Source organism: Apium graveolens, chromosome 8 (genome assembly GCF_009905375.1).
Source record: "Apium graveolens cultivar Ventura chromosome 8, ASM990537v1, whole genome shotgun sequence".
In the NCBI taxonomy this organism is placed as follows: Eukaryota; Viridiplantae; Streptophyta; class Magnoliopsida; order Apiales; family Apiaceae; genus Apium; species Apium graveolens.
In genome coordinates, this window is record NC_133654.1 from 89,042,494 (window position 1) to 89,114,582 (window position 72,089).

The 72,089-nt window shown below is 36.6% G+C and overlaps 2 protein-coding genes across 3 annotated transcripts; one reads left to right on the top strand and one right to left on the bottom strand.

Annotated features, from left to right (window-relative positions):
• Positions 1 to 28,797: 28,797 nt before the first annotated feature.
• LOC141677253 (uncharacterized) lies at positions 28,798 to 37,145 on the top strand. Of its 2 annotated transcripts, none has more exons than XM_074483097.1 (6): positions 28,798 to 28,964; positions 29,930 to 30,610; positions 32,980 to 33,774; positions 34,863 to 34,970; positions 36,610 to 36,719; positions 36,824 to 37,145. In XM_074483097.1, exons 1-6 carry the CDS (start codon positions 28,865 to 28,867, stop codon positions 36,893 to 36,895), a joined length of 1,866 nt encoding a protein of 621 aa, XP_074339198.1. In that variant the 5' UTR covers positions 28,798 to 28,864; the 3' UTR covers positions 36,896 to 37,145. The 2 variants fall into 2 exon arrangements, with proteins under 2 accessions (XP_074339198.1, XP_074339196.1); XM_074483095.1 differs by having other exon boundaries at positions 28,799 to 28,964; positions 32,953 to 33,774.
• Positions 37,146 to 37,417: 272 nt separating this feature from the next.
• LOC141677994 (uncharacterized) lies at positions 37,418 to 40,631 on the bottom strand. Its single transcript, XM_074484166.1, has 8 exons — positions 40,383 to 40,631; positions 40,193 to 40,282; positions 38,914 to 38,973; positions 38,782 to 38,821; positions 38,613 to 38,706; positions 38,002 to 38,061; positions 37,837 to 37,928; positions 37,418 to 37,752 (listed from the first exon to the last, which is right to left on the bottom strand). The coding sequence occupies exons 1-8, from the start codon at positions 40,502 to 40,504 to the stop codon at positions 37,666 to 37,668; spliced, it is 645 nt and encodes a 214-aa protein (XP_074340267.1). The 5' UTR covers positions 40,505 to 40,631; the 3' UTR covers positions 37,418 to 37,665.
• Between the last annotated feature and the right edge of the window lie 31,458 nt (positions 40,632 to 72,089).

Sequence of the window (72,089 nt, forward strand, 5' to 3'; positions counted from 1 at the left end):
ATAGAATAGCTAAATAAAAAAATCAATTACTAATCTGGATTATTTTATACCCGACGGATAATTGTTTTATTCTCATCCGTCGAATTACTTTCATCATGGTTGTTGGAACTCTGAACATTATCCATCGGATATACTTATAGTCTGTAAGTATATCATGACGGATAATTGAAAGAATTTTGACAGTTTATTTATTTTAAACGGCTATTTTGGGCTATTTTGATTGGTTACTTTATTTCACTTTATTACTTTTGACAATTTATTTCTGAGATAGTATAAAAGCAAAATTCATTTTCATTACTTTCTTTTATCATTCTCAAATCAATTGCTCTAACTCTCTTCTTCTCCAAAGCAAATACTCTCTTTCTCTCTGCAAATTCCCTTACTTTAACAATGGCACCAGTAGTCAAAATCATGTCTCAGTCTGGATTCATCTATAAAAAGAACAATTTTGTAGCTCTTGTGAACAACGAAATTCCGGCGTCTGAAGATTTTCATAAAATGATGGATTTTGTGAAAGGTTGCAAACTCAGTTATGCTATGCTGGAATCACACACAATCTACTGTGAAGTTGTGGAGGAGATATGGACAACTGCTGAGTACCAGTCTACAGACAAAACCATAACTTTCACACTCAAAGGTAAGCAATGCTGCATTAACAGTGACATAATTCAAGCATGCTTTAGGATTCCTGAAAACACCACTACTGTTCCACACACAGATGCTAATTTAGTTAACATGCTTAATTCTATTGGTTATGCACTTCCTAACTCTAAGTTAAGTGAGATTAGAAGGCTAGGTCTTAGAAAGGAATGGAGTTATTTGTGTGTTGTAGTTACCAAGATGTTTTCTGGAAAAATAAGTAATTTTGATTCTGTCAATACTGCCATGCTTAACATGCTTTATATGCTAGTTAATAATAATTATCATAAAACTTCAGTGACATGGTTATATTTGAATTAGGCTATAAGTTAGGGGAAGTTAATAAGAGAGGTAAAAGTGTCTATTATGCTAGATTCTTTATGATTCTTGCTAACCATCTTATTGAGAATATTGTTATTGAGAACCCAACCAATAAACTGGATTGTTGGGTTCAAGAAAGGAGAATAATTGAATATCTGAACAGAGCAAGTCACCACAAAGAGGTGCCCCTCTTCCACTTTCCAATCATGGAGGGCCCTCAGGTAAGTAAGGTAAGCACCACTGTCACTACTCTTCCAACCTCACAAATTTCTTTGCCTTTAAGTGTAGCTATGGCACCTGTGTCAATAACCCAACAAATGCCTACCCAAGCTACCTAAATAAAAACTTCAAAATCCAAAATAAAGAAAGTCCCCTCTGGTTTCTCTCAAAAGAAACCAGTTGCAAAATCTACCAAACCTAAAGAGGGGAGTGTGAATGGTGGTGAGATAGATGAGGGACAGGGTGAAAATCAAAGAAACCCTAAGGATAAGGTTGGTGAGGTAAGTGTACCCAAGCCTAGCCACACCATAGTTTTCCAACAAACTATGGTAGTTAATAAGGAAATTAGCATAACTCTAGTTTCATCCTCTCAAAAGGATGTTACTATTGAAACAAGCTCCCAACCAGGAGCACAGGCCAAAAGGGTAAGGGACATTAGTTCACCTCAAATCTATGCCAAGAAGAAGAGATCTAAAACCCTTGGGATGCACAGGGAACACCCAAAGTGCAAACTGAAGCTAAAGACTCGGTCACTGCACCATCTCAAAGTCAGTTTGATGTGGCTCCAATAAATGTAGAGTCACTGCCAAAATCTTTAGTAATAGAAGCACCTCAAACACCAAACTCTCCCACAAATTCTCTGGATATGGATATGATCAACACATCAATTCCTGATTCCCCTTCTTTAACTCTGTTGGGGAAGCCAAAATATAGTGCATGTGAGCATTATCTTTTGGATGATTTGTTGGCTCATTTGCCAATTCTTTCGGGAACTGTTGAAACATCTGTGCCTAAATTTTCATCAATCTGCACAGAGTCCACAATAGTTTTCACTCCAAACTCATTCATTTCTTTTATTCCGATGGATATTGTTCATCCGTCGGTTCGTGATTGTATCCCGGCGGATGTGCCTAACAGCAGTCATCCGTCGGCTATCCTAACTACTATCCCGATGGATGTTTCTCATCCGTCGGTACTCTCTACACACACTGAAAGTTCAACAATTGTTATAAGTGTAGATGAGTTAGTAGTTGTACAATCACTCTTAGGACTGAGGGAAGCGAGTGAAATGAGTGAAAGGATGGGTTGCTCCCAGGCAAAAGGAGAGGAAAAGAGTGAACTCATGCAGGCTATTTCTTCCAGCCTGGAAAAAGAGAGTGAGAGGAGTCCCACCTTGGAAGGTGAAGGTGAGGGTGTGAGGGTGGTGAGCCAAGGGGAGCCTTTGATGCAACAAAAGATAGAAAATGAGAGAAATGTAGGTACATGAGTTATAAGGATGGAAACCATTGCTAGTGAGTCAATGAATGTCAGTGATGCGGAAAGGGAGATACTATTTCAGTAAGAATATCAAGATGTCATAGATTCTATCTCCCTGGATGCTGAGACATTTACTCATCCTATTCCAGCTTATCAAACTCTAGCTGGACAGGGTAATGAGGATGCTGAGAGGACGCTGAACCTAGTGCATACAACTGCTTCATTAAAAAGGGCAAAGGATGCAATCAGTGATATACCATCTACAACTGGTAGTGATCCTGAATTGGCTGAAGACTCTTTTGGGGATGATGGTGAAGATGTGGAGGATGACAGCATGAGCATAGGGGGAGATGCAGATATTCCTTCCTGGATGATGACTAAAGAGTGTTCATATTCACATCTCCAATCCACCTTATTTAAGCTAATTCATGACACCCAAACAACAATTCAGGGATCCACAAGTGCTAGCACTAAAAGATTACTCACAACACATCTTGAAGCTCTACAACTGCACAAGATTCAAGCATTCCAACACAGTCAAAGTGTGGATGAAATGAAGCAAGAAATTTCTGAAGTTAAACAAGATTTGGTGGCAAGGTTGGATGCCAGACTTCCAGGAACCACCATGACTGAGATAGCTCAAAAGCTAAGGAAAGAAGTTGATCTAAACAGAAAGGTTGAGGCCATGGACTCTAGGTTGTCTAATATGGAGAAGTCAGTGGCTAACATACATGCAAATCAGGAAGCTCAGATAGCTCTGCTCCAACAGTTGATGGATGCACAACTCCCTTCTTCTCAACAACTTGATGCTAACAAAAAGGGGGAGAAAGGCTCATCAAGTGAGGGGGGAAACTGCTCAAAATTCAAGTCAGCAAAGTAATTGTGCCAGCAATTGCTTTCACTAAGCCACCAGCTATGGACACCATTAATCTTATCAATCTAGCAGCAGCAAAACTAGAATCAAATGACAAACTGACAAAGATTGATGTAACAGCAGTTGAGAAGGAGCTAGATGATAAATGGAAGAAGATTGATGCAGATATTCAAAAGAAATTTGGCCAGATACAGAAACCAGACAAGATTTTTCATCACCACTCACAAGTCACACAAATCCCAGTGAATGAAATGAGTCTTGGTAGCTTGGAAAAAGGCCAAACTTCATGCATCAGATCTCCAAAAGCTAATCTAATTCTAAAGCCTAAAAGGAACTATTCAAAGTTCTCAGACAAAAACCCTGTGGATCCTATGTTTGAGACACCTAGGCCAGATGAAAAAAAGCTGTTGGCGAGGTTAGTTGCATTTTACAAAGATCCATCTGATTCAGTTCGAAAGAAGAGAATTGCCAAAATTTACAGGAATGGAAAATAGATCTGTGTGGTGGTTGGACACCCTCTGTTTGTAGAAGCTAAGAAGGAAGAAAAAGAAAGGATCAAGCAAGAACAGAAGCAGGCTGCTTTAGATGCTAAAAAGCTCAAATAAAAGAAGGAGCAAGCTGCTATCTTGGCCAAACTTCAAGCTGCCAAGTCTACAACTGAGATTTCTGAAAAACCACCTGTGACTACTAAAGCTCAAGATCAACATATGCAAAATGAACCTCCACAGAAAAGAAAACTTAGATACAAGCTTCACTCAAAAAGAAAATTGGACTGTATGAGGAAATAGAGGACTACATTCCCAAACATTCTATAACTTCAACTCAAACATCCCAGCCCTTAGTGGTACATGAGGAATTCAAGGTAGATTCAATAAAGAACTTTCATGGTGAACCTATAATTCCCAAGAATGAGCCAGTAGACTGAGAAAGCTTGCCAATTCTTGAACTCAATTTACCTATCTTCAACAAGCCAAAGTAGACAAAGATTAAAGCAACCAAGAAAGTGAAGCCTATGACTTTCAGGTCCAAGACCCTAACCAAATCTCAACCCATAGTCAACAAGGGAGATATCTTATACATCTGTGACATCAAGGAGTTTTCTGAAATAAACCTCACTTGAATGAATTAGAAGAATTAAGAGGAATTGATGCTCATAGACATCTTCCTGAAAGGCTGGTGTTCAAGTACAAGGGAGGGAAAGAAATCACATGGCCACTTCAAAGGATTCTTCAGGAAAGATGCTCTATACTGATTAAGATCTTCTCATCCTTCAAGAGGAACTTTGGTTTCAATATAATTGCAAAGAAGTTGGTTCTAAAGAAGATAGAAGATCTAAGGAGTGATAAAGCCAAGAATGCACTTCCAAGATCTCTTACAATTCCTTTCACTGGAAAAAGAGTGCGTTTAAGGCCTTATTGGCTGATGGAATTCAGAGATGATAAGGGAGTTAGAAGATTCTTCAGACTGGATGACCAATTGAGTATATCTAGCAATGAGACTCTTTTGGAAATGCAAGAAAAGCTGGATCTATCTGAAGCTGATGAACTTGAATTCCACAGACAACTCCAGAATTAAATAGAAGAAAACAACAGGAAGCTTGGGAAGAAATCCAAACAATCAAGGAAATAGAATCATCTGCTCAGACTAGAGGAGCACCTTGATTATGATTGTGAGAAATCTTTGTACACTTTTCTTTGTTCAATTGTCAATAAATTTGTAGCACTTATCAGTTTTATCTACTACATTTTAATCTGTATTTTTAGGGTGTTTTGTTATCATCAAGTTTCTCTTAATTTATGGCTACAATTCCAGTAGTCACAAATTGGGGGAGATTGTTAGGAATATGTTGTGAACTTCATGATAAGTCAAACAAAACACCTTAGTAGATTTAACTTAGTGAATTTTGTAGCTCTCGACAGATGATCTAATATAGTCCCGACGGATGAACTTTATAGTCCCGACGGATGATAATTTGACATCCATCGAGAGTGTAGCTTATGTAACAAATAAGTATTATAGCACATTTCTTCAAATAACATGTTTTAGTCTGGTAGATTTTGTAGGGTTCTCTGAGTCATATTGTATACTAGATTGATATGCAGAATAGGTTGACCAATTGTAAATATGAGATGTCTTGCAATTCTGTATAAGTGAAATAGAGTCAAGTGGCAGATAGACTCCCGACAGATGATCTACAAAGTTCCCGACAGATGATCAACAAAGTTTCCGACGGATGACCAACATAGTCCCGACGGATGATCAAATTCAAAATAGCTGTTGACAGTGACTACACAGTCACATGCGTTGGGTGTTTGCAAAAGGAATGTGGCAGCCTGTTAAGCAGGATTTTGTGAACAAAGAAGCATTAACATTTCCATGCAAATGTGAAGATATTCAAAGATGCTGGAATAAAGTAGTGAAGCAACATGGAGTTAGGCTAGATATATTTTCTCTTATTATCTTGTCTTACTATCATGTAACTTGGTGGTATATATAAACCAAGAGTAGCAAATAGAACTTTTAACTAAGCAAGTTTATTTTCAGAGAAACATATCAAGCTGTATTCTACAAGAATTTCTTTGTAGTTTGTTTGTTCAATTTGTAAAGCAGCTATGAGCTATTCAAAGCTTCACAGAGTTCTCATTCTGATATATATATATATATATATATATATATCTGGTGGATACATTCAAATACACCATAAAGTTTTAAAGCCTTGTGTTTTATTACTTAGTGTTTTGATTTCAATTATCTTTCTATTCCGCACTTCAGCAAATCAAACACTGTTATATGTATTAAGTTAGAACATTTTTAAAATCAAGAAAAGAAGCCAGAATTACATTCAATCCCCCCCCTTCTGTAATTCTTGTTGTATTGTTAGGGAATAACAAACTGTGCTTGAAGTTTAAAGAGTATACTTTGACCTTATAATCGTTAATATACAAGTATACCATAAAACCTTAAGTTGATATACTTAAAGGTAAATTACAACTCCGAGGTTGTAATTAAAAGTATTCTTCGATCTATAAATACATAATCGAATGAAGAAGAATACTAAAGAAGCCATAAGTGATTTATATAAAAAAAACTTCTCATATTACTCCACCTATCTAATTTATCTATAAAGGAGTAATTATAAATATACTTGACTATCTTGTATTATCCTAAGTCAAGTATAACTAATTAGTTTTAATATTCTTATTTGGATATTATACTACTTGTGGGCAAGTACGTAACTTACTAGTTCAAAACAAATCTTTCTCTACTTGTTTTGTTTCGTGGATTGTCTTATTAGTTTTATAGTGAGGTGAAGTGACGTGAGGTGATTCTCGTTCTAAGACCCAAGTCCTAGACGTACTAACGGGGAGTTAGTAGTCTTCGCACCGTGAGGAAGAGGAAAGACCCAAGACCGGATCACTAAGATCCAAGACCGACAAAAGCTAAGGAAGCCAAGTCCACACAAAGGTTCCACATCAACTTTGAAGAAACAGCGGGGAGTTATTGTCTAAGACAAGTTGTGTAGGCATTACATTTATTTTGAGGTGGTGACCCTTGTATTACACACCAAGACAAATACTTGTAAGGGTGTAAAGGCTTCCCCGCCTACTAAAGTAGTGAGTTTATTTTAAGGGAAAATCCTGAGTCTGGGAGAGGAGCTCGGGGACTAGAGTAGGGGTGAGCGAATCTATTAGAGGTTGCGTCATCGCGAACTAGGATAAAATCGTCGTGTGGTATTTTCTTTCCTTGCACTTTATTTTTCCGCACATATAAACTGCATAACCACTCGGTAAAGTTTTAACTCGAATTTTTGAGACTTTGTAAAAACGTTTAATGAATAGTAACCCTGACAGACAGGGAAAACGTTTTAGCCCACACTATGTTGTGCATGAGAAAATGAGTTTCGAACTTGATATTATGATTATACGTACCAAATGAATGTATGTAAACGCTATTAGTTTTTGAAGAAAACGAACTTTAAAAAATGACCATATTTACGAATCATCGAGGATTACGGGAATCACAATATAATTATGAATTTAAAACCCTACGAATTTACATCCAAGGATGATACTTCAAAACATAAAGAATAAATATGAAAGGATTTATGTCGCGAACCGTTTACGAGAAATTATTACGAAAACGTCTAAGCGACCGAACAAACGCGTAAGCGATTAAATAAATGTATCACACTAACTAAGCATGGTAGAAAATTAACCATGGTTAATTTATCAAATAGTAAGCTAAGGTTATAGAAATGATCATCTAAGGCTAAGAATAGTGAGCTAAAGACTAAAGCCAACTAGGTTAGCTTATAACCTAGGAATGCTAGCAAGATTTGTCCAAGGATTTGCCAACATAAATATATTATAGGTTATATTGTAACGTCTCGGAAATATTATGTAATTATTTTTATCAATAAATAATTATTATGTGGTTATTATGTGAATTTTGGTGAATTATCTGATAATTGATATTAATATTTGGATTTTTAGTTCTGATAAAAATGTAGATATTTTAATTTTTAATTATCCAGAATTAAATATAGATAATTTTGGCATTTTTCTGGTAATTTTTGGATTATCTTATGATTTTATGAGGATTTATAGAATTAATAATGATTATTTTTACATAAATATAAAATTACTTTTTAGAATCAGAAATCGTCTCACTTCAATCGTTTTTGCGTTTTTACAACCCGAAACTCTTCCCAAAACTCCTTCCTAACCTAATCTGATAATTCTGAACACTTTCCGTGTTTTAACTTTTTCGATCCGGGGTACGGTTTGACCTGTACGATACCCGGTGTGAAATTTTCGATACGCAAATCATTTCATATATCGATAAGAATCCATATTCTCAAAAGACGAGACAGTATTATCTTATTTTTGTATAAAGTATTTTATAAGAAGCTCTATTTTGAGAATTATCCAAATTTGGTATTAAAATCATATCGTCTTTTCAGTTACTTAGCGGCTAAGTAACCTCTTTTTGGATTCGATATGTAAATGTAATTATTGAATTATTATATAAATAAAATATGCAATGGTTCTGTTAGCGATATGTTGCTATATTGTTAATTGGGTTTGATTGGTTGAACGCGAAGATTACTTTTATAATTAATTATTGAGCTGTATGCATTTAATTCATTTTAAAGTAATTTTATTGAATATTTATTCTCATAAATGCTAAAATTGTTCTAAAAATTATTTTGTTGTTTTATAATTTTATTTATTATTTTTAAGAGTTTATAAAATTTAGAAATCAATATTTTATTGATTATTTATCTTTAAATAATTTTTTGATTTTATTTAATTGTAAAATCAGTATTTAATTCCAGAATTCTTCAAAAATTATGAAATCCACATTTTAATTAAGGTTGGAATATTTCGAGAATTTTAAAATTATTTTGGAAATTTCAGGATTAATTTTACCCGTACGTTGATTCGCTTTTTCGTTAAAAGCCGATATAAATTGCATTCTAAAAAGGAATTAAAAATATCGAAATTTGTATTTAATAAATTTCAGAACATTAATAAAACTTTAAGGTTATTTTGAAATTATCTCAATTAATTTTAATAGGGGTATGTGTCATTATATTTGCAGCTCGGTGTCCGGATTACGATATTTTCCTCGCAGGATTATACAGCCTAATACTAATAGAATATATATAAAAAAAACGGGGGGGCTGTTTAATCGGGTATAACCCGTGTTCCCTTTCTCCATTTTTGCAGTCTCTCATCTCTCAATCTCAGCTCTCTCTCTCTACTTTTCTGTTGTCTCTAAATTCCTCTTCTTCGATCCCTCCTTATTTCGCCCTTTTCTTCCCCGTTTGTTCATTCGATTCAGGTGAGTGGTATTGCTTCTTGTTTTTCCGGCCACTCTTGCTATTGTTTCGATCTGTTCTCTTGGTCGCGGTGTGTCGTGTTTATACATATGTGTATATGTGCGTGCCCGTGTCCCTCGTTTTGTTTTTGCCCTTGCTCTGTATTCCCCTTGTTCCGTCGCCGCCCCTCGCTGTTTTCCGGCGAGGCGGTGGCGCGTGGTGTAAGGTTCTGTATGTTGGCTTGTTGCGGTTCTGTTGCTCCTGATTTGGCGATGTGATGTTAATTGGTTTATCTGATTTAACTGGATTATTCATGAAATATTCGAATCGAATTGTGTTGATTATTCGACTGATTATTTTGATTATTCGAAGGTTATATCGGTGAAGTTGTGTTGGAAACCCGCCTTTATCGGGTACCCGCGATTTCGCCGCCGTCGACAATGAGCATCGGCGAGCCGACGGTGGACTGTGATGACGCGGTTCTGAATCCTACAAATAAAAACATAAAATAAAATACGAATAAAATTTATAAACTGTGAATTAAAACATAAAATAAAAATATAAGTATTAATTGATAATTGTTTTTAATTGGTGATTGTGAATTTGTGAATTAATATTGTGAACTGAAATCGGTAGTTGGGAATTGAATTGTAGTGGGTTTGAAATTTGGTTGTGATTGATTGACGTCGGGATGTTCGACAAGTAGGACGATAAACAAAGGAAACGCTGCCCGATTTTCGGGAAAACTAATTTCGAAAATACGGGAACGTAACCTGTAATTATCGGAAATGTCGAACAAGGATATAATTAAACTTTATGAAACCTATTTACGTGACGTGATAAGATATTTTGTGAATAATCGATTACCCTATTTTCAAAATGACAAATATACGTATTTTCTGAAATTAAATATTGAATCGAGTTTCGAAGATGTGAACCATAATTGCTATGTGTATTTCGATAATACATATAAATACAAGTTGGGTTATGAAATCGTATGGGTAGAATAGGATTGTGGTGTTATGTTAAGCGGTTATCTGAATTAGGGTATTTCAACCTTGTAGGTTTTAGACGAAAGACCCGAGATTTGACATCGGACTAGAAACGATCTAGTGATTAGACGTCGAGATCAACGAAGTTCCAACTGAAGGGTCTGAATGTTGGGATCGTATCCAGAATAGCATATTAGTTTGACGATAAAGCCGGGCATCCAAGTCGAACCAAAGTCAACTTGTAATAGCAATTAAAGCTTTTGAGGAAAGTATTCTTGATCTTTCTTTTAAATAATGCAAGTATTTCTGATTTTCTGTAAATATTTATTCGTTCCTATTCTAAGTTCTGAATAGTTAAATGTTTTATATTTCGCTGCAATTACTCTGATTATGCATGATTCTTTTATTCTTGTTCTGATAATTCGATTGCTCTCTTGAGCAAATACCCATTCTTTCGGGTTATTTGCGAACCCTGAATTGGGATGTTTTGAATTCAAAATGATTTGACATCAAAACACTCTACGGGCTGGATAGTTGTATTTTGGGGATTGAGTTTTACTTAATCCTGAGGACCAGGATGACTGGTGCCTCGAGATGGGCTGTAGTGCCTGGGGACCCGACTAGATCTATATATTGAGATATAGATCTACATTATATTCTGACTGATCAGCAGAGTATAGATGCTAACTAGTGTCCAGTCTAATTTGTTGTTGATCGCCATTAACGGCATTCTCTCTAGAATGGTTTTATGATTCCAAAACCGGACAAAACCCTGGTTCAGGAGAGGAATCTAGGAATCGCTTGTCGCTTTTAGATTTATAATCGAAGGTTGGTGACAGCCAACGTTTACTCGCTCAAAACACCCAAATAAATAGAATGGTTTAAAATTGTTTTAAGATTTTGTCCGGAAGTTTTCTTTGATATTAATGTTTGAAACTCAAATTATATACTTGCTGGGCATTTTTTGGCTCACTCTTGCTTTGTCAATTCTTATTTCTTCCAGAATCGGATAAGGATAAAAAATGAATAGCTTAGATAGACAGAAGAAGTTCGAGAAATCTCCGCTGCGAGAGGTTAAAGAAGTTAGAAGAATATGATACGAGCATTAGTTCAAAGGTATTTACATTTGTATTTTAGTTGCTGAAAGTTGTAGAAGATTAGATTCTTGTTTCATACCATAACCTGTAAGCGATCCGGATTCAAGGGGTTATTTATTTATTTCTTTATTTTATGTAATGATTGTTGAGTGACACCAAATCTTGACCCCGGATTTGGAATGTTACATATATACTAGAGAATATACAAGCATATCACAAGAATTATTCAAAAAAGTACCCAAGAAGCAACACAAAAAACTCTCTCTCTCTCTCTCTCCCAAAGCTTCTTCTATTCGGCCCTAGCAAGAAACAATGGGAAATCAAATTCAAAACTTCAAGCTCTAGCAATGAAACAATTCCCCCATTAATTCTCAAGATTCATATATTCTAAAATAAGGTAAGATAAATTTTTAGGCTCATTTTATCAAGGTTTGATGGGTGAAATAAATTCAAGAAAGATGATAGTGAATAGTGTGAATAGTAACTCTTCTTTGGTTTCTTGATTTCAATGGTTGTTTTAGGTTCCAAAAATCCTACCAAGCACTCCCAATACTTCACCATAATAAAGAACACATCTAAAGCTCTCAAGAAAGGTATAAATATTTGACCCATCCTTACTTAAGATTTAAGTTCAAGAATCTTTTAGAGCATAGTTGTAAACCTAGTTTTGGTGAATGTATTGTGGTAATCTTGATGTTTAGTTAAGTAGATTTAAGGTTGATGATTGTTGCCTCAAGAACATGATGTTCTTGAGAGGAGTTAGTGGAGTTAGTGTGGTGATGATTATATGATGATTGTTGGTGGTAGTATAAAGATTTAAGGCGTAAACGAAACTCGGAATGTAACTATAATCTCGCTAAAATAAACAAAACGTAACATTAAGTTACTGCAGAAAGTACCGAAGACATAAACTCTAGTTTCTTAAAAAAAAACATACGATTATGATAGATAATGTTATAAGGATCATTTAGGCACTTGAATCGCTTGATTCCGATTTACGGATCAAAAGTTATGGCTGTTTTACTAAAAGTGATTTATGCGACAAAAACTGCTACGAATTACGAACTTTGGAAATAAAAAGAATCGACTTAAAAATGTTCATAAATCATGAAATTTTTACAGAGAGTAGTAAATAGAGTTCATTAATTTCTATAAAAATTTTAAGTAAAAATAATAATTTTCCAATTTTATAAAAAATATCGGAGCCGAGATTGCGCGATTAGAAAACCGTAGAATCCATAAGCGGAGCCGACGATGAAAATGAAAATGGACATAAGGTACTTCGAAAAAGGAAGCGACCGTAATGTGAATAAGTACTTAAATAAATAATAAGGGTAATATAAGTTGAGAGGGTGCATAATAAGTAGCATATGAGTGCGAGTCACCGTAAATTAGAACGAGACCTAACAAAACGATTTGTGTTTATGGTTATAGATTTCTGAGCGGAACCTAGAGCATCCTCCACCTCGAGATACCCAGGCAAGTTTACGAACCCAACTCCATTTACTGTTGTGTTGTGAAAGGGTTGTTTTATTATCATTACATAAATACCATGCTTATCATGATACTTAATAATTGAGTTTTCGCATGATGTAGCAATGTTGTACGATACGTATATGTCGTAAAATGTTTAACTTCGCCACAAGCATGACGTATAATTATAAGACCGAGAGTCGGTCGGGATTTTAAAATAAAAACCCGGGAATCATTCCGGTGATATTTATAGGACGATTAAAGTCCATAGTAGTTACGTTTTAAGGGACTCAACGTCCACTTACGAAATATTAAATACCTCGAACTTTTATTAAAACGGTTTCCAAAGATCGTATTCCCTCAACTATATTTTATTATTTGAATAATAAATATTAATTAACTATTCATTTATTATGGGAGAAGTATTCTCCGAAGATTATTTATTTCAAACCCGATTAAATATTAAGGATTATTAAATTACTTAAACATAAATAAGTTGAGGAATATTATTTCAATATTCTTTTAAAGTATAACTATTCGAGGTTTATGTTGTGAATATGTTGTGCACTTGATGATTACCTAAACAAAACATCTAAGTAGATTTTACTTAGTGAAATAATGTAGCACTCGACGGATAAGAATTATAGTCCCGACGGATAACTCAGTTTGAGTACCGACGGATGAGTAATTTATTATCCATCGAGTGAGTAGCTTATATAATGATAAGTTTGTAGCACAGTGTTGTATGCACCTTTGTATAGAATCTGTAGTAGCATATAAGTCATGTTGACTTTAACTAGATATGCAGAATGGGTTGATTAACTGTACATAAGCAATGTCTTGTAATTCTGTATAAGTGAAATGAAGTCAAGTGCCAAAATAGCTATCAACGGATGCTTAACAAAGCTTCGACGGATGATCAAATGACTTTCAACGGATGTTCAAAATAGCAGTCGACGGATGATCAAGTAAGTCATCGACGGATGATCTGAAAGTCGATGGATGATAATATCAAGATTCAAACATCAGTTGAACAGTGAAAGCTGATACACAGCCGTCGAGATTGAATACAAACACTGTGGAAGCCTATTAACTGGGTCATAGAGGACGAAAAGCAGCAAAGATCAAGACTGTTAGATTTTATATTTATTCAGTTCTTTTGATTTTGTAATCTTGGTAATATATATAAACCAAGAGAGTAGCAAATATAAAATAACTAAGAAAACTAAGTTAGCTTAGAAACAAACAAAGAGAAATCTTTGTAAGCACTATCTTTAGCATTTCCTGTGTTCTTAGTTGTTCTATCTTGTAAAAGCAGCTGTGAGCATTTCTGCACATAGAGTTCTCTCGATATATTAATATATATCTCTGGTGGAATTGTTTAAATCCACCAGAAAGTTTTTAAAGACTCTTGTTTTTAATTACTCTTGTTTTGATTCATTAAAGTTTATATTCCGCATTGTGCTAATCAAAACAGATATATCTATAATCGAGTTGAACATTTTTATTTCAAGAAAAAGATAAAGAATGCCATTCAACCCCCCTTCTGTAATTCTTGCTATATTGATAAGGGATTAACAATTGGTATCAGAGTAAGCTCTTAATCTACAAAGAGTTTAAAGATCAAAACAATTCAGCAAGATGAACAAGAAAGATGTTGGAATCAAGATTCCTTTTCTGGATAAAGATAATTACCATCATTGGAAGGTAAAGATGCATCTTCATATGCTTTCTCAAGATGAGGCCTATGTGGACTGCATAGAAAGAGGCCCTTATGTTCCAATGAGAGCTGCAATAGGAAATGAACCATCAGTTCCAAAGCCAAGGCATGAATGGTCTGATCCTGATCTTGAACAAGTCAGGAAAGATAAAAAGGCCATTAACATTTTGTTCAATGGTGTTGATGCAGATATGTTTGATAAAATCATCAACTGCAAGACTGCCAAGGAAGTTTGGGACACAATACAGATAATATGTGATGGTACTGAGCAAGTAAGAGAAAATAAAATGCAGCTCCTGATTCAGCAATATGAGCATTTTCACAATGAAGAAAGTGAGTCACTCACTGACATTTTTAGTAGATTCCAAAAGCTACTAAATGCTCTTAAATTGCATGGAAGAGTCTATCAGACTAAAGACTCCAATCTGAAATTTCTCAGATCTCTTCCAAAGGAATGGAAACCAATGACAGTCTCATTGAGAAACTCACAAGATTATAAGGAGTTTACTTTGGAGAGACTGTATGGCATTCTGAAGACCTATGAGCTTGAAATAGAGCAGGATGAAAGAATGGAGAGAGGAAAGAAGAAAGGAGGATCCATTGCACTAGTTGCTGAACTGGAAAAGGAGAAGGAAGTGAAGATGGAAGCTGTGGATTCAACTTCAAAGGCCTGTGAAAGCAAGGGTAAAGGGCTAGCTGCAGAAAGTGAAGATTCTTTGAGTCAAGATGACATGGAGGACATTGATGAGCACCTAGCATTCCTTTCAAGAAGATTTGCCAAGCTCAAGTTCAAGAAGAACTTTGGAGCTTCCAAGCCAAATAGAAACATGGTGGATAAGTCAAAATTCAAGTGTTTCAAATATGGCTTGGCAGGGCATTTTGCAAATGAGTGTAGAAAGTCAGATTCTAGTAAGAAGAGATTTGAGTCTGTGGATTATAAGCAAAAATACTTTGATCTACTCAAACAGAAGGAAAAGGCTTTTATTACACAAGAGAATGACTGGACAGCTGATGGTTTGGATGAAGATGAGGAGATCAGCTATGTCAATCTAGCCCTTATGGCCAAGTCTGATGAAACAGAGACAAGTTCCTCAAGCAATCAGGTAATTACTACAAACCTTACACATTTATCTAAAGCTGAGTGTAATGATGCAATAAATGACATGTCTACAGAATTGTATCATTTGCGTGTTACACGTAAGTCCCTCACTAAAGAAAATGCTAAAATCAAAGAAAACAACTTATTTTTGAGTGAGAGGAATAATATGCTTGAGTCTCAGTTTGTTGAGTTTGAGAAACTAAAAATTGAGTGTAGAATTGCTAAGGAGGAATTAACTGAGTCCTTGAAAAAGGAAGAAATTTTAAAGAAGCAGCTCGATCGTGAACAGGAGGTGATTAAAGCATGGAAAACATCCAGAGATGTTCATGCTCAAATCACCAAGGTTCAAGGAATTGAGTCCTTTTGTGATGAAGCCTGGAAAAAGAATAAGGAGAAACTAGAACCTATTTTGGTAGATGGATTGCTGACAGATGTAGACTCGACGGATGATGAGGACTATCCGTCGGATAACAAAATGTGTTATCCGTCGAATGATAAAAATCCTCATTCGTCGGTTGTGAACAAACCCATTAGTAAAGCCAAATTAACCAAGCTAAATGAAAAGTATGGGTCTGTTTCCAAGAACTTTGTTTCAGGGGAGTCAAGTCAAGCCAAGAAAGGGAAGAAGGCTAATGTTGGTCACATGACTGTCAAACAGTTGAGTGACAGACTTGAGAAGATAGAGGTAAAAACAGAAACTAAAAGGAAAAACAATAGGAATGGTAAAGTAGGGATTAACAAACATAACAACTACACACCTGACAAATATGCTCCTAGAAAAATCTGTGTCAAATGTGGTAGTGTAAATCATTTGTCTGTTAATTGCAAATATGCCATGCCTACTCCCATGTCTATTCAGCCTCAACATGAATGCCTTGCCTCCTATGCCTGTTAATACTATGCCTACACAGAACATGAATGCACAGTTTGCTAATATGCCATTTGCACCTAATCCATATTATGCTGCATACAATATGCCTCAAATGCCATTTAGCATGCCTTACTGGAACAACATGTTTGCACCAAGCATGCCATTTCCTGTTAGTCATAACATGCATAATAATTCTGTAGCACCTAGTGGTTTCAAAGGCCCAACCCAAATGACTAAGGAAGAATCTGAAATTCCTAAGTCAAATGAGTTAAAACCTAAGAAACAGAAGAAGAAAGCTAACAAGGCAGGACCCAAGGAAACTTGGGTACCAAAATCAACTTGATTTGATTTTGATGTGTGCAGGGAAACAGAAGGAATCTTTGGTACTTGGATAGTGGTTGTTCAAGACACATGACTGGTGATTCTACCCTGCTCACAGAGTTTGAAGAGAGAGCTGGCCCAAGTATCACTTTTGGAGATGACAGCAAAGGTTATACTGTGGGATATGGCTTGATTTCAAAGGATAATGTCATCATTGAAGAGGTTGCCTTAGTGGATGGTCTCAAACACAATCTGTTGAGTATCAGCCAGCTTTGTGATAAAGGCAACTCAGTAACCTTCAACAAAGGAACCTGTGTTGTGATTAATAATCAAAACAACAAAGTGGTTCTCACTGGTGTGAGAAGAGGAAATGTGTATCTAGCTGACTTCAACTCAAATAAAGAAGAATCTGTAACTTGTCTTCTCAGTAAAACAAGTCAAGATGAAAGTTGGCTATGGCACAAGAAGCTATCCCATTTGAACTTCAAGACCATGAATGAGCTGGTAAAGAAAGAGCTAGTTAGAGGCATTCCTCTGGTGGAGTTTACAAAGGATGGACTGTGTGATGCCTGCCAAAAAGGGAAGCAAATTAAAGCATCATTCAGGAAGAAACTTGATTCAGCAATTGAAGAACCTCTGCAACTGCTTCACATGGATTTGTTTGGACCAGTCAATGTTTTATCAATCTCAAAGAAAAGATTTTGCCTAGTAATTGTAGATGATTTCTCAAAGTTCTCTTGGACCTATTTCCTAAAGTCCAAAGATGAAGCTAGTGAAATCATCATCAATCACATAAGGCAAGTTAACAATCATCCTGATTTCAAAGTTAGAAGAATCAGGAGTGACAATGGAACTGAGTTCAAGAACTATGTCATGAGAGCATTCTGTGAGGAAAATGGGATCCTGCATGAGTTTTCAGCAGCAAGGACTCCACAACAGAATGGAGTAGTGGAAAGAAAAAATAGATCTCTTATTGAAGTTGCAAGGATAATGCTTGAAGAATCAAAATTACCAACATATTTCTGGGCTGAAGTTGTCAACACTGCATGCTACACTCAGAACATCTCTCTGATTAATCAAGCAAAATGCAAGACACATTATCAATTGTTCAAGAACAAGAAGCCAACTCTGAACTTTCTTCATGTCTTTGGCTGTAAATGCTATATTCTGAGAAATCAAACTGATCAAAATGGGAAGTTTGATGCTAAAGCAGATGAAGGAATTTTTGTTGGATATGCTGTTGGTAAAGCATATAGAGTCTACAATCTAAGAACCAACATTGTTGTTGAATCTATACATGTTGTGTTTGATGATAAAAAGATTGAAGGACTAAAAGATGGAGATTACCATGAGAGCCTCAAATTCGACAATGTTGAGATGGTCAGTGAAGAAAGTGATGATGAAAGTGATGATGAAAGTGATCAAGAAATAGTGTCTAAGGATAATGCAGACAAATTTACTACAAATGAAGCACAAAACTCAACATCCATCGAGTTACATAATGCTTCATCCGTCGAAAGGCAATCTGTATTATCCGTCGGAAGACAACCTGCCTCATCCGTCGGTACTCAAAATTCACCATCCGTCGGGTTATCAAAAGGAGGAGGAAGTCAAGGCAGATCACCCATAGAAAGTACCCCAATTTCAAATCAAAGATCCACAAACTCAGGGGGAGTTTCTAGCAATCAAAACTCAATCACACATCAAGACAACATTGAGGTCTCTTCATCTAGGGCTAATCTACCTCGACCAAGGAAATGGACAAAAGATCACCCCTTTGAACTGATTATTGGTGATGTTTCTTCCAGAGTTCAAACCAGGAGAGCAACTCAAGAAGAATGTCTATACAGCAGCTTCATGTCTAAGGAAGAACCAAAGAAGGTAGAAGAAGCCTTATTAGATCCTGATTGGATTTTAGCTATGCAGGAGGAGCTAAACCAATTTGAAAGGAATAAAGTATGGAAGCTGGTACCCAAGCCTAAAGGAAAGAATCCAATAGACACCAAATGGGTATTCAGAAACAAGATGGATGAAAATGGCATAGTAGTAAGGAACAAAGCAAGATTGGTTGCTAAAGGCTATTGTCAACAAGAAGGGATAGATTTTGATGAAACATTTGCTCCTGTTGCAAGACTTGAAGCCATCAGAATCTTCTTAGCCTATGCAGCCCATGCCAATTTTAAGGTCTGTCAAATGGATGTCAAAAGTGCCTTTCTGAATGGAGATTTGGAGGAAGAAGTGTATGTAAGTCAACCTCCTGGCTTTGAAGATCCAAATTTCCCAGAGTATGTCTACTATCTATTGAAAGCACTTTATGGACTGAAGCAAGCACCTAGAGCCTGGTATGACACTTTATCAAAGTTCCTTTTGCAAAATCACTTCACAAGAGGTACTGTAGATAAAACTTTATTTTTCAGAAATGTGAATGGCTCTAGCATACTTGTTCAAATTTATGTAGATGATATTATTTTTGGCTCTACAGATGAAAAACTTTGTAAAAAGTTTGCCAAACTGATGCAAAGCAAGTATGAAATGAGTATGATGGGAGAACTAACTTACTTTCTTGGTATACAAGTTAAGCAAGTTAGTGATGGAATATTCATTAGTCAAACTAAATATATTTTTGATCTTTTAAAGAAGTTTGATCTGATGGATTGCACATCTGCAAAAACTCTCATGGCCACTGCAACTAACTTGAACTAAACACTACTGAAAAGTCTGTGGATATTTCAAGTTATAGAGGCATGGTTGGCTCACTTCTGTACTTAACAGCCAGTAGGCCAGATATAATGTTTGCTACATATTTGTGTGCTAGATTTCAGGCTGATCCTAGAGAGTCTCATTTGATAGCTATTAAAAGAATTTTCAGATATCTCAAAGGAACACCAAACCTTGGCATTTGGTATCCTAGAGATTCTGGTTTTGATCTAACTGGTTATTCAGATGCAGATTATGCAGGTTGCAGAATTGATAGAAAAAGCACAACAGGAACCTGTCAATTTCTAGGAGACAAGCTTGTATCCTGGTTCAGTAAAAAGCAAAATTCAGTTTCTACTTCTACAGCTGAAGCTGAATATATTGCTGCTGGCAGTTGCTGTGCACAGATTTTGTGGATGAAAAATCAATTGCTAGACTATGATTTGCAAGTTGAAAGGATTCTTATTTTCTGTGACAACACAAGTGCAATTGCCATCACTGAAAATCCAGTGCAACATTCAAGGATAAAGCATATAGACATCAAGTACCATTTCATAAGGGAACATGTAATGAATGGTACTGTAGAGTTACATTTTGTTCCAAGTGAGAAGCAACTTGCAGATATTTTTACCAAGCCACTGGATGAATCCACCTTTTCTAGATTGGTAAGTGAGTTAGGTATGCTTAATTACTCTTGAATTTATCTGAATTATTCTTGCAAGTTGAAAAGGAGCCAGAAATTTAGTTGATTTTTAGTCTTGGATGAAATTTTGGCTAAGTCAAAATTTGTCTTTCGACGGATGACCATTATCCATCGGGTTGAGTCATCCGTCGATATACAAATTGTAAATAAAGATCAATTACTTTTCTGGAATATTTTAAAGTTCGACGGATAACATTTTATCCTCATCCGTCGAAGTGTCTAAATCTTAACCGTTAATTCCCTGAACATTATCCATCGAGTATACTTACAGTTTATAAGCATTACACGACGGATAATGGGTGGAATTTTTATAGTTTATTTTAAAACGGTAATTTTAGGCAGTTTCTATTGGGTAATTTATTTCTCTTTATTATTTTTATCCGTTGAGTCTGAGCAAAGTATAAAAGCCTATTTCATTCTAATCATTTTCTTTTATCATTCTCAAATTCAACTGTCTTAATTCATTCTCTCTCAAGCAAAAATCCTCTTTCTCTTCAAGCTTTTCTTCCCTAACAATGGCACCCGTAGTAAAGATCATGTCACAGACCGGGTTCATCTATGAGAAGAACAACTTCACTGCCTTGGTCAATAAGGGGATTCAGCAATCTGAAGACTATCATAAGATGATGGACTTCGTGAAGAACTGCAAGTTAAGTTTTGCTATGCTGGAATCACCCACAATTTATTGTGAAGTTGTTGAGGAGATGTGGACAACAGCAATCTACAACTCTACTGACAAAACCATCACTCTGACCATCAAAGGTAATGTTTTCTGTATCAATAGTGATGTCATAAAAGCATGTTTCAAGATTCCTGATGATAATGTTACTGCACCACACACTGACACTGATATTGTCAATATGCTAAATTCCATTCATTATGCACTTCCTACTGCAAAACTAAGTGAAATTAGAAGACTAGGTCTTAGGAAGGAATGGAGTTACTTGTGTGATGTAGTAACTAAGGTCTTTTCTGGAAAAATCAGTAATTTTGATTCTGTGAACATTTCCATGCTTAACATGCTATACATGCTAGTTACAGACAAATATTACAACTTAAGTGATCTGGTTGTGTATGAGTTAGGTTATAAACTAGGTGACTTAGCCAAAAGAGGAAAGAATATTTACTATGCTAGATTTTTTATGCTTTTGGCTAACCATCTTTGTGAAGAGATTGTACTTGAGAACCCAACCAACAAATTAGCTTGTTGGGTTCAAGAGAGAAGAATCATTGCAGATCTGAACAGAGCCAACCATCACAAGGATGTGCCAATGTTCTATTTTCCTGTAATGCTGGCACCTCAGGTAAGTGAGGTAAGTTCATCTACACTCTCAACTATTCAAATCCCTTCTATTTCTTTGACTTCAGGCATAGCTATGGCAACTGTGACAATGACCAAACAGTTGCCTACCAAAGCTGCCAAAACAACTGCAATTCTTAAATCCAAATCAAAGAAAACCCCCTCTGGTATCTCTCAAAAGGTACCAGTTGAAAATCCTACCAAACACAAAGAGGGGAGTGTGAAGGAGGGTAAGATAGGTGAGGGAAGGGGTGAACATCAAAGAAACCCCAAGGATAAGGTTGAAGAGATAAGTGAATCCCAGCCTAGCCACACTGCAGTTTCCCAACAAACTACAGTGCTTAAAAAGGACAGAAGCTCATTTCTAGCTGTATCCTCCCAAAAGGATGTGGCTATTGAACAAAGCTCTCATCCAAGAGCACATGCCAAGAGGGTTAGGGACACAAGCCTACACCAAACTTACACTAGAAAGAAGAAATCCAAAACAACTGGGGATGCACAGGACACACACTTAGTGCAAACTGGTGCTAAAGACACAGTCCCTGCACCTTCTCAAATTCAGATTGATGTGGCTCCAATAAATGTGGAGTCACAGCCAAAATCTCTCTTGATAGAAGCCACTGAAACACAATACTCACCAACCAACTCACTGGAAGTGGACATGATAAACACTTCAATTCTTGATTCCCCTTCTTTAACTCTGTTGGGGAAGCCAAAATCTAGTGCAAGTGAGCATCATCTTTTAGATGATTTGTTGGCTCACTTTCCAATTCTTTCTGATTCTATTATGACATCTGTGCCTCAAATAACTTCAATTAACACAGAGTCAACAATAGTTTCTCTTCCCACCTCATTCATTTCTACTCTCTCGATGGATATTGCTCATCCGTCGAGTAGTGATTGTATCCCGACAAATAAGCTTAACAGCAGTTATCCGTCGGATAGCTTTACCCCTCACCCGACGGATATCATTTATCCGTCGAGTGTCTCTGCACAACTTCAAACTTCAATAATTTCAAGTGCAGAAGATTTGGTGGTAATACAATCACTCTTAGGACTGAGAGAGGAGAGTGTATTGAGTGAGAGGCTGGGTTGCTCCCAGGCAAAAGGAGAGGAAAATAGTGAATCTCAGCAATCCATTCATTCAGGATTGGCAAAAGTGAGTGAGAGGAGTCCCACCTTAGTAGGTGAAGGTAAGGGTGTGAGGGTGGGGAGCCAGGGTGAGACCCTGATGCAACAAAAGAGAGAACATGAGAGAAAAGCAGGTACTGGAGCAATAAGGATGGAGCCAGACATTGCTAGTGAGTCAATGATTGTGGATGATGCTGAAAAGGAAAGACAATTTCAGCAACATTACAAAGCTGTAATTGATAACATTTCCTTGGATGCTGACACTTTTACTCACCCTGTTTCAGCCTATCAACTGTTGGCTGCTCAGGGCAATGTGGAGGCAGAGCAGACTTTACACTTAGTGCACACCACAGAATCTCTTCAAAGAGATAAAGCTGCTGTCAACAGGATGCCTCCTCAAGCTGGAGAGCCATCTGAAGAATTTGGAGTAAATTCTGATGATGATGACTCTAGTTATTTGAATAGAAGCATGAACTTAGGGGGAGCTGAAGGCCAAAGTTCTGCTTTAAGTTTACCTGAATGGGCATGGGCAAAGGACTTTACACCAGGACAATTTGAGGTGTCTTTGGTAAGACATGTAACAGCTATTCAGCAAGCCCTTCAGGAAGTTTCAGATGCAGGTACCAAGGCTATTCTTAAAGCTCATCTAGACTCCTTGCACTTAATGAAGATCCAACACTCCGGACAAAATATCAGTGTGGATGAATTGAAAAAGGAGATAGTTGACTTAAAAACATACAACTCTGAGAAACTGGATTCACTAATGCCATATGGTATCATGCATGATTGATTACAAAGGTTGAGAAGAGAATCAGATTCTGAAAAGAAGAGAGCCAAGCTGGAGACCAGAGTTCAAATTATTGAGAATTCAGTGGCCCTACTTCTTCAAAATCAACAGACTCAGACAAATCTTCTCATGCAACTGGCTAAAGCACAAGGCCTAACTCCTTCACTTGATGATAACAAAAAGGGGGAGAGAGAATCAAGTAAGGGGGAGAAAGGACCAACTAAGGGGGAGAACATTGTAGTTCAAATCAGCAAAGTAATTGTACCTTCAATTACTATCTCCAAGCCACCAGTTGCAGATGGTATAGATCTTATAAATGCAGCAGCAGCAAGTTTGAAAGATGCTGATAAAGAAGAGTTGACTCTGATCAACTGGAAAAAGATTGATGAGGAAATACAGAGAAAGTTTCAATTAGTCAAGGAACCAGATCAGTCAGCAATCCATCACTCTCTTGTCAAGCCAATCAATGTGAATGAGATGAGCATGAACTATCTGGAGAAAGGACAATCTTCCTGCATCAAGACTACAAAGGTTGAGATGATTCTTAAACCAAGGGCAAACTATCCAAAATCATCTTTGAAGAACCCTATGGATACTGTGTATGAGACACCCAAGCCTGATGAAAAGAAGCTTCTGTCAAGATCTATTATTCTCTACAAAGATCCAGCTGATTCAGCCTCAAGAGAGAGAATTACAAAGATATTCAGAAATGGGAAGGAAATTTGTGTGGTAGCTGGACATCCACAATTTGCTCAAGCAAAGGACGAAGAAAAAGCCAGATTGAAGCAGGAAAAGAGGCAAGCTGCTCTAGATGCAAAGAAGTCTAAATAAAAGAAAGAACAGTTTGCTATCCTGACCAAGCTACAGGCTGTGAACTCTTCTCAACAAATTCCCTCTCAACCAACTCAAGCTACTGGATCAAAGAAGAAGATTGAAGAACAGAAGAAATCTCCAAGAAAGAAAGAATTGGCTAAAAGAACAAAAAGAAAGTTGGATATTGTTAACAAGGAATTGGAAGATCAATTTCCAATGGAATCCACTAAAGCTGAAACTCAAGCATCAAAGCCCTCTGTGGTATTTGAAGACATAAGGGTGGTGGACCCCTACAGGAACATACATGGAGAGCCTATTGTGCCAAAGGATGAGCCAATAGAGTGGGATAAATTACCAATTCCTGACTTCAACTTGCCAATTCTCACCAAGCAAAGAAGGACAAAATCAAGGGCAGTCAAGAAAGTGAAGCTGTCACCTCTCAAATCCAAGGCAGTAGTCAAAGCTCAACCCAAGATCAACAAGGGAGACTACTTGTACTTGTGTGACATCAAGGAATTTTCAGACCTAAACCTTTATCTGGAGGAGCTGGATGAGGTAAGGGCAATTGATACATACAGAAACCTACCTGAAAGGTTGGTATTCAAGTACAAAGGAGGAAGGGAGATTCAGTGGCCTCTTCACAGGATACTTCAAGAAAGCCAAGCTGTGTTGATCAAAGTCTATTCATCCTTCAAGAAAAACTTTGGGTTTAATGTAACTGCAAGAAGATTAGTATTGAAGAAGATTGAAGAGCTAAGGAGTGTTAGAGCCAAAGATGCACTACCCAAAACTCTTATCATCCCATACACAGGGAGAAGAGTGCATCTAAGGCCCTACTGGCTGATGGAATTCATGGATGACAAGGGTGTGAGAAGATTCTTCAGACTAGAAGACCAATTGAGTATCTCTAGCAATGAGACTCTTTTGGAAATGCAAGAAATATTAGATCTCTCAGAATCTGATGAATTAGAATTCCACAGACAGCTCCAGAATCAAATTGAAGAAAACAACAGAAAGCTTGGAAGAAGATCCAGACCTTCAAGAAACTAGAAAAATCTGCTCAGGCTAGAGGAGCATCTTGAATTGACTGTGAGCCAAACCTTGTATACCTTGTTTAAATTGAAGCACTTTCAGTTTTATCTACTTATCTTTAAAGATATATGTTTAGGATGTTTTGTTATCATCAAGTGTCTCTTAATTTATGGCTACAATTCCAGTAGACATAAATTGGGGGAGATTATTGTGAATATGTTGTGCACTTGATGATTACCTAAACAAAACATCTAAGTAGATTTTACTTAGTGAAATAATGTAGCACTCGACGGATAAGAATTATAGTCCCGACGGATAACTCAGTTTGAGTATCGACGGATGAGTAATTTATTATCCATCGAGTGAGTAGCTTATATAATGATAAGTTTGTAGCACAGTGTTGTATGCACCTTTGTATAGAATCTGTAGTAGCATATAAGTCATGTTGACTTTAACTAGATATGCAGAATAGGTTGATTAACTGTACATAAGCAATGTCTTGTAATTCTGTATAAGTGAAATGAAGTCAAGTGCCAAAATAGCTATCAACGGATGCTTAACAAAGCTTCGACGGATGATCAAATGACTTCCAACGGATGTTCAAAATAGCAGTCGACGGATGATCAAGTAAGTCATCGACGGATGATCTGAAAGTCGACGGATGATAATATCAAGATTCAAACATCAGTTGAACTGTGAAAGCTGACACACAGCCGTCGAGATTGGATACAAACACTGTGGAAGCCTATTAACTGGGTCATAGAGGACGAAAAGCAGCAAAGATCAAGACTGTTAGATTTTATATTTATTCAGTTCTTTTGACTTTGTAATCTTGGTAATATATATAAACCAAGAGAGTAGCAAATATAAAATAACTAAGAAAACTAAGTTAGCTTAGAAACAAACACAGAGAAATCTTTGTAAGCACTATCTTTAGCATTTCCTGTGTTCTTAGTTGTTCTATCTTGTAAAAGCAGCTGTGAGCATTTCTGCACACAGAGTTCTCTCGATATATTAATATATATATCTCTGGTGGAATTGTTTAAATCCACCAGAAAGTTTTTAAAGACTCTTGTTTTTGAATTACTCTTGTTTTGATTCATTAAAGTTTATATTCCGCATTGTGCTAATCAAAACAGATATATCTATAATCGAGTTGAACATTTTTATTTCAAGAAAAAGATAAAGAATTCCATTCAACCCCCCTTCTGTAATTCTTCCTATATTGATAAGGGATTAACAGTTTAATTATTTAACGATTAATATTTAATTATTAATTATTTATTAAATGATTTATTTATAATTTAAAAATCATAAAACTTGATTAAAATACTTTCTGATTTTTGGAAAATCATTCAAATAATTTCAGATCGTCGGAGAATATTATCTCGACTTATTTTAAATATTTTGAATATAGTTTAAAAAGAAACTCCCCCTTATTTACTTATCTGTTGACAACGGTCAACTCACATCCTTAGTACTTCCTCCGAAAACTTTCGGAAGTACATATATATATACGAGGTAAAAGCTGTGCCTATCAACAAGCAAAACGCTTGGGGAACTTCGATATAGTTCGATGATTCCAAGTATATGATAGGATTCTTAAAAGGACAAGTAGGGGTAGAGATCCAGTACTTCGTGGACTGGGAAGACTGCCATATTTATTTTCCGTATGAGAAGGTACCACGTGTACTGAAGGACATACGAAGCATATAAAGACCGAATGCGGCTTGGGTGACAACCAGGATGTTAGGAAGTCGTCCCTCTACATGTAGAAAAGGTTACTGTTACCGTTATATGACTGATCATCGTATCTCGGGGGCTCCAGTGAATGTCCTAATTCTTCCAATTGGAATTGTGATGCAATACCGTAACCCAAGCCTAGGTGCTGGGTTTACCATTAAGGTATTCACATGATAATAAATTCATTAAAAAAATTGTTTTCAAAAGAAGGTGTGTATCACCAAGGAAAACTATTTTTGAATAAAATGTAATTATCATATATGATATTTTTACTTGAGTTTATCATACAGTCATTTCATACTATACATTATTATGCTGGGCATTATAGCTCACACTTGTTTTCTTAAATTGACACAAACACAATAGTGAATCAAAATGCTTATCATGAGACTTACAGCCAGGAAACGGGTAGGAAACGGCCAGCTGTTTCGTAGGATGTTTGGTGTTGTACCACAGGTAGACCGAATAAGCTGGATTGGTTTTCAGTTATTTTTTAGTCCGGCTTATTTATAATTATGACTTATGTAAGAAAATGAATAGGAAACAAATATTTGGCCGACGGACTAGCCTTACTTAAAGGTTATTTCTCCGGTAAGACTTAATTACTTTTGGGTTGTAATAATTATCACTTTGTGGATTGATTTACTCTAGTAATGAATGGTTCGTTTCCAAGACAATAACCTATAAGTGTGTGTGTGATAAGTGTGGGGTCGTAAAAGTGTGAGTATTTATATATTGTGATACGAGGTATGTGTTATATAGTATTCAAGATGGCGTGGCCTCCTAGATCTTTGACCCCGGATTTTGGGGTGCCACAGACTTAAGACCGGATGACTAAGATCCAAGACCGACAAAAGCTAAGGAAGCCAAGTCCACAAAAAGGTTTCACGTCAACTTTGAAGAAACAGCGGGGAGTTATTGTCTAAGATAAGTTTTGTAGGTATTACATTTATTTTGAGGTGGTGACCCTTGTTTTACGCACCAAGACAAATACTTGTAAGGGTGTAAAGGCTTCTCCACCTACTAATGTAGCGAGTTTATTTTAAGGAAAAATCCCGGGTCTGGGAGAGGAGCTCGGGGACTGAAGTAGGGGTGAGCGAATTTATTAGAGGTTGCGTCATCGCGAAACGAGGATAAAATCGCCGTGTGGTATTTTCTTTCCTTGCACTTTATTTTTCCGCACATATAAACTGCATAACCACTCGGTAAAGTTTTAAAAAGGGATAAATTATTTTAAAACGCTATAACAATTTTTAAATCGGTAATTAAGCTATTTAACCTCCCTTCTAGCTTAAAATAGTCGTCTTACGGGACCTTACACCCCACAATCCCCATAATTTCTCACAAATTATTATGGACACAAAAGATAAATTATAGCCCTACCGATCGGCATTTACGATCCACTTTTTGACTCATAAAATAGGATTTCGAATACGGAGTGTTAGAATACTAACACATAATCAATGAATACAATATTTACCGATATTTTTACATGAGAACACCAAAATTGTACTGAAAAATTATCGATTCCGAGTACAATTCAATCACCTTTCACCCGTAGATATTAAACCTACACAAATTATAAGGAAAATCAACATACATTTAACTCCGAAATCACATACAACCATAATATTTTCATCACCGAAATTATCAGAACCCGAAGAAAAATGGTAAACATGATAAGATGCCCATTTTAATTAAATTATCTAAGAATATATACTTTATTTTATAACAAAATTCGCACAAATTAAAATAATATATACAATATTTCGAAACTTTTTAAAAAAATGATCGGTAACGAATCAAGTAAATTACATTTATGTATTCCTCTATTTTCCCGATTTTGGATATTAACACGGCGTTCTGCAACAGAAGGTCCTTTAAAATTATAAATATATTTATTGCAGAACTTATAAGTAAATCAAAACTGGTCCTGAGCTTGACAGTAAAAATGGTGGAAGAAGGGAGCCCACCTGATTGGGAAATGGTGGAAGCTGAGCCTCGACCTCCTACTCCTCCTACCCCTACTCTCCCTTTTTCTCCCTCTCAAGGTACCCCCACCTATACATACATACACACACACGTATATCTATATCTACTGCTTTTATTTCTGTTTCTTACAAGTTTTCATCTGGGGTTTTTCTTTTTGTTATTTTCAACAACCCCTTTTGTTTTCTTGTACTAAGAATTACTGTGTGTGTTTCAATTTTTTGATAATGTGATAAAGATTGGAACTTTATTGTGTTTTTATTAATTGTTGCCTCTGCTACTAAAGTAAAAACCATTGTGTGTGTTTTCTAGTTTTTGTATTTGAATAAAAAATTGAAACTTTAGAATGTTGGTTAAGAGTGCTTTTTGATGATATGTGTCTTGCTGCTATTTTTTTTTTTTGTGGTTGTGATTGTTGCCTGTTCCCGTAAAAGTAAAAAACCGATTAATTATTTGATAGTATTTATTGGGTGATTGATATGTTCTAAAGTCTTTGATTGGGGGGGGGGTGTTTTTTCTTTGGATTGGCTATGAAATAATTATTTTTGTATCTTGATCGGACTCTTACTAGAATCTCTGAGTGAAGGTTTCGGATTGTTATTGAGTTATGGTAGAGTAGTGGTAACTACCTTTTACTAATTGATCTTGATCTTGTGAATGAAGCTCGTGATATCCCTCTACATTCACCCATTTTCATACCCTATGCCGTGGATTAATGTCAAGTGTTTAACTTGGTTGTTAAAAGTTAAATGATATAGAGTTAAAAGTTAACTTGGATTAATGCCCATTTTATCTGGTTATTCTTGATGAAAGTGAGTTAAAACTAAATTGGAGTGCCTTCTTAATTGATTATGTGATCAGCTCTAGTAAGTAAAGTAATGATTCTACTTTGAAATAACCATAGCATATATACACTGAACCGGTCAGATTTAATTATGGTACCAGGGATACAAAAGTGGTCTTGTGCTTCTGTTTTTTCTAGTAATTAGGTGCTCACGCTTTGCAATATTTAACTGTTGGCATGCAGATATACATATGGGGATTGAACAACTAGAGGTCCAGGAAGAGGAAGAAGAAGATGGGCCACCACCTGGGTGGAATGTCATTCCTCAACTACAAAGTAACGTGGTGAATGAAAATATGGATGATGTTGATGATGAAGAAGAAGGGCCACCGCCTGGGTGGGACTTCACGCCGAAACGGGAACAACTATCGGGACATGAAAACAAAGGAATTGAGGAAGAAAGACAGCCAACGGATTCGCATTTCGTGTCTGTACCAAAATTAGAAAGAGAGAACGAGCATCAAGACATTGAAGACGATGGACCTCCACCTGGGTGGCCTTCCATACCTCCAACAAAACAAAATTTTAAGATTGAGAAGAAAGAAATCGAAGTAGGGACTGAGCTCGGGTCACAAGGTTTTCTTTCACCGCAAATTAGAATAAGGAGTGAGTTAGAAGCTGTAGAAGCTGAAGAAATTGGGATCCAGCATGAGAAGAGTTCCATTGATCTGCTACAACCTATTGTGGAGTATAAACAAGGTAATGAAGGACCACAACCAGGGATGAATTCTATACTTCTACCACAACCTCAACCTATTGTACAATATAAACAAGATAATGTACCGCAACCAGGGATGAATTTTATATTTCAACCACAACCTCACGTGACCTCTCCAATGGCACCATCCCCATTGCAAATTTCAGGTCTTTTTCATTATCTTTCCTTTTAATGCATGAGATTTCCTTTACTATTGCTTAAACAGTAACATGATTAATGTCAGTTTTTTAGTGTTAACTGAAAAGTATAATGCATAAAAACTTCTGGCTCTCATTGTATTAAATAAATTCTATTATCAAGTCCGGTTCTCTTTCACTCTTACAGTCAAACTGTTTTACTGCTTTTGTCTTTAATTAATATTGTAAAATCGTCTTAATTATTTGTGGTTTTATGTCAAAAAGCATAACAAACTTTATTTGCTTTAAGATGTTTCAAGACAGCCCCAAGTTAAAAACATATGACCGTATATCACGCCATCCTGGATTTCTTTAACATCTTTGCTGTTACCATCTGGGATCTTGCGCATGCTTAGTATCAACTTGCGCAGAAGAATAAAGAATTTTTACTCTATCACAGTCATCACCAGAAGCCCCATATTTCTATATATTTAGTGTACCAAAATCTAAGAGCCAAAACTATAGCAAACTGTTGTAACATTCAAATTTATTTTGATGATAAAAAGAGTTTTCTACTACCCTAAAAAAATCTTTTCAATGTTTTCAGATTACTTCTAGCCTTTTAAGGCTGTTGGTAAGTTGACTAGAAAAACACTGTAGTATGGCGTTTTTGGTTCAATCGTCATTATGAAAGGGTGTGATTCTGTCCCTAAAGTAGGAAGAGTTTAGGATGGAGGGGACGACTGAATTTAATTGTTATTTGTGCATTATTGTGGTATCAGATATTCAAGTGTGTTTTGGTTTAATTTATATAGGTGGTGGTCAATTTAAGGTTCAAACATATGCAATGGTCCATATAGTTCAATATATGTATATGGCCCCCAAGTAAGAAGAGAAGTGAAAAAACTAGATGTAATAAATCTTTATGGTTTATGAGACACCCAACAAGTGTTCAGAGATTTGGCATTAAAATATATACTCCCTCCGTCGCATTTTGTAGAGCCACTTTTTTCTGCACGCAAATCAAGACGAACAGGGGAGGTACTTCTAAATAATATATCTTCGAATTTTTGATTTTGTACAAAAAATTAATGTTTATAGATTTAAATGATAAAAAAATTTATTTACAAATACCTCTTCCAAACGCATTGAAATGCGTGAAAAAGCAAGTGACTTATATATTTAGGACGGAAGGAATATATATATATAGTCTTTCTGCTTCGCACTCATCGTGAACACATTTTCTTTTTCTTTGTACCTAAGTGTTTGTCCACATTCCCAAATTATGGTAAAATAAATTTTCTGATTCCTTTGTTGTCCTTCAACATTTTATTTTATTAATGTTGTAAAACATATTTGAGGTTTTTTAATATCTATATCTGAGTGGGGACAAAGTTGGAAAGTGGTAAGTATCAATCTAGTTAATATGAATGGTAAAAGGAGGATTTTTTTTATTGTGGACAAAATGAGTGGGACGCGCAGGGGAGGGGGCTGGGGGAGTATTATTGATCAGTATTGACTTGATACCAATATGCAGCTACTACTTTTTTCTGAGTCATACTATCTCAATGTTATAGAATCGTTGAAGCAGACCTCAGTTATGTATCGTGAATCTGGTTGTCCACATCCCCATTAAAAGAATTTTGAATACTGATGGAAATGCTAAACCCAAGGGGACTCTTTGATTGAACTTTTGTTCTGTTGCATTGGAGCTTGAAAAAATAAGTCCATCCTTGTTCTGTATGGCGTACCATTCCAAATGTTGAGCCTCTTTATTTGGATAATAATTACAATTTAAATATGTAGAGAGATGATGCACATCCTAATCAAGGACCTGTAAGAAGGAAATCTGTTTGAACATTAAAGCATTGTTTTTTTTTAAATTGCAGTTTCTTTTATCAAACATAGAATAAAAGTAAAACTAAGATTGTCTGGGAAAGTATGAACACTATGGGTAAAATACTGAATTTACTTAATTTTCTCTGATTTACCTGATAAAACTAAAACAAAAACTAAAGGAGTGACTTTAAGCTCATAACTTTGTCTGTGAAAATATCAACTCTAAGTGGCAATTATAACCTTCATAACTAGCATTTCTGAGCATAAAGCCTATTTTCTTGAATAGATTTGATGAGATCATATTGTTCAAGTAAATTACATAAAGTGTTTTTGCTAAATGAATTACATAAAGTTATTGATTAGTACAATCAAAATGTGTGCAATATAAACTTAGCAAAAAAAACGGATTAAAATAATTGGCAAAAAAAATAACAAAACAACAAAATCGTCTATGTGCTGCATTCCCTTGTATTGGGGTATATGAAATTATATCATTCTTCAAATCAGAAAATCTAAATTTGTCGTGAGCTCAGATACAGATATAAAACAAGTGATTGCAGACGAGGAAGGGCCTCCACCTGGGTGGCATTTAGCAGAGCCAAATAAAACCAAATGTGAGCAGCAAGACATCAAAGAAGGGGTATCATGTGGATGGACGCCTCCGACAAAACCAAAAACAGAGCTTCAAAAAGATATGATTATAGAAGGTGCAGAAGGGCCTCCACCTGGGTGGAACTCGATAGGGAATAATAATATCGACAGTGAACATCAAGATGTCAAAGAAGGGGACTCACATGGACGGGCGTCTCCTGCAAAAATCAAAACTGAGCTTGAAAATCAAAATTTCTTAGAAGGTGCAGACGAAGAAGGGCCCCCACCTGGGTGGCATTCAGTAGAGAAAGATAAAATGAGCAGTGAACATCAAGACATCAAAGAGGCATCGAATGCATTGACGTCTCCTAAAAAACCGAAAACCGAGCTTGAAAAACAAGATACCATAAATGAAGGACCACTGCCTGGCTGGAATCACGTGCCCCTGCCCCAAAGCAGAACAGGTAGTGAACATCAAGCACTGAAAAGCGAAGAGCCTCCACATGGTTTACATTTAGGCCCTCCTCCACTACCAAAATTAGAGAGTATAAAACAAGAGATTGGAGAAGTAACGCCTAAGAGCATGTCAAATTCTGTGTGTCAACTACTGAAAATGGGAAATGGTCAGCATGAAGTCAAAGAAGAAAGGTCTCAACCAGGATCAAATTCTATGCCCCCACCGTCACCTCAAGTACAGTCTCCGATGCCGACAAAGACTCCCTTGTCAACAGCTCCTAGAACAACACAATCTGGAAGTCATTTAGGTGAATCTTTAATGGGTATTTACATTTATTATTTCACTAAATGATTCACTTTTTTCATGCATTGTCTTTAATTTCTCGAGAACTATTACTATAAAAGTCAGATAAGGTCTTAAAAATAGTGTAAAAATTATTATCATGCGCACTTGCATGAATCCTATTATCTGAAAATGTATAACTCATTTAAGAACTTCGTTTCCTTAATCAACATCTTACTATCTTGTTCATTTGATTATCTATGTCTTTTTTTTAAATAGCTTTGCTGATTAAAGAAAAACATCCTTGATGCTACATGTTTTGTTCCTTGGCTGCTGAGTTCTCTTTTTTTTTTTTAATAATTCTGTGTTGTTATTGTATGCTAGTAGTGGTGTGAGTGTAGTTGAGCTCAATTACTAATATGCTGCTGGATGCAGAGTTTTAAGTTATATTGAGGATAACGTTTTTTTTATAAAAAATTGGAACCTTTTTGTATAAAAAACAAATTTTGATAATGGGTAAGAATTGACTTTGACTTCACTGACAGAGAAGCCAACCAAGGAACAGAGATGATGATGATTGACGGGTTCCACTAAGAAAAAGATACGCCAATTTTGAGGCTCCTATTCAATAAATGAATTAGAGTATTTTTCTTCTATCTGAATTAAGAGTATTTCTGATGGTTGTAGTCTTGAAAATAGTTTGCATTACATGTTGCTCTCAATTGTAAGCTTTTCGGTATGATCTGTGTTATCCTATCAATAAACTTCCAGGCCTAAAAGAATATAAAGTAATAATGGTTTCATTTTAATAATACATTATAATTATGTTCTTTTTAAAATGTAATGCTTTGTGATGTCTTCTCATTTGTGAAATCATTGTTTTATGTGATTTTTAACTACTTTGTTGAAATGTACAATTTTTTCTTCTGAAGTCATGTTTATGGTAAATATTGTCAATTTTTTTACTTACTGGTGTTAACTCAAACAATGCATATGCATATGGTATTTGCATATGATAAATGCCATTTATTTTCTACCATTCGGTTGGATGGCCGATCTGTCATTGTCATCATCACACTGATTTTCTAGATGCAATTTTTTTTTCTTTTGCAGAAATGGGTCAAATGGTGTGTGGTTCCTGTCATCGCTTGCTTAGCTATGCACGAGGAGCTAAATATGTAAAATGTTCGTGTTGTCAGACTGTCAACCTTGTTCTCGAAGGTTTTATCCTTTCCTGTTTACTGAAATGACAATCACCTATCCGAAGTTCTTAATGATCCAACTGACATTTTCCCGTCTTTCAAATATGTGCATAAAAACATTAGACTTAGATATGTATTTAAGTTATTCACATATTGATAGAAACATCATAAGATTACTGCTATACTCCATGGGCATCTATGATATCCATATTTCGTTATAAACATCTTAAGACCAATTTTTTTGTCATAGGGATCTAACCTGAACGACTGAACTGCTAACGGCAAATAATTATATCTTTTGATCTTTTTCCTGAATCTAAATTCTTTGTTAAAATATGGAATTGCATTAGCACTCAGATAATTTGACACAATTAAAATTTAACAAATATTAGGTGTATCTAAAACATTTTAGTATTCACAGGACTAAAAAGTTAAGGAGAGAGGCTGTGAATTGTGAGTGGTTCTGAACTGTTCACTTTATAAGTCTGTATCTCCTGCCCGGTTAATGTGTGGAACCAGATATTTTTGAGTTTAGTGTTTCCAGTATTGGCTAGAGATTAGCCGTCACAACTCACAAATCAGTTCAGCTTCAATTCCGTCATTTTTAAGTAGTTGTACTCAAAAGATTATGTACACTAAAAAATATATTGAAAATAATACATTGTGATGCAGGATAGGTCCATGAGACATGGATTGACCAAGTAAAATATATGATTCTAGATCTATTAGTTCTGTAGTCTATTTGTAGCTTTTTATAATCATTTTCTAATCAGATACAACAGGAATTCTCTATTAGAATTTAAGTCAGTTTAGGAAACTCTTGTAGGTAGGGGCAAGAAACCATTTTTTAGATCATAAAAGTGTTTATAATTGAGATTAATTTTGTTGTTGAATTTGTCTTCTGTTGTGAGAGATATACCATTGGAACTGTTCTACAACTGTTGCCTCATTCACCATCCTCTATGATGTCTACTTAAATTGATAATAACATATCAATATTATGTATATTAACCACTTAGAAGTTAAAATAGAGAGGCACAAATTATACTTAAAGTTAAGGATTTGGTGGGGAAGTAAGTAAAAAATGCTAAGAAGGACAAACTTAGACATGAATGAACAACTTGTTTGATAGACAATAAGGAACGTAGAGTTTACTGCCTTGACGTGATATGTTTCCCAGAACTTAGTGTCATTCTAGTTGCATGTTGTAAACCTCATTGTCAAAACTTATACAGTTTACAATAGCATCCCAGCAGGACTCTTACACTTATAAACTAATTTAATAACCGACTAGTACCAAGTTTCTTAGAGAAGAAAATACACTCAAATAACACATACTGTGATGAGTTCTGTGTACTTGAAATGCATTTTTACTATCATGGTACTTATAATTCTGTCTTCTCCATAAGCCAGCAGAGGCACATATAATTTTAACTTTTTTCTTTTCTCTTTTTGCTAAAACTATGTAATTTATAGAAGTCATAGTTTTTTAAAAGTTTCAGAGACCAAGGTCTAGATATAAGTTGTTCATAATACAGTATATACATTTCATTACTGCATGAAAGCAAGGCCATCAACTAAATTTTGCTCAACTGAACTGTTTGTTTTCCTGAGGTCTTCAGGACATCTTTTTAATTGTTATATAATTTCTTTGGCAGCTCATCAAGTTGGCCAGGTAAAATGCGGTGGGTGTGAAGTACTGCTGATGTACCAGTTCGGAGCAAAGGCAGTTCAGTGCGCACCTTGCCGTCACGTGACTGAGATTGTGGTTTGTAATTTTACAATTTCTTTGACACATGCACGAGGTTATGATGGTTTCGGATTGAGTTTCTGATTAGTTTTATTTTTACTTCCTTTTTTGTGTGTATGAAGGCGCAAAACAGACGACCCCCCCTTTCTGTACAGCAGGCCCGTGGTCGACGTCAAGGAATCTCTAAACGCTAGACTAACATGGTTATTTTTGCATATAAGCTTGGAAGCTGGATAATGGAGCATTGTAGTCCATGATAGTAGGAAATCTTGGTTTAGATAGTTAGGAATCTTGGTCCCTAAATAGATCAAAATAATTTTATCAGAACGTATGTTCCCTTTAGAAAAAAACAATCACATATTGACAATAGAATGTTAAATTATGCAATTTTTACATCTTTCTTTAGGATTTTAATGCAAAAATGTTGCTCTATAATTACAAGTATTCCCCTCTTCGAGCCTCAAATGATAATCTAACACTTTTCTCTTAAGTATAAACTACCACAAAACATTCACACTGTTCAATAGAAATTTCGAAAATTTGATTCAGAATTCTTTCTAGACAATTTAGGAAATTCTAATTATGAATTTCTAACGATAGCTTATGCTTTGGTAAACAATAAAGTGATTGGAATAGATTAATGGTTCAGTACTCAATAATGTTACCCTGAAGCTTATAAAATCAGCAATTGCATCTGCAGAAGTTGTGCAAGAATATAAAGTAATAGGAAGATATTAATACTTGGTATATATTAGTAGGTATATACGTTTGGTTACAGTACAGAAGACAGCACTGATGGGAAGTTATCCAAACGAACTCTGAAATCAGAGGATTAAGAAAAGCCAACAATTCTGCTACTGAGTTACAAACATAAATTGATCATCTAAAGTGTGAGGGTCTGATATACTTGGTATTTGGTATGAAACACGTTTATCAATATGTTCCTGGAATTTCCTTCAAGCTTTCAGTCATCAGCTGGGAAGTCATCATCTGATTCAGGTTCGAGAAAGGATCCTAGAGTCTTTCTTAAAATGCTGAACGTTTTGTCATCCTGTAAAGCAGAGAAGATTGTATACTTAATTGATGTTGCTGCTGGCAAATGTGTGCGTCTGTATGTGAGTGTGTGTGTGGTTACCTGTTTCTTCTTTTTAAGCGATTCTTCGAGTTCAGCAATTTTGTTGGCGCACACTTTCTCGTGTTCTGCTATCAAACTCTTCTCCTTCTTTCCTGAAACCCATTACAAAAAAAAATAAATTGACTATAGTTGTTAACATGAAGTCAGGGGAGCCAAGCTTCTCACGCTGTTGCTCATATCGATTGAATAGCTTTTCCATCTCTTCTTCATATTTGGAAAAGGTATCTGCAATACATATATAAAATTTAAATAGATACAACTTGGCAAAAAAATAGGTCGATAAGATCCGTAGTAGAATAGTTGCGTAGTACCTAGTTTTGCTCCAATCAGGGTACTAAAAAAAGTAATCTATTCTACACTCTTAACAGTATCATGCTTATGTTAGTGCGCAAAAAATGGCATCATGGAATCCAGCAAGGCAAGGCATGTAAAATAAGAAAGACCTGCTTCACTAACATGTATTTTGGCACACAACACCAGTATCTTCATAAATGGTATATGTATAGGATATTATCCACTTCTATTAGTGAACAACTTGATGATACTAACCCGCACTGCATCCTAGATTATCCATTTCTATTAGTAAACAACTGAATGATTTTACTCACATGCATTTTTATAAGATGATAATGGAAGTGCTTAGGAAATATTGCTAAAGTTACTAATAAACCTATTGCAAGCTGTCATGATTTACATTTACACTAACTCATTATTCGTTTCTTTTTTGGGCTGTGGATGTATCAAGATCATAAGGATACCAAACTAATAAGATGTACCTTGTAGAGCCTGGACATGTGCAGCTTTCTCTTTGGTGAATTTCTCACAAAGGGCTTGAAACTTAGCAGCCTCACTCTTCAGCAAGTTTTCACACTGCAAAAGAAATCAGAAGCATATTTAACCAAAGCAGCAAGTAGGTATACAAAACTACCATCGCCATTTGCAAACCTCTTTTGAGCTCTTTGACAGGGCCTTGCCAAAGCTTTGCCTGACAAAAGAAAGGAAGAAGCACTTATTAGAGGAAAAATGTGAAAAGAACTGCTTAAATTTAAGTGCACGTGATACTTAATTCTTTATCACCTTTCCTTTTCTATTTTTGACTTCAGTTCATCAATCCTTGCTTTAATATCCGAAGATACACTGTCAGGAAGACATTTATTAACAGTCAGTAAACAGTTCATCAGATAAATTGCAAAAAAATTGTCCAAACATAAGCCACCTGTTTCAAATGCCACAACAGATAAATCACACATTCTTGCAATAATGATTTCGTTACAAAATAATAATAGCATCTTATAGAAAGCAAGCAAGCATCCCATGGGAATGTAGAATCAAAATGCTGCAGAACTGTCAACCTAAAAAGCAAGATGATTACGAGTTCTGCAAGTAACATTGCTGTAATCTAATTCATGTATCATGATTATCACTTCAGTCAGATGAAGATGAACACATAATCACAGATAGACATAACATGTACTGATGCACCCAACAACACCATTGAGAATGAAGCTATAATAAACAAGATCAAAAAAATCTGGTCACTGTAATTGTGCCTACAGCTGAATAGTATCACTCTTAGTTGTATATATTAATATAAAACCATATGCAGTATAGTAAGGCTGCAATAGCTACAAAATATTTCATATCCAACAATGTTGATAGGTGGCTCTAATAAACAAATAACAAGCTATAAACACAAGCAGTAGATCTTTAACAGTTTTACACACAATAGCAACACAAAGACACGCGCGTCACACACTCACAGCTATACACTTAAAAAATACAGAGTACTAGTAAGTAACAACAGCCAAGTTCATCATATAGACAAAACTAGGTTCAGTACCACAGAGTTAACTAGTTAAGCTAATCCTTAAACACACGTGTTTGTGGACAATTTCAATAAAATCCCAAAGTAATCAGAAATTAATCACTCAAAACACGAGACTGAGTTTCATAAACATTCAGAGTCAAACCTATGCAGTCACACACAAAAATTTCTGTAGATCAAATGCAAATACGTCAGACTGCAAATAGAATTATTTCATTAATCAACACAATCCGTGCACCAACACGAAAGTGCACAAATGTACACATCGAAGGATAGAGAGTACTAGTATCTTAACAGAAAATCTGTAACCAACAGATAATTAAAATATCTATTAAACTACCGAATCCTTAAACAACACACAGGCGCACACACAAATACACAAAACTGTCCAAATTGAACAATTCAGAACAGTAATATCTAAAAAATTCTATAAACAAATCAAGCGAGAGAGGAAATGCACAAATTACTCAAATTAAATTCGACATGAAAAATAGAATCAGTAATCAACTAGAGAGAGAGAGAGAGAGAGACCTGGAGATAGTTTCTTCGTTCTTCTTCTGACCGTCTTTCTGAGCTTTCTCTTTGATCTGCTGCAACGCCGTCATGATTCCTTTAATATCACTACAATTTTCAAACATTTACTCATATTAGATCATCAAACTCGCACAGATCTCACAACAAACACACACATAAACAGAAGACGAAGATAAATCAAACTTACTTGGAGAACTCAGGACCGAAATCATCGTCGTCATCGACAATCACTCGCTGCTTGAGCGATTTCGAAGGCTCTATTGCCTCCGACGATCTCTTCTTCTTCGAGCTTCCTTTCGCTGCTGACATCTCGAAAACTGTGCAGTGTGTGTTTTGTGTGTGAAAATTGGCGCTAAAATTTTGAGAAATGTGTCAAGTGTGTGAATTTTGAATTTGAATTGAATATTTTAGGGGAATCGTACCGGCTTGCTGTGTATGTAGATGTGTGTGTATAGAGGGCGACTAAACTAGTGGAGTGGGCTTGAAGAGATGGTTTATGGCCCATTTGTGGATTGTTTGTAATAGTTATATTAGCCCGGCCCAGGAAGCGGATTAATTAAAAACTCATTATTAATTATTAATAAAATGTGACTTGGTATTTTTTATCAGAAAAAATGAACTGTATATAAACCTTAAAAATAGAAATTGGATACGTAGTAGATTTGATGATGTAAAATAAGAGGAATTCAAATTTTTAAATCCATTTTGCTCGTTATAATATTTCTTTATTTATAATAATTTTCAAATAAGACTATGGAGTGATTTTGAGAAGAAACTATTAACGTAGCAACATGAAAAATATAAAATAAAGACTTAATTGCACTATGATGGCCTGAGTTATAATTTTTTAGCACAAAAATGACTAAAATATAAAGTTAAGCGCTCGCATGACCAAACTTTAATATTTTTAACAATCGATTGCTTTTCGTCAGAATTCACAAACAGACGTTAACTCGCCAGGAGTATAACAGGATTAAAATATTGCAACGACTACTTTCTGCACTATGGACATGTGTCTATATATTACACATACAGTAAATTTCTAAACTTGAAGAAGATAAAAGATACTCAAACTCTTACAAATTACTAGCTTTCAGCATAAAATCATGACATATAAGTGTTATTGTGGAAATTGGGCCGTGGAAAGGATTGCTCGCACGGATGTAAATGCAGGTCGTAAGTTTGCTGGGTGTGGTCTAGGCAGTTGTGGCTGTGATTTTTTCAGGTGGGTGAATGGGTGCGTAAGGTGTAGGAATCTGGTTATGGAAGTGGAGAGGGTGAAACTGGAGGCTAGAAGATGGAAGATTAGCTTTCTGTTTTTATTATTGTTATTATGCTTTATGTTAGTTTGTAATATTCCTCATGTTGAATATGTAAAATCAGATGTTTGATTAATGTTATTGCAGATGTGAATACTTGCAATTGTTAACTTGTAGTTATGTGCACTAAAAGATAAACATACACACTTTTTATGAACGCAGAAAAGGCTTGATTGATATCATTCCATTAGCATCATTCACAATTTCGGTCATAGTACATGTTGGCCACAAAATAGTATATAGTAGCATCTAGTGACAAGTTTGTAAGGCTTGGAGCCATTAATTCTAGCTATTACATACGCCAACAACCATATGACTTGCAAAAATAGTGTCTTAAAACTGCACACCTATATCCCCAAGAAAAAAGATCAAGTGCCATAAATATAGTCACCAATATTAGATCTAAAAACAAAGTTTCTTGTCAAGGCCAACAAAAAAACATAGAACAAAGATCACGTCTCCCATTAATTCATCTCTTTCTCTTTAGAGTTTCCTTCCTGGCCTGGTGAGCAAAGGCAGATGTTGAACTTGCTTGAGTGTCACCAGCTTGTCTATCATTCTCATGCTGATGCATCATCTCGGGGATGGTATTTTGATGTTGTTGCTGTTTCTACATAGGAAAATGCATTATAAGTAGGTCTGTGTTTAAACCTAATGTATTTAAGTTGATTTTAAGTAAGCCTTACCTTCTGGTGCACAGGTCCTTGAATTATGCCCTGGCTGGTTGCATGTTTTGCATAAACAAGTAGTCTTAGCAATGTTAGGCACCATACCCTGTTCTGCAGCTTTTTTAATGGCATCATTTTTCTATAATTAGAAGATAACAGACCATTAGGGTTGTTGACTTATAACCATATAAGTACCATATATATGAATTACAAGATAAGTACCTTGGCAGGACAAGTCCTAGTGTTATGACCCCTTGCCTTATAGTAGGTACAATTAACAATTGTCCCAGCCTTGCTGAGTTTAGTGGAATCTTCAGAAATATCATTTCTGGTGTTTCTCTTTTTTTTTGGTCTTCCTGCTGGTGTCTTCACAGCTGGAGGCAAAGGCCTTGGCTCAGAGGCTTGTTCCCAAAATTCAGGACTCACAATTGGCTCCAATAAACAGCTGTATAACTGTTTGAAAGAAACCAATTTGATTTGGTTGTTAGAGTGTAAAAAGCAAATTCTATATGTAGCAAAAATAAAGGAAACTGTATGCAAGAAAATCTATCAATTACCTTCATGTACATGTCCTTGCTGTAGCATTCATGCATGTGATTCTCCCAAGGATCATTCCTAATGGCTATGCATGCACAAGCATGATAGCAAGGAATCCCAGTCAGATTCCATTTTCTGCAAGTGCAACTTTTTTTCTCCAAATCAACAACTAACTCATGGCCACCATCTGTACAAGTGACTAAGTATGTGGTGCCTCCAGACCAGGACACAACACAATTACCAATATACTGTATTGACCTAGGACATTTAAAGATAGGACAACAGTTATACTTAAATATTAATTTTAAATTTTAAATTTTAAATAAGCATAAAATTCTCATTTTTATCCCATCTATAGATTATGGTCTACATTGAGTGCATTCCATAATAGTAATCTTAATTTTGATGCAGGAAAGATACAAGATAGAGCCACATACTTGTCAAGTTTTTCTAGTGCACTAGGGCATATCACAGTGTCCTTGGCTGCTAATTTGTCTCTTCTAACTTGAATCCCCTTCATAACTGATTTATGCAGCTCCCTAAACATAGTGATGATAGGTAAGTCTCTGTACTTCCTGATACTGCTATTAAATACTTCACAGTGATTGTTAACAAACATATCACTGTGAACATTTGTTCTAAAAGCAGCTCTTGTCCCTGTGTTTTGGGTTTTGCAATGAGCCAGTCATGACATTTTGGTGCAATCTGTGAACATAATTGAACAAGTTACAAGCAACTAAAACTGAACATAATTGAACATAATTGAACATAATTGAACATAATTGAACTTAATTGCACCTAATTGAACTTAATTGAACTTAATTGAAAAATGTATAAGGTACCTCCTTCATCCTGTTCATGTGGAGATTAAACTCCCAATCTGTTGATGCCCTAGCAGCTTTCCAGAGAAGTTGTCTTAATGCTATGCCCTTAAACTCCTTATGCATATTTTGGTACAAATACATAACACAAAATCTGTGTTCTGCATTTGGTACTATGGCCTCCAAAGCATTTATAAGCCCCTATCAAATAAGTAAAAACATATTAATATAGACATTTTTATAGAAGTGCAAGGTAATAAACTTGCATATTTATGCACACACATTCTGTCTATCAGAGATGAAGGTCCACTCAGCATCAACTTGGATCTTCAAGTCATGAGTCAGTAATTCCAAGAACCATGTCCAAGATTCAGTGGTTTTCGATTCAACCACAGCCCATGCAATGGGGTACATGCTATCATTGGCATCTACCCCAACTGCAGCTAATAACTGGCCACCATAGGGTCCCTTGAGATGGCACCCATCTAGTTCAACAAGGTGCCTACAGAACTGGGTGAATGTCTTTTTTTAGTGGGCCCAAACATACATACAATCTCATGAACCTACCCCTATCTGTCCCAGATACTGGATCTTCAGTAAGAACTTTAACTGTTGTCTCAGGAAGCACCCTTTTTAATTCATAAGCATAGTCCCACACCTGAGCATATTGTGTTGCAGCAGTCCCATTGATCTTGATCAAAGCTCTTTTCTTGGCTCTATACACTGCATACTTTGACACCTCACACTTCAAGTCATTAAAAATCTTCTTTTAAAATTCAGAAACAGGCCAACTAGGATTCATTCTGATTTCCTTTTCATAATGTGCAGCCAGCCAGGTAGAGTTAATTTGTTTTTGCTTAAAAGTGGGCATGCAGGTATGCCTCTTGATTATGGACCTTATCTGGTATGTTGATGTCTTGTTAAAGGGGGACGCATAACCTGTCCAGGGACAAGGTTTCTGGTAAACATACTTAACTTTCCTACCATAATTAGTCACCAATTCCACTGGCCTCCTTTCCATTATAGCATGATTTCTCACAGCTTTTCTGAATATTGCAGAGCTCTTAAACAACATACCAGGCAAAAAAACTGGTTTTTCCATGTCAACCTCTTCATTAAAAACTGGGAAACTAGGCTCATCCTCATCAATTGAATTTTGTGCCATCCTTTCTTCATCACTCCCTGCATAAACAGAATCCTCATCACTCTGTGTGTTGTCATCTTTCTGAGGGTCCTCATGGATGTCTTCATCCTCATCTTCATACACAGTCCTGTCAATATGTTGATCAAACAATAGGTCATCATCACTGTCATCTTTGTTGCTAGCATCTGAGTGGAAACTTTCATCATCACTATCTGATTGATCACCACCATACTCATATTCCTCATCACATTCATCTTGATCAGAGAAATCCTTATACAGACCCTCAAGTTCAAGCATTTGTTGTTCCAGCTCATAGTCATCCTGTGTTGAATTGGGAAATGGGTTCTCCATAAAAATTTCTTCTTCATATGCAGTCTTTGATGTAGTACCATCACAGTCTTGCCTTAGTGCAACATATGATTTAGTAAAAAACAATTCTACATACTTATTAGTCCTTGGCCTATCTTTGTTATTTATCAATGTGCACATTACCATGAGATCATCATCACTTTATAACTCAAATAAACCGTGCTCCATTGTAGTTCCTGGAATCCTATACCACAACTGATAAAAACTTCCGCTCGATCCACTTTCAATCAACATACTATTGATCTCTACAAGACTAACAGCATCAGAATCACAGAAGTCGACATAAACCACAGAACCTCCATTATATCTCTTAGGATTTTCCTCCATTTTACCATCATAAAACATTTTAATTGTAAAAAGCTCGGCATCTGAGAAATAAACCCATTTACTTAAATTAACTAGCTAATTTGGGATAACTAAATTACACTTTAAAAACACGAATAACTAACAATAAATTATAAATTACACTTTACAACACTAGCAAACAAGATAATCAACACAGCATCAACATAATTCATAGTTATACAGTAAACAAAAAAGGACACTATAAAACACTAGGAAAATAACTAACAAAAAAGACATTGGTATCTTATTAAGCAAAACCCTCAAATTATACATAAACATTACAAATCTTACTAAGCAAAACCCCCCACTATGATGACATCTTGTTAAAAACCCCCTAATTATACATAAACATCGCATGCAAATAGAGAAAAAGTACATACTTATATATTGTGGACATTGGTAGGGTTTGAATGCTTCTTCATCTTGCTTGGGCCTTAGTTTCCACGACATCTTGCTCCAATTTCGTCTCCATGGTTTCTACAGTTTAGTTAGTTTTAGGATTTTGTGTGATCGATTTTTGGGGGGAATTAAGGGTTAGTTTAGGAGGGAGAGACAATAATAGAGGGGTTATATGAGTACAATGTTCAATTTTACATTTTTACCCCTAGTCAGTACTTTAAACTGTGAAGTTATATAACGTCCGTTAATGAGATTGACGGAATGCAATCGATGGTTAAAAAAATTTAAGTTGTGTCATGCGGGCGCTTAACTTTATATTTTAGCCATTTTTGTGCTAAAAAAATATAAATCAGGCCATCATAGTACAATTAAGTCTAAAATAAATGATAAAGGAAGATATAGTTGTTGGTATTAAAAGCCCGCTTGACTAAGCCCGTTAAGTTTGGGGTGAAAGTGTATTTGCTCAATGGATGATGGCTTGATATGGACAACAAATTGATAATTCAACGTCACAGAAGAACTAGGATGGACGTAATCCATCACCAAATTATCATCAATCAAATGAGAATGTTATATTTGAGATTTGAACAGTTTACAATTTAAATCATACACAGGCACAGGTTTATAAGAAATTTTATATTCTCGAATATATTGTTACCGAATTAATTTATTCTTACAACGAAAGTAAATTAAAAAATAATCCCTTGCATTATCCTTCTTGAAAGGTCGGTCGAAAAATGTCTTCCTAAATTATGGTTTCAATATTTGACTACTTTTGTGGGAATGATATACTATTTTCCAAATACCTATGAAAATGACAAACATTGTTGACGGACATAGACTTTTTGGATTGACTGATCCATCGATGGGTTAGAAATTGAAACAGCCAATAATCATCTTAGGTGTTTGGGAACATATATTTTATTTCAAATCAAGAATTTTAAATAGTATTTGAAATTCAGAATTTAAAATTCAAATTCATTGTTCGGAAATATTTGGTTTTCAAATTCTAAATTTGAAATTTAAAGAATTATAACTATTTTCAGAGAAAATCCTGTAATATTTTTTGCAAAAATGTTAAAAAGAAATATTAGGAATTCTGAGAAGTTTTTCCCAAAAGATTCTCGAGAAATTTTCTTGAAATATTTTCGAGATATTTTCTTGAAATATTTCCGAGATATTTTCTCGAAAAAATTACAGAGAATTTTTCGAAATTTTCCGGTAACATTTTCCGAAAAAATTTCTCAAAAAACTTTCCCAATAATTTCTTCAAAAATCTTGCGAGAACATTCCAAGAAATTTACGAGAAATTTTCGAGAAATTTTCCTAAAATTTTTCGAGGAATTTTCCGGTAAAATTTCGAGAAAAGAGAAATTTTCCGATAAATTTTCTCGAAAAGAATTTCCACATATTTTTCAAAACATTTTTAGAAAAATTTTATTTAAAATATTTCCCGAGAAATTTACGAATAAATTTCTTTAAAAATTTTCCCGAGAATTCCTCGAGAAATTTTCTCAAGCAGGAGAATTCTTAGAGAAAATTTGGAGAAATTTTCTCGAACAAATTCATTAGAAATTTTCTCAAAAAAAATTCTGGAGAATTTTTCAAAAAAATTTGAGAGTAAAATTCTTAAAAATATTCCCAAATGGGACATTAAAGAATTTGCAACTTGAGTTGAGGAGGTGAAACCTTATGGATAGAGGCCGGGGGCCGGAGTACTCACGAGTTTATAGAATTTCACATACCTAATTATTATAAATAGTAATTTAATTAAAGATATATATTTACAAATATTAATTAGACATACTTGTTCTTTTTAACAAATTTAATTAATAAAATATTAAAATAAAAATAATGAAGTTTATATAGATAGAAAATACATCCTAAAAATACGTTAAAAGTCACATTAATTACACGTGGGCTTATTGTCTGAAGTATAGTACAGACCTGTCTGATCTGAGCTCGTAGCAGACTCAAGAGAACCCAGGTAGACAAGGCCCACCATCAGAGGTCGTCAAGGTCCACGAACACAAGTTGTTCACGGACTAGGCCCAATACGGCTGGAAGAGAAGAGGCATGTGTCCTAAACGGACTCAAAGTCCTACACAGAAGGTTCTGGAGTTCCTTCCCTTAAAGGACTCCTAATCGCCATCTAAGTTGGAGACTTGTCCACCAAGTCTTCCAACACAAGTCTAACCGTAGACTCACCTCTATATAAAGGGCTCTACCCGTCAACCTAGAACTATATTTTTGGCTTGATTCTCTATTACACAGAGATACATAGGCATCTTGCAAGGACCGATAGTCCCGAACGCGGGAGCATCCATTAAAGCTTGAAGCTCAAAAACCCTAGCATTAATTACGAACGCACTCTAGTTTTTATTTCACAATATTTGGCACCATATGTGGGAAAACTACAACAACCATGGTGAACGCACGAAGCAGAAACAATAGTAGAACAAGAAATTATGTCCCATCACGAACAATAGCATCGGTGGTAGAGGTACCACCGCACTCAACCTATGCCTCCACCCAAGGAGGAACCCTGGTAGGGGCAACTGAGGCTCAACCACAAGGGATGAATTTCGCGGCTCCTCAAGGGACAAATCCCCAATTTTAGCAGCTACATGCACCTGTGAACCCTCAACCTGTTGGGTATGAGTACTCGACGATAGTGACCACTAACCCCCTTATGGGATGCCTCTATTCCCTGAGGCCGGAGGAAGTGGACACTTCAATCGGAGTGAAGCACAAGGGCGGACGCCCCAATACATACGTGGCTTGGTTCCTATCCCAGAGGATCGAAATTTTTCTGGACCCTATTCTGATAGAGACTACGAATTACCGGATGACGAGGTTGCTCCATGGAGGAGGCGTACTGGTAAAGAGACAATGCCTAGTACCAACCAACGGCCCAGGAGCACTCAATGGACGAATCCCCAAGATGTCTAGGAGAGGATCAGGGCTCATGAAGCTGAGATCCAAAGGCTGAAGCGCGACCTGGAGGTGCACCTGACCTCCAAGACCTCCACTTGCTGCGAGGCAAATAGATCTTCCTCCAATCATAGACCTGGATGGTCCAATACCGAGAAGGGCTGTTGCCCCTAGGGCTGATCCAAGTGATCTTATGCCCTTAGGAGATCCTGATGATCCAAACCCATCATTCACTGACGAGATAATGAATGCCCTCATCTCAAGAAAGTTTAAGATGCCCACCATCAAAGCATACGATGGTACTGGCGACCATCCTAATCATGTAAGACGTTCTCTAATGCCCTGTTGCTATAGCCCGTGAACGACGCTATTAAGTGTCGGGCCTTTGCTCAAACCCTATCAGGTATGGTTCAAAGGTGGTATAATCGTCTGCATAGTCCACTAGCACCCTTGGGCATAGTACACAAGAAAGGCCCGAGAAGAGTACACGAGAAGAGTTCAACTTCCCTTATGGGCATAGTCCACGGGGAAAAGGAGTCCCTGAGAGACTACCTGAACCGATTCACGAAGGAGACTTTGAAGGTCCCTGATCTTGACGATAAGGTAGCTATGATAGACCTACAGCAAGGGACTAGAGATGATTTTTTTAAGATGTCCATGGCCAAATGCCCTCCTGAAAGCATGTTGCAGCTCCAGGATAGGGCCGAAAAGTATATCAAGGTGGAGGAAAGTGTAAAGAATACAGCTGTGAGTAATGAGCCTGCTAGAAACAAGAAGCGGAAGACGGATCAGGAGTACGATGCCAAGGACAAGTATTCTCGAATTGGAAAAAGCTCTAACTCCTCCTCTTCTAAGAAGAATTAGCAACCAAGATTCACTGAATATGCAAGGTTGAATACTACAAGGAGCCAAATCCTTATGGAAATTGAGAAGGACAAAGAGTTAAAATGGCCGAAGTCACTAAGGGGAGACCCCGAGAACAGGGACAAGAGTCGATACTGCAGGTACCACAAAGATGTTGGTCATGATACGGATGACTGTAGATAACTTAAGATCGAGATTGAGTATTTGATCCGAAGGGAAAAATTCGGACGTTTCACCAAGGGTGAAGAGGCTGGAGGCCAAAAAAGAGACAATGAACGAAGAGACGAAGATCGAAGGGGTAATGACAGAGATCGCAACCCACAACCCCGCCAGTAATCAACATAATCTCAGAAAGTCCTACAACAACTGGGACTACAAGGAACTCTCGAAAAGCTTATGCGAGAGAGGTGATGAGCATAGTTGGAGAACCATCTAAGCGCTCCAAGTCAGAGATGACGCTTGAATTTGGTGACCCAGACCTTGAAGGTTTGAAATTTCCTCAGGATGATCCTCTGGTTATCACTTCGGTAATTGGAAATTATCCTGTTATGAGGGTCCTAGTGGAAAATGGAGCTTCCGTGGATATTCTTTTTCATGACACATTCATAACGATTGGCTACAAAGATTCTCAACTAACTCCATCTGACGCACCCATCTACGGGTTTAACCATGTGGAATGCAAAGTCGAAGGAGCAATAAAACTTCCCGTAACTATTGGGGAAGAGCCCAGGAAGGCCACATAGATGATGAACTTTCAAGTTGTTAAGGCAGTCTCTACTTATAATGCCATCATGGGTAGAAAAGGGATCCATACGTTTAAGGCTGTCCCTTCAACCTACCATATGGTACTGAAGTTCCCAACTAGAAACGGTGTTGGAGAGGCGAAAGGAGATCAAAAAATGATCCGTAGTTGCTATGTTGCAGCACTTAGGTCCGATGGAACTGGGGGTCAGGTGTGACGGCCTCAACCTAAGGGTCAGGAGTTGACGTCACCACCAACAACAATAACAAACATAATATAATCTAATTCAATATTATTATATAAACATAACCCTTTTACCAAGATCTTTTCCAGGTTTAAGTATGACTTAGGTTACAATTATCACAAATCCAACTTATTACAGCAATCCTAATGATACTACCTTAATACAGCAACTCAACAGACCAACTTTGGTCTGACACAACTACCTCAGAGGAGCTTGATAAGAAAGGAACTGGAACCCTACCCTGACTATAACGGATGAGTCTCCTAGGCATCTGCAATACATTTACACAAAACATTCTACAAGGGTAAACAATCAATTGCTCAGTAGTACCACTATATGAATAACAAGTAAAACAATTTATGATAAAATAGTTATATGAACAAAATTCATAACTCGTTATAAAATAAGTAAAACATGTATAAAATGGATATCAATAACTAGCATGCTCTGTAAAAAAATAGCATCAGTTGTGTATTGTGTAAATACCAGAGTCCAATTTTAGCATGCTATTTTCATTTTCAAATCATCTGTTCCCTTACATGAACCACAAAATCATTTGTTCCATTACTGGAACCACAAACCATAATCAGATATATATTGGACGAATCCTAGGGACAACTGATCAGTCTATCCCACCACAAACCTGTTCCGAAACTCAAAGACTAGCTAGGTCTCTGTCACGCTGGACTAAGCGGTTCAAATAGGGCGCGCAACCGACTTAGCCACTTATGCAAACCCGTTGGGCCGTTACGGGTCTCTTACGCAACAATCCAATATCTGATCTTTTTTATCCAGTTTCCAAAACCACTTATACCTATCTCTTTTTAAATTAATTATATCACATCCCACTTTCCAAAACCTTTCCAATTTTATTCACAATTTTAGAGATAGGTATTTTCAAAAGTTACTTTTCCCCAAAACATAATTTTTAATAAGACGTTTTCAAATACGGGGGATACGTAAATTAAAACATTATGTTCCATCATAATTTAAATCAGCAGTTATTTATATATACTGAATCGTAAAAGATTTGTTCAGGGTTATTTGCCTTGCAGAGCTTTACAACTAACATTGACTGATTTTTGGATCGACTTGGACGTTCGGTCCTTTTCGCCTAATTAACAGACTATTTTGGATCTGACTTCAATGCTCAGGTTTTTTGCTTGGAACCTTGCTGAGCTTATTGACTGATAACTAGGTTAACTTTAGTCCGACGTCAACTTTCACGCCTTCCGATTAGATACTACAGAGTCGAACTATATTAGACATCCAGTTATGCTTGACTTATCCTCGCTAACAATCTACCCATACGTTAACAAAACCCGACTTGTAATTATTCGTATTACTAACATAACAGATCAGGTTCGTATTCACAACTTGGTTCAATAATCTTTTTCGATAATTACGAATAACTATCGTTTCAGAAGATAGGGTTGATGAATTTTTACAATACATTTATCACAACACGCAAGAACTATTGTAAAATAGTTATATTTGTAATTATATAGTTATATACATTCGACTAATATTCCCAATATTTTACAGGATACGTTCCCGAATTTTTGGAATTATTTTCCCGAAAAATCAGGCAGCGTCTCCTTTGTTTATTGGACTACCCGTCGAAACATAATCGACGTCACCATAATCAACAATCACAATCCTAACATAATCGACGTTACCACAATCGGGCATCGTCTCCTTTGTTAGCCGAGATGGCTGGTCAAACAATACTAGACCGAATATCATTGATCTTAGGTTGAGAGTAATCCATCAAAGCCTTTGGATTCGCTTCTAGTTCTCCCATTATAATAAGAACTTCTTCTTCTTTCTCAACTAAGATTTTTTCTTCAACTTTTTTCTCGACTAGAACTTCTTCCTTAGCTTGATCCAGTGTTCACTTACGAGACCGAGAACGCATATGCATACACGCTCGCTAGAGTCCCTGAAACACGACAAGGAATTTAGTAAGTAACAATATCCGACTCACTGAACTTTAACAACCAATGATGACAAACAAATAAACTAAAAATTAACACCGAATCCCCGGCAGCGATGCCAAAAATTTGTTAGGGCTGAAACACACACTAATATTCACGCAAGTATACGCAATCGCAAGTAATATAGAATAAATTCTAGTTCGTTCCCACAGGGACTGGTTTAGGTTAATTTCAATCAATGTATTTATACAACATTGGTATGGTTATTATCCAATGCTAAGATGAATAACAAATTGAGGTTGATTATAACTAAGATTAACTAAGAGATTATACTAAAGAACATTAACTACGAGAGTAAAGAGAGTTGAATACTATATGACACAAATATGTGAATCTAACTTCATTAAATACTTCATTCAATAGCCTTTTCTTTCTTAACCTTAACATGTAATGGTGATGACACTAATCAGATAACACGAAACTGATAAACACCAACTTTTGTTGTACGAATACCATACTACTAGACATCCACAAAAGAGATAGAAGCTGAATAGACACCAATTATATTGAGACCCTATATGTCTATAGAATTTGACAACATAATGGTTTAACGCACAAGTCATCTATTGTGATTACATAGGGTAAGTAAGATGGTTAAAATTACCTACGAATCATGCATATCAAATACATGAACCTATGCTAGTATGGCAAGTTCTAAACGCTTAAATTTACTTTCGCTTCATTAAAGATTAACACACTATCTTATAAGTTCGTGACGCTCATAAGACGAATAAGCACAACCTATACTAGGTTATCATACAATCATAACACACTAAGGCATCGAAATAAATTAACTAAAGAAATCCATAAATAAATCCGTTAGAACCCCACGATAACGATTAGCCCAAAATCGGACTCATCATCAATGTGGGTTTCGATAAAAGCATGGTATAATAAACGTAGTCTTTATACTGAATAAATAATAAACCAAGTATGAAACAAGAGTATAGGTTCACGATAAGAAAACTAGCATCCAAAGTTACAACTTAAAATAAAGAATCACAAGTATAAACTAGATCCTCTTCGCCTTGGTTGAATTGTGCTCTACGGTCTTCTTACGCCTTCTCCTTAAGCTCTGGTATGTCTCCTTATGAAAAATGACCTTAAGTTATGAATATATAACAACCCATGCAAAGTAGAAGTCTTCTGGATTAAAATCAGAATAGAAACAAAATTCTTTTATCTCGACCTGGCGTGGCTGCGCGCTTGACCAGCGCGGGCGCACTGAGTTTCTGCTCTTGGGCGCGGCCGCGCGCTTCTACAGCGCGGGTGCACTGACTCTCTGTAGAATTTTTTGACTTATTATTTTCTTGCTGATTTGAGTTGGTCTTCTCACGAGCTTTTATTCTGGACATCATCCTAACACCATATTAGCATCAAAACAATGCTAATTCACCTGTATTCCTGATAAATGCCTAAAATGCAAAAACATTACAAAAACACGTTAAAAAACACTAACAACTCGAGTGCAAAACACCAATTCAAAGCTTCATGGAGCGTTATAAAGTGTCATAAATGCCACTCAACTGTTATCAATAAATATAATTATGCTTATCCAAGCACTCCCTATACTCCATGTTCACTAAATCCTTAGAGACGACTGGTACACTTGTTAATCCAAATAACATTACCAGAAATTGTTATGCCCATATCTCGTTCTACCCGTTGTCTTTGATACGCCCTCAGGCTGAATCTTGAGTCAACCTTCGAGAAATATCACGTTCCTTAAATTAGGTCACATAAGTAATCAGTTTTAAATAGGGGTTACTTATTCTTATTCGTCATCTTGGTAAACTTCTGATAATTAGTACATAATCTCATAATTATATCTTTCTTTTTCATAAACAATACTGGTGCAACCTAATGGAATATACCTTGCCTAATTACTCCCTTATCGAATAATTGCTGAAGTTGCTTAGCTAATTACTTGCTTCTTATTGGGGCCATACCATACAGAGCCTTGAATACTGGTTTGGCTCAGGTTACTATATTAGTGAGAAATTCTAACCCATAATCTAGGGTAATCTTAATGATTCATCCGAAGAGACTTTTGGACATTCATTTACTACTCAAATTTCTTCCAGGTTAAGTACTTCCTTCTCTGTATCCCTATATATGGTGGATCTGCCTTATATCTTTGGCTTATTATCTCCTTTTCTCGCATGATTAGGAAGTTCTTATCTTGCTTCTGCCTTCAGAAACTTGCCTTAACATTGGCTTCCGTAAACATTACACTTTGCTTCTCCTGGAAATCAATCTGTGCCTTATGACAGGGCAACTAATCCGTTCCTAGAATTCCATTTAACTCTCTTAGTTCGAAGGGTATCAGGTCAGCCGTAAAAGAATACTCGTGGAATTCTAATTAACAGTTAAGACAGAGTTGACTCACTGAAACTCTATCCTGATTGACTACTGCTAGGGTTAAGGGCTTGGCTAAGTCTTCTAGTATCAAATTCATTTTATTCACACACTTCTTTGATATAAAGGGTTTAGACGCTCCTGAATCAAATAAAACTTTAGCATATTTGGAGTTGAGAGGAAATGCACCTGCAACTACATCCGAGTCCTAAGCGCTCGGTCTCTTGGTCACTTTGAAGGTTCTGGCTCTAGCTGTGCTGACTACTGGCCCTTGGGATGTGGTTCCTTGAGTAGCTATTCCACAGCTCCTCACAATATGTCCAGCCTTTCAACCATTGTAACAAGTAGCTCCTGGATTTTCTGGATTGCATTCCAACGCATAATGACCTTTATAACCACATTGGAAACATTGAACATCCTTTTTGCACGAACCGCTATGTCTCCTACCACATGACTTACAATCCACTACCAACTTGACTGACTGGGCTGGATTAAAAGCAACTGAAGTAGAACTAAACCTAGCCTGAGAGAAACTTTTTCTCCTGAATCTTTTATCCCTACCCTGGCCAAGCCATTTCTGATACTTCCGTCTGGATTCTCCTTGATCCACTTTATCGATAACACCCTCAGACTCCCTCCTCTTATCACCCTTCTTCTTGATGACCAGCTTGTGATCACTCTCAATTACTAGAGCGGCCTGAACTACGGAAGGATATGTCTTGAGTTGCAATGCCACAACTCCACTGTGAATTTCGGGCTCCAACCCTTGTTGAAACCTCCTCGCCTTCTGGATCTCCGTACTTACATACTCAGGAACTAATCGGGCCACTTCTGGAAACTTGGCCTCATACTCCAACACACTTCTTTTACCTTGCTTCAATTCTAAAAACTCGACTTCCAACTGATTTCGTAGATAGTATGGAAAATACTTCTCCAAGAACAACTTTGTAAATCTTATCCAAGAAACAGGGCCTTCCCTTTCCAACGCACGAGTGGATTCCCACCAATAGTTTGCTTCATTCTTAAGATAATAGCCCGCACAATCCATTTTAAGATCATCACTTACTCGAGTGAGGGTAAATGCCTTTTCCATTTCCTTAAGCCGATTTATGATAGTAACAGGGTCCAACTCGCCCTTAAACTCTGAGGGTTTAACAGACTGAAAGGACTTAAAACTAGTAGTTTGGTTTGGCTCTCTTTGCTGATTTTGCTGCTGCTGAGTCTGCTGGATTAAATGCAGCTGCTGTTGTTGCTGCTGAGTCTGTTGGATTAACTGCAGCTGCTGTTATTGCTGCTAGCTCAATAAATCTAGAATTTCATTTATAGCTGGATCCTCATCAAAGCTACTACTATTTTCTTTAGACTGGGTAGCTTCCTTGGGTGGCGTTTTCCCCAAATATAGTAGGGAATTTACTCAAAAACATAACGAGAATGTGTAACAGAATTTATCACCGTTCAAACGGTGCACCTGTATCAGGAAAATGCTGCCCAATCAGGGTACCCATGTCCTAATTATCATGATCCATTTATAAAAGATATCTAGATTAACAACGTTAGCACAATAGCAACAATGACAGTAGCAAAATCAACAACAGTGCAGGAAACCTGGAATATAAAGATACTGAACAACATAGTATAGCTTCTCAATATGACAATAACTGATTAACGTCCCAGCACTACTTATGTGGAACACTAACTAATCTGATATATCGCACAACTGGTCCGGCTATATCAGCCACCAACTATAAAGAGCAACTAGTAAACAGAGTCAAACTCAGAAAACTCCGGAGTCTGTGGAGCCCACCCGTCCGAGTTTCAACCCACCATTCTTCTAAAGGCGATTTTCTATCACCTGCAAGTGACTCGTCCACCATTAAGTTAATTTTTCTAAAGCTGCAACCTTTTCTATTGGATCCTGAATCCTCTCTACTACCTTCATTTCTGAAATAGCAACCGGAAAAAGAACTTCTATTCCTTCTAACAGTCAACTATTGTTTACCCTTAATAACCATGACTGTCTAACTACAGAGGTTACTGACGAATTCATTATCATGGAATTTCAAAATCACGAAATCAATTATAAAGGGAGGAAAATCGAAGAAGATATAGATATGACCGAGAGCAACCATACAAGTACATAAGATGACCAGTCTTAGTACTGCATAGTTCACAACATATAATTCAGTGGCGTCCCACTAGACCCTTTTATCACACAGACAAATAGTCAAATCATATGCATTGTTTGCCCCAATCAACCGATAGAATCACCGAGGGAAGAAACAAAATTTAGATTGACAATTCACAAATAGGAAAGGAAAATATGATTTATGATAAATTAACATAACCTTAAGTTGCTTGCTTCGAGTTTGACTTTCTTACAGAAAAATAAACAACTTATTAGATGATAAACAATTACTCTGGAACCCAAATGTGTCCCAAGAAATACATGAAAGGGCTCAAGATATAAAGAACAGTACTGATCCACATACGCTACGAAACTTGGTTGTCTTAGAAGCCACTGACTACTATCACTCCATTTGAACTCACCGAGGGAAGACACAAAATTTAGATTGACAATTCACAAATAGGAAAGGAAAATCTGATTTATGATAAATCAATATAACCTTAAGTTGCTTGCTTCGAGTTTGACTTTCTTACAGAAAAACAAGCAACTTATTAGATGATAAAAAAATTACTCTGGAACCCAAATGTGTCCCAAGAAATACATGAAAGGGCTCAAGATATAAAGAACAGTACTGATCCACATACGCTACGAAACTTGGTTGTCATAGAAGCCACTGACTACTATCACTCCATTTGAACTCATCGAGGTCACACACTCGGTCCAACAACATCGCTTGACATAGAAGATGCAATATTTAAGATTAACATTGGTATCTCTTTAGCTGACACATCCAGGGTCCGCTCAAAAGCTGAGCTCTCGTGATCAAACTCATTTTCTCAAAAAGGGAGAACTAGAAATCTCTATCAGACATTGCCAATAATACCGATATACGAGGGAGATATACTAAAAGCTAGGGCAGTTCCAACCAGTCCTCAATAAATGTTAGGGTTACGCCTTCGAAACCCTCGAATGAACTCTTAGACTCGCTCCTCTAATTGAGTTGCTGACTCACACCTTTATACCTTTCTAAACTCTTTTGACTCTATGCCTAACCTAAATCAGGGACTCAAACCTGTATCTATGATACCAACTGTGATGGACTCAACCCCGGGGTCAGCAGTTGACGTCACCAACAACAACAATAACAAACATAATATAATCCAATTCAATATTATTGCATAAACACAACCCCTTTACCAAGATATTTTTCAGGTTTAAGTATGACTTAGGTTACAATTATCACAAATCCAACTTATTACAGCAATCCTGACAATACTATCTTAATACAACAACACAACAGACCGACTTTGGTCTAACTCAACTACCTCAAAGGAGCTTGATATGAAAGGAACTGGAACCCTGACCTGACTACAACGTATGAGTCTCCTAGACATCTGCAATACATTTACAGAAAACATTCTGTAAGGGTGAGCAATCAATTGCTCAGCAGTACCACTATATGAATAACAAGTAAAATAGTTTATGATAAAACAGTTATAGGAATAGAATTCATAACTCGTTACAAAACAAGTAAAATGTGTATAAACTGGATATCACCAACTAGCATGCTCTGTAAAACAATAACATCAGTTGTGTGCTGTATAAATACCAGAGTCCAATTTTAGCATGCTATTTTCATTTTCAAATCATCTATTCCCTTACAGGAACCATAAAACCATTTGTTCCGTTACTGGAACCACAAACCACAATAAGATATATATTGGACGAATCCTAGGGACAACTGACCAGTATATCCCACCAAAAATGTGTTCTGGAACTCAGAGACTAGCTAGGTCTCTGTCACGCTGGACTAAGCGGTTCAAATAGGGCGCGCAACCAACTTAGCCACTTACGCAAACCCGCTGGGCCGTTACAGGCCTCTTATGCAACATCCAATATCTAATCCGTTTTATCCAGTTTCCAAAACCACTTATACCTATCTCTTTTTAAAATAATTATATCACAACACAATTTCCAAAAACTTTCCAATTTTATTCACAATTTTAGAGATAGGTATTTTCAGAAGTTACTTTTTCCCAAAACATAATTTTTAATAAGACGTTTTCAAATACGGGGGAACTTAACTTAAAATGTTCTGTTCCACTACATAATTTAAATCAGCAGTTATTTATATATACTAAACCGTAAAAGATTTGTTCAGGAGTACTTGCCTTGCAGAGCTTTACAACTAACATTGACAGATTTTTGGATCGACTTGGGCGTTCGGGCCTTTTCGCCTAATTAGCAGACTATCCTAGATCCGACTTCAACGCTCAGGTTCTTCGCTTGGAACCTCGCCGAGCTTATTGACTGATCACTAGGTTAACTTTAGTTCAACATCAACTTTCACGTCTTTCGATTAGAACCTATAGAGTCGAACTACTCTATATTAAATATCCAGTTATGCTTGACTTATACTCGCTAACAATCTACCCATACGTTAACAAAAACCGACTCGTAATTATTCGTATTACTATAATACACATAATAGATCAGGTTCGTATTCACAACTTGGTTCAATAACCTTTTTCGATAGTTACAAAGTCGTTTCAGAAGATAGGGTTGACGAATTTTTACAATACATTTATCACAACACGCAAGAACTATTGTAAAATGGTTATATTTATAATTATATAGTTATGTACATTCGAATGATATTCCCGATATTTTACAGGATACGTTCCCGAAATTTTGGAATTATTTTCCCAAAAAATTGGGCAACGTCTCCTTTGTTTATTGGACTACCCGTCGAAACATAATCGACGTCACCACAATCAACAATCACAATCCAAACCAAAATCATAGCCCAAACTCCATAACAATTTCTAAAATAATTAACTTTTTATTTTATTTTAAAATATTAGGACTCAGAACAAATCATCACAGTCCACCGTCAGCTCATCAAAATTCATCGCTGACAGCGCTAAAACTCGGAGGTTCCCGTACTGGGTTACCGATCACGAGTTTCACCAATTAACTCGTAACCATCAAAAATAAAAATTCAAATAATTATGGAAATTTATTCGAAATGTTTTCCAAATAATTCGAGTAAATATTTTAAATATTTACTTCGAATTTTCAAAAGTTAATCAAATAAACCACAATAATCACTTGAATTTCCTATTTCAGTTCATCAGAAATTCAGAGAAAATAAAAAGAACCAAACATCACAGCCAAAAAAGCACACGCCACGAATGGAATGCACACACAACCGGTCGCCTTGCCGGAAAGCCAAACGGTGGCTACCGAAAAAACCAAAACACGGATCAACAACCATACCCACTACTGAACACACAGATATACAAACATATATGCATATATATATATATATGTATATATACGCTAAGTAGCAAAAATAGAATCGAACTAGAAACTGTGGCCAGGAAACGGAAAAAAAAGGCCGGAACAGGCACAACAGCAAAGATAGGGCGATGGAAACAAAAGAACGGGAGAGGGAAAGGGAAGGAAGGAAATGGGGAAGAAAAGAGAGGGGAAGCAACAGAGAGATTGGTGTTAATCCCTTAACAATATAGCAAGAATTACAGAAGGGGGGTTGAATGGAATTCTTTATCTTTTTCTTGAAATAAAAATGTTCAACTCGATTATAGATATATCTGTTTTGATTAGCACAATGCGGAATATAAACTTTAATGAATCAAAACAAGAGTAATTAAAAACAAGAGTCTTTAAAAACTTTCTGGTGGATTTAAACAATTCCACCAGAGATATATATTAATATATCGAGAGAACTCTGTGTGCAGAAATGCTCACAGCTGCTTTTACAAGATAGAACAACTAAGAACACAGGAAATGCTAAAGATAGTGCTTACAAAGATTTCTCTGTGTTTGTTTCTAAGCTCACTTAGTTTTCTTAGTTATTTTATATTTGCTACTCTCTTGGTTTATATATATTACCAAGATTACAAAGTCAAAAGAACTGAATAAATATAAAATCTAACAGTCTTGATCTTTGCTGCTTTTTGTCCTCTATTACCCAGTTAATAGGCTTCCACAGTGTTTATATCCAATCTCGACGGCTGTGTGTCAGCTTTCACTGTTCAACTGATGTTTGAATCTTGATATTATCATTCGTCGACTTTCAGATCATCCGTCGATGACTTAATTGATCATCCGTCGACTGCTATTTTGAACATCCGTTGAAAGTCATTTGATCATCCGTCGAAGCTTTGTTAAGCATCCGTTGATAGCTATTTTGGCACTTGACTTCATTTCACTTATACAGAATTACAAGACATTGCTTATGTACAGTTAATCAACCTATTCTGCATATCTAGTTAAAGTCAACATGACTTATATGCTACTACAGATTCTATACAAAGGTGCATACAACACTGTGCTACAAACTTATCATTATATAAGCTACTCACTCGATGGATAATAAATTACTCATCCGTCGGTACTCAAACTGAGTTATCCGTCGGGACTATAATTCTTATCCGTCGAGTGCTACATTATTTCACTAAGTAAAATCTACTTAGATGTTTTGTTTAGGTAATCATCAAGTGCACAACATATTCACAACAATCTCCCCCAATTTATGTCTACTGCAATTGTAGCCATAAATTAAGAGACACTTGATGATAACAAAACATCCTAAACATATATCTTTAAAGATAAGTAGATAAAACTGAAAGTGCTTCAATTTAAACAAGTATACAAGATTTGGCTCACAGTCAATTCAAGATGCTCCTCTAGCCTGAGCAGATTTTTCTAGTTTCTTGAAGGTCTGGATCTTCTTCCAAGCTTTCTATTGTTTTCTTCAATTTGATTCTGGAGCTGTCTGTGGAATTCTAATTCATCAGATTCTGAGAGATCTAACATTTCTTGCATTTCCAAAAGAGTCTCATTGCTAGAGATACTCAATTGGTCTTCTAGTCTGAAGAATCTTCTCATACCCTTATCATCCATGAATTCCATCAGCCAGTAGGGCCTTAGATGCACTCTTCTCCCTGTGTATGGGATGATAAGAGTTTTGGGCAGTGCATCTTTGGCTCTAACACTCCTTAGCTCTTCAATCTTCTTCAATACTAATCTTCTTGCAGTTACATTAAACCCAAAGTTTTTCTTGAAGGATGAATAGACTTTGATCAACACAGCTTGGCTTTCTTGAAGTATCTTGTGAAGAGGCCACTGAATCTCCCTTCCTCCTTTGTACTTGAATACCAACCTTTCAGGTAGGTTTCTGTATGCATCAATTGCCCTTACCTCATCCAGCTCCTCCAGATAAAGGTTTAGGTCTGAAAATTCCTTGATGTCACACAAGTACAAGTAGTCTTCCTTGTTGATCTTGGGTTGAGCTTTGACTACTGCCTTGGATTTGAGAGGTGACAGCTTCACTTTCTTGACTGCCCTTGATTTTGTCCTTCTTGGCTTGGTGAGAATTGGCAAGTTGAAGTCAGGAATTGGTAATTTATCCCACTCTATTGGCTCATCCTTTGGCACAATAGGCTCTCCATGTATGTTCCTGTAGGGGTCTACCACCCTTATGTCTTCAAATACCACAGAGGGCTTTGATGCTTGAGTTTCAGCTTTAGTGGATTCCATTGGAAATTGATCTTCCAATTCCTTGTTAACAATATCCAACTTTCTTTTTGTTCTTTTAGCCAATTCTTTCTTTCTTGGAGATTTCTTCTGTTCTTCAATCTTCTTCTTTGATCCAGTAGCTTGAGTTGGTTGAGAGGGAATTTGTTGAGAAGAGTTCACAGCCTGTAGCTTGGTCAAGATAGCAAACTGTTCTTTCTTTTGTTTAGACTTCTTTGCATCTAGAGCAGCTTGCCTCTTTTCCTGCTTCAATCTGGCTTTTTCTTCTTCCTTTGCTTGAGCAAATTATGGATGTCCAGCTACCACACAAATTTCCTTCCCATTTCTGAATATCTTTGCAATTCTCTCTCTTTAGGCTGAATCAGCTGGATCTTTATAGAGAAGAATAGATCTTGACAGAAGCTTCTTTTCACAAGGCTTGGGTGTCTCATACACAGTATCTATAGGATTCTTCAAAGATGACTTTGGATAGTTTGCCCTTGGTTTAAGAATCATCTCAGCCTTTGTAGTCTTGATGCAGGAAGATTGTCCTTTCTCCAGATAGTTCATGCTCATCTCATTCACATTGATCAACTTGACATGAGAGTGATGGATTGCTGACTGATCTGGTTCCTTGACTAATTGAAACTTTCTCTGTATTTCCTCATCAATCTTTTTCCAGTTGATCAGAGTCAACTCTTCTTTATCAGCATCTTTCAAACTTGCTGCTGCTGCATTTATAAGATCTATACCATCTGCAACTGGTGGCTTGGAGATAGTAATTGAAGGTACAATTACTTTGCTGATTTGAACTACAATGTTCTCCCCCTTAGTTGGTCCTTTCTCCCCCTTACTTGATTCTCTCTCCCCCTTTTTGTTATCATCAAGTGAAGGAGTTAGGCCTTGTGCTTTAGCCAGTTGCATGAGAAGATTTGTCTGAGTCTGTTGATTTTAAAGAAGTAGGGCCACTGAATTCTCAATAACTTGAACTCTGGTCTCCAGCTTGGCTATCTTCTTTTCAGAATCTGATTCTCTTCTCAACCTTTGTAATAAATCATGCATGGAACCATATGGCATTAGTGAATCCAGTTTCTCAGAGTTGTATGTCTTTAAGTCAGCTATCTTCTTTTTCAATTCATCCACACTGATATTCTGTCTGGAGTGTTGGATCTTCATTAAGTGCAAGGAGTCTAGATGAGCTTTAAGAACAGCCTTGGTACCAGCATATGAAACTTCCTGAAGGGCTTGCTGAATAGCTGTTACTTGTCTTACCAAAGACACCTCAAATTATCCTGGTGTAAAGTCCTTTGCCCATGCCCATTCAGGTAAACTTAAAGCAGAACTTTGGCCTTCAGCTCCCCCTAAGTTCATGCTTCCATTCAAAGAACTAGAGTCATCATCATCAGAATTTACTCCAAATTCTTCAGATGGCTCTCCAGCTTGAGGAGGCATCCTGTTGACAGCAGCTTTATCTCTTTGAAGAGATTCTGTGGTATGCACTAAGTGTAAAGTCTGCTCTGCCTCCACATTGCCCTGAGCAGCCAACAGTTGATACGCTGAAACAGGGTGAGTAAAAGTGTCAGCATCCAAGGAAATGTTATCAATTACAGCTTTGTAATGTTGCTGAAATTGTCTTTCCTTTTCAGCATTATCCACAATCATTGACTCACTAGCAATGGCTGGCTCCATCCTTATTACTCCAGTACCTGCTTTTCTCTCATGTTCTCTCTTTTGTTGCATCAGGGTCTCACCCTGGCTCCCCACCCTCACACCCTCACCTTCACCTACTAAGGTGGGACTCCTCTCACTCACTTTTGCCAATCCTGAATGAATGGATTGCTGAGATTCACTCTTTTCCTCTCCTTTTGCCTGGGAGCAACCCAGCCTCTCACTCAATACACTCTCCTCTCTCAGTCCTAAGAGTGATTGTATTACCACCAAATCTTCTGCACTTAAAATTATTGAAGTTCGAAGTTGTGCAGAGACACTCGACGGATAAATGATATCCGTCGGGTGAGTGGTAAAGCTATCCGACGGATAACTGCTGTTAAGCTTATCCGTCGGGATACAATCACTACTCGACGGATGAGCAATATCCATCGAGAGAGTAGAAATGAATGAGGTGGGAAGAGAAACTATTGTTAACTCTGTGTTAATTGAAGTTATTTGAGGCACAAATGTCACAATAGAATTGGTGAGTATTGTGTTTCAGTGGCTTCTATCAAGAGAGATTTTGGCTGTGACTCCATATTTATTGGAGCCACATCAATCTGAATTTGAGAAGGTGCAGGGACTGTGTCTTTAGCACCAGTTTGCACTAAGTGTGTGTCCTGTGCATCCCCAGTTGTTTTGGATTTCTTCTTTCTAGTGTAAGTTTGGTGTAGGCTTGTGTCCCTAACCCTCCTGGCCTGTGCTCTTGGATGAGAGCTTTGTTCAATAGCCACATCCTTTTGGGAGGATGCGGCTAGAAGTGAGCTTCTGTCCTTTTTAAGCACTGCAGTTTGTTGGGAAACTGTAGTGTGGCTAGGCTGGGATTCACTTATCTCTCCAACCTTATCCTTGGGGTTTCTTTGATGTTCACCCCTTCCCTCATCTATCTTACCCTCCTTCACACTCCCCTCTTTGTGTTTGGTAGACTTTTCAACTGGTACCTTTTGAGAGATACCAGAGGGGGTTTTCTTTGATTTGGATTTAAGAATTGCAGTTGTTTTGGAAGCTTTGGTAGGCAACTGTTTGGTCATTGTCACAGTTGCGATAGCTATGCCTGAAGTCAAAGAAATAGAAGGGATTGGAATAGTTGAGAGTGTAGATGAACTTACCTCACTTACCTGAGGTGCCAGCATTACAGGAAAATAGAACATTGGCACATCCTTGTGATGGTTGGCTCTGTTCAGATCTGCAATGATTCTTCTCTCTTGAACCCAACACGCTAATTTGTTGGTTGGGTTCTCAAGTACAATCTCTTCACAAAGATGGTTAGCCAAAAGCATAAAAAATCTAGCATAGTAAATATTCTTTCCTCTTTTGGCTAAGTCACCTAGTTTATAACCTAACTCATACACAACCAGATCACTTAAGTTGTAATATTTGTCTGTAACTAGCATGTATAGCATGTTAAGCATGGAAATGTTCACAGAATCAAAATTACTGATTTTTCCAGAAAAGACCTTAGTTACTACATCACACAAGTAACTCCATTCCTTCCTAAGACCTAGTCTTCTAATTTCACTTAGTTTTGCAGTAGGAAGTGCATAATGAATGGAATTCAGCATATTGATAATATCAGTGTCAGTGTGTGGTGCAGTAACATTGTTATCAGGAATCTTGAAACATGCTTTTATGACATCACTATTGATACAGAAAACATTACCTTTGATGGTCAGAGTGATGGTTTTGTCAGTAGAGTTGTAGATTTCTGTTGTCCACATCTCCTCAACAACTTCACAATAAATTGTGGGTGATTCCAGCATAGCAAAACTTAACTTGCAGTTCTTCACGAAGTCCATCATCTTATGATAGTCTTCAGATTGCTGAATCCCCTTATTGACCAAGGCAGTGAAGTTGTTCTTCTCATAGATGAACCCAGTCTGTGACATGATCTTTACTACGGGTGCCATTGTTAGGTAAGAAAAGCTTGAAGAGAAAGAGGATTTTTGCTTGAGAGAGAATGAAATAAGACAGTTGAATTTGAGAATGATAAAAGAAAATGATTAGAATGAAATAGGCTTTTATACTTTGCTCAAACTCAACGGATAAAAATAATAAAGAGAAATAAATTACCCAATAGAAACTGCCTAAAATTACCGTTTTAAAATAAACTTTAAAAATTCCACCCATTATCCGTCTTGTAATGCTTATAAACTGTAAGTATACTCGATGGATAATGTTCAGGGAATTAACGGTTAAGATTTAGACACTTCGACGGATTAGGATAAAATGTTATCCGTCGAGCTTTAAAATATTCCAGAAAAGTAATTGATTTTTATTTACAATTTGTATATCGACGGATGACTCAACCCGATGGATAATGGTCATCTGTCGAGAGACAAATTTTGACTTAGCCAAAATTTCATCCAAGACTAAAAATCAACTAAATTTCTGGCTTCTTTTCAACTTGCAAGAATAATTCAGATAAATTCAAGAGTAATTAAGCATACCTAACTCACTTACCAACCTAGAAAAGGTGGATTCATCCAGTGGCTTGGTAAAAATATCTGTAAGTTGCTTCTCACTTGGAACAAAATGTAACTCTACAGTACCATTCATTACATGTTCCCTTATGAAATGGTACTTGATGTCTATATGCTTTGTCCTTGAATGTTGCACTGGATTTTCAGTGATGGCAATTGCACTTGTGTTGTCACAGAAAATAGGAATCCTTTCAACTTGCAAACCATAGTCTAGCAATTGATTTTTCATCAATAAAATCTGTGCACAGCAACTGCCAGCAGCAATATATTCAGCTTCAGCTGTAGAAGTAGAAACTGAATTTTGCTTTTTACTGAACCAGGACACAAGCTTGTCTCCTAAAAATTGACAGGTTCCTGTTGTGCTTTTTCTATCTATTCTGCAACCTGCATAATCTACATCTGAATAACCAGTTAGATCAAAACCAGAATCTCTAGGATACCAAATGCCAAGGTTTGGTGTTCCTTTGAGATATCTGAAAATTCTTTTAATAGCTATCAAATGAGACTCTCTAGGATCAGCCTGAAATCTAGCGCACAAACATGTAGCAAATATTATATCTGGCCTACTGGCTGTTAAGTACAGAAGTGAGCCAACCATGCCTCTATAACTTGAAATATCTACAGACTTTTCAGTAGTGTTTAGTTCAAGCTTAGTTGCAGTGGCCATGGGAGTTTTTGCAGATGTGCAATCCATTAGATCAAACTTCTTTAAAAGATCAAAAATATATCTAGTTTGACTAATGAATATTCCATCACTAACTTGCTTAACTTGTAAACCAAGAAAGTAAGTTAGTTCTCCCATCATACTCATTTCATACTTGCTTTGCATCAGTTTGGCAAACTTTTTACAAAGTTTCTCATCTGTAGAGCCAAAAATAATATCATCTACATAAATTTGAACAAGTATGCTAGAGCCATTCACATTTCTGAAAAATAAAGTTTTATCTACAGTACCTCTTGTGAAGTGATTTTCCAAAAGGAACTTTGATAAAGTGTCATACCAGGCTCTAGGTGCTTGCTTCAATCCATAAAGTGCTTTCAATAGATAGTAGACATACTTTGGGAAATTTGGATCTTCAAAGCCAGGAGGTTGACTTACATACACTTCTTCCTCCAAATCTCCATTCAGAAAGGCACTTTTGACATCCATTTGATAGACCTTGAAATTGGCATGGGCTGCATAGGCTAAGAAGATTCTGATGGCTTCAAGTCTTGCAACAGGAGCAAATGTTTCATCAAAATCTATCCCTTCTTGCTGACAATAGCCTTTAGCAACCAATCTTGCTTTGTTCCTTACTACTATGCCATTTTCATCCATCTTGTTTCTGAATACCCATTTGGTGTCTATTGGATTCTTTCCTTTAGGCTTGGGTACCAGCTTCCATACTTTATTCCTTTCAAATTGGTTTAGCTCCTCCTGCATAGCTAAAATCCAATCAGGATCTAATAAGGCTTCTTCTACCTTCTTTGGTTCTTCCTTAGACAGGAAGCTACTGTATAGACATTCTTCTTGAGTTGCTCTCCTGGTTTGAACTCTGGAAGAAACATCACCAATAATCAGTTCAAAGGGGTGATCTTTTGTCCATTTTCTTGGTTGAGGTAGATTAGCCCTAGATGAAGAGACCTCAATGTTGTCTTGATGTGTGATTGAGTTTTGATTGCTAGAAACTCCCCTTGAGTTTGTGGATCTTTGATTTGAAATTGGGGTGCTTTCTATGGGTGATCTGCCTTGACTTCCTGCTCCTTTTGATACCCCGACGGATGGTGAATTTTGAGTACCGACGGATGAGGCAGGTTGTCTTCCGACGGATAATACAGATTGCCTTCCGACGGATGAAGCATTATGTAACTCGACGGATGTTGAGTTTTGTGCTTCAATTGTAGTAAATTTGTCTGCATTATCCTTAGACACTGTTTCTTGATCACTTTCATCATCACTTTCTTCACTGACCATCTCAACATTGTCAAATTTGAGGCTCTCATGGTAATCTCCATCTTTTAGTCCTTCAATCTTTTTATCATCAAACACAACATGTATTGATTCAACAACAATGTTGGTTCTTAGATTGTAGACTTTATATGCTTTACCAACAGCATATCCAACAAAAATTCCTTCATCTGCTTTAGCATCAAACTTCCCATTTTGATCAGTTTGATTTCTCAGAATATAGCTTTTACAGCCAAAGACATGAAGAAAGTTCAGAGTTGGCTTTTTGTTCTTGAACAATTGACAAGGTGTCTTGCATTTTGCTTGATTGATCAGAGAGATGTTCTGAGTGTAGCATGCAGTGTTGACAGCTTCAGCCCAGAAATATGTTGGTAATTTTGATTCTTCAAGCATTGTCCTTGCAGCTTCAATAAGAGATCTATTCTTTCTTTCCACTACTCCATTCTGTTGTGGAGTCCTTGCTGCTGAAAACTCATGCAGGATCCCATTTTCCTCACAGAATGCTCTCATGACATAGTTCTTGAACTCAGTTCCATTGTCACTCCTGATTATTCTAACTTTGAAATCAGGATGATTGTTAACTTGCCTTATGTGATTGATGGTGATTTCACTAGCTTCATCTTTGGACTTTAGGAAATAGGTCCAAGAGAACTTTGAGAAATCATCTACAATTACTAGGCAAAATCTTTTCTTTGAGATTGACAAAACATTGACTGGTCCAAACAAATCCATGTGAAGCAGTTGCAGAGGTTCTTCAATTGCTGAATCAAGTTTCTTCCTGAATGATGCTTTAATTTGCTTCCCTTTTTGGCAGGCATCACACAGTCCATCCTTTGTAAACTCCACCAGAGGAATGCCTCTAACTAGCTCTTTCTTTACCAGCTCATTCATGGTCTTGAAGTTCAAATGGGATAGCTTCTTGTGCCATAGCCAACTTTTATCTTGACTTGCTTTACTGAGAAGACAAGTTACAGATTCTGCTTTATTTGAGTTGAAGTCAGCTAGATACACATTTCCTCTTCTCACACCAGTGAGAACCACTTTGTTGTTTTGATTATTAATCACAACACAGGTTTCTTTGTTGAAGGTTACTGAGTTGCCTTTATCACAAAGCTGGCTGATACTCAAAAGATTGTGTTTGAGACCATCCACTAAGGCAACCTCTTCAATGATGACATTGTCCTTTGAAATCAAGCCATATCCCACAGTATAACCTTTGCTGTCATCTCCAAAAGTGATACTTGGACCAGCTCTCTCTTCAAACTCTGTGAGCAGGGTAGAATCACCAGTCATGTGTCTTGAACAACCACTATCCAAGTACCAAAGATTCCTTCTGTTTCCCTGTACACATCAAAATCAAATCAAGTTGATTTTGGTACCCAAGTTTCCTTGGGTCCTACCTTGTTAGCTTTCTTCTTCTGTTTCTTAGGTTTTAACTCATTTGACTTAGGAATTTCAGATTCTTCCTTAGTCATTTGGGTTGGGCCTTTGAAACCACTAGATGCTACAGAATTATTATGCATGTTATGGCTAACAGGAAATGGCGTGCTTGGTGCAAACATGTTATTCCAGTAAGGCATGCTAAATGGCATTTGAGGCATATTGTATGCAGCATAATATGGATTAGGTGCAAATGGCATATTAGCAAACTGTGCATTCATGTTCAGTGTAGGAATAGCATTAACAGGCATAGGAGGCATGGCATTCATGTTAGAGAATTGAGGCTGAACAGACATGGGAGTAGGCATGGCAGATTTGCAATTAACAGATAAATGATTTACACTACCATATTTGACACAGATTTTTCTAGGAGCATATTTGTCAGGTGTGTAGTTGTTATGTTTGTTAATCCCTACTTTACCATTCCTATTGTTTTTCCTTTTAGTTTCTATTTTTACCTCTATTTTCTCAAGTCTGTCACTCAACTGTTTGACAGTCATGTGACCAACATTAGCCTTCTTCCCTTTCTTGGCTTGACTTGACTCCCCTGAAACAAAGTTCTTGGAAACAGACCCATACTTTTCATTTAGCTTGGTTAATTTGGCTTTACTAATGGGTTTGTTCACAGCCGACGGATGAGGATTTTTATCATTCGACGGATAACACATTTTGTTATCCGACGGATAGTCCTCATCATCTGTCGAGTCTACATCTGTCAGCAATCCATTTACCAAAATAGGTTCTAGTTTCTCCTTATTCTTTTTCCAGGCTTCATCACAAAAGGACTCAATTCCTTGAACCTTGGTGATTTGAGCATGAACATCTCTGGATGTTTTCCATGCTTTAATCACCTCCTGTTCACGATCGAGCTGCTTCTTTAAAATTTCTTCCTTTTTCAAGGACTCAGTTAATTCCTCCTTAGCAATTCTACACTCAATTTTTAGTTTCTCAAACTCAACAAACTGAGACTCAAGCACATTATTCCTCTCACTCAAAAACAAGTTGTTTTCTTTGATTTTAGCATTTTCTTTAGTGAGGGACTTAAGTGTAACACGCAAATGATACAATTCTGTAGACATGTCATTTATTGCATCATTACACTCAGCTTTAGATAAATGTGCAAGGTTTGTAGTAATTACCTGATTGCTTGAGGAACTTGTCTCTGTTTCATCAGACTTGGCCATAAGGGCTAGATTGACATAGCTGATCTCCTCATCTTCATCCAAACCATCAGCTGCCCAGTCATTCTCTTGTGTAATAAAAGCCCTTTCCTTCTGTTTGAGTAGATCAAAGTATTTTTGCTTATAATCCACAGACTCAAATCTCTTCTTACTAGAATCTGACTTTCTACACTCATTTGTAAAATGCCCTGCCAAGCCACATTTGAAACACTTGAATTTTGACTTATCCACCATGTTTCTATTTGGCTTGGCAGCTCCAAAGTTCTTCTTGAACTTGAGCTTGGCAAATCTTCTTGAAAGGAATGCTAGGTGCTCATCAATGTCCTCCATGTCATCTTGACTCAAAGAATCTTCACTTTCTGCAGCTAGCCCTTTACCCTTGCTTTCACAGGCCTTTGAAGTTGATTCCACAGCTTCCATCTTCACTTCCTTCTCCTTTTCCAGTTCAGCAACTAGTGCAATGGATCCTCCTTTCTTCTTTCCTCTCTCCATTCTTTCATCCTGCTCTATTTCAAGCTCATAGGTCTTCAGAATGCCATACAGTCTCTCCAAAGTAAACTCCTTATAATCTTGTGAGTTTCTCAATGAGACTGTCATTGGTTTCCATTCCTTTGGAAGAGATCTGAGAAATTTCAGATTGGAGTCTTTAGTCTGATAGACTCTTCCATGCAATTTAAGAGCATTTAGTAGCTTTTGGAATCTACTAAAAATGTCAGTGAGTGACTCAC

Coding starts and splice junctions, on each gene's coding strand:
- LOC141677253 (XM_074483095.1), top strand. CDS start 28,865: ATGGTGGAAGAAGGGAGCCCACCTGATTGGGAAATGGTGGAAGCTGAG. Junction 30,611..32,952: donor ATCCCCATTGCAAATTTCAG/GTCTTTTTCATT, acceptor TCGTGAGCTCAG/ATACAGATATAAAACAAGTG. Junction 36,720..36,823: donor GTCACGTGACTGAGATTGTG/GTTTGTAATTTT, acceptor GTGTGTATGAAG/GCGCAAAACAGACGACCCCC.
- LOC141677994 (XM_074484166.1), bottom strand. CDS start 40,504: ATGTCAGCAGCGAAAGGAAGCTCGAAGAAGAAGAGATCGTCGGAGGCA. Junction 38,974..40,192: donor AACGAAGAAACTATCTCCAG/GTCTCTCTCTCT, acceptor TCTTCCTGACAG/TGTATCTTCGGATATTAAAG. Junction 38,822..38,913: donor TCAAAAATAGAAAAGGAAAG/GTGATAAAGAAT, acceptor TTCTTTTGTCAG/GCAAAGCTTTGGCAAGGCCC.